This window comes from Zingiber officinale, chromosome 2B, assembly GCF_018446385.1.
Source record: "Zingiber officinale cultivar Zhangliang chromosome 2B, Zo_v1.1, whole genome shotgun sequence".
Lineage (NCBI taxonomy): Eukaryota > Viridiplantae > Streptophyta > Magnoliopsida > Zingiberales > Zingiberaceae > Zingiber > Zingiber officinale.
The window spans coordinates 51,158,497-51,230,585 of NC_055989.1; positions in this window are offsets into that span (position 1 = coordinate 51,158,497).

The following is a 72,089-nucleotide window of genomic DNA, read 5'->3' on the forward strand; positions in this document are numbered from 1 at the left end:
CAAGATGAATGAAGAAGAAATCTTGGAAGAAGTCAACCTAGTGAGCACCTCCACCGAAGCAAATTCAAAAGATCACATTGTGTGCTTCGGGTGTAATGAAAAGGGGCACTACAAGAGTAGATGTCCTTTGGGTAAGAAAGAGGTATATCCTAAACTCAATTCAATTCATTTTGAATCTAATTTGAGTTGTAGGAAGAAGAAAGAGAAGAAGCACATTAGATGCTTCACATGTGGAGAAATGGGTCACTACCACACCAAATGCCCAAGGAAGGGAGAGCTCAAGAAATTGGCGCATTTGAAGATGTGGGAAAAGAAAGAGAAGAAAAAGAAGAAGAGCTCAAGTCAAGGGGGAGCTTCAAGGGTAAGAGAGGTATACCTTAATTTGAAATACAATTCAAATTTTCATTTCTCCATGCATGCTAGGAAAAATAATGATTATCATTATATGCCCATGCAAAATTTTAGTTTCAAATGTCATGATAGGAGTAGGGTAATTGTAGATTAAAACTCTAGGAGATCCATTCATGATAACTCTAGAAATGGTAGACCTAAGGAGACCCAAGACATTAATCCTAAGAAGGGGAGACATATGCCTAGAAAAATGGGTAGGTCTAGGAATGTCCATAGTGGACATGTTGACTCTAGGTTTAGGAACCTAGAAAGGGAAAATCAAGCTTTAAAGGAAAAGCTTGATCAATTGGAGAAATTCCTTAAGAGATTTACTATTGGATCTAAAGGATTAAGTATGGTGTTGGGTAGCCAAAAATCCAACAATGATAGATCGGGTTTGGAATACCGATCTAGTCCCTCCAAGGCCAAAAGGAGACCATGTGCTAGGGTGGCACATGATAAGGGCAAGGGAGAGTCATCTAAAGCTAATGAGAAGAAATATGCTAGGGTTGCATATGATTATGACAAGGATGATGTGTCCAAGGTGCACCATTGTGGTTTAGCCATAACGGAGAAAGCACCTAGGCTAAGGCTAAGGGCTCTAGGGGAAGCTCTAAGAGTCAAATTGGGACCCATGGAAAATGGATCTCAAGTGGGTTTTACTTGGGAGTCTAAACGAGCCATGGAGTGTGCCAAGTGGTTTAGAGACGGACTTGAGTCTCAAACCTAGGGAATTGTCACACATGGATTGTGTTTCATGCAAGAAAATATTACATTGGGGTCATATTACATGATAATTGGTTTTGGATGTATAGATACCATACAAACCAATGCTAGGGATGCATTGTGGGTTGGTATGAGCAAATACATCAAGAGGAAGCCAAGACTAGGACTTTAGGTCAAGGTTCAATTGAACCATTTAGCTAGTTTTGGATTTTGTTTTAATCATGGGATTGGTGATAGATACATTTTGTAATGTATTTTTCCCAAGTAAACAAGGGTACAATAGACCTCTCCACAAAATTTGGGGATATTTGGAGGTCTAGGGAATTTTTGGTGCATTTCTGAAGTTGATTTGAAAAGGTTGATTTTTTCAAAAATAGGGTACCAGTCGACTGGTACAAATACCAGTCGACTGGTAACAGTGTTTTCGAGCACAGAATGTCTCTATAAGTTCATTTTGTCGATACCAATCGACTATTAATAGTAAATTTTGACCACAGAATGCTTCTGTAAGTTTCTGTCGAAGGGGGCAGTCGACTGGCACTCAGGGGCAGTCGATTGATACCAGCCTGATATTTTTTTTCAGTACTGTTCATGACCGTGTCAACTCGTTTAGATGTATGGGATCCATGGAGGATAAATACATGAGTTTAGGGTCAGTTTGGATGATAATTTTTCAACAATTGGGATATTGTTGGAGAGCTTTTTGGATGTTAGGCAAAGGGGGAGAAGTAAGGTTTAGTTAGGAAGGTTTAGTTGGGAAAACCTTTAGTGCCTTTGCGTAGGGGGAGCCTTGTGATAGGTTCTTAAAAATCTCTGTGGGAAAATCCTAGCTCATTGGGGAGCTTAGGTGTAGGGGGAGCCTTGGATATGTTCCAATGCATGTTACATTTTGTTTTGGCGGTGTAAGCCCAAGTGTGTAGCCTTGGCAACGTAAGTCCATTCGGCGGAGTAAGTCCAAGTGTGTAGCCTTGGCATCGTAAGTCCAGTGCATTAGCATGTTTATTTGCTATTTGTTTTCCCTAACTTAAACGTATTGCCAAACACCAAAAAGGGGGAGATTGTTGGAGCAATCCCAATGGTCCGTGGGACCATGTGTTTTGCTGTTTGGGCAAAGGGTTTAAGTTAGGATTGCCCTCGTTATTTGATATGTGTACTTGAGTTGTGCAGGACTGTAGGATACACATGTGACTCAGGTTGACGGCTTCGGGTCCGATGAAGGATGGAGCATCCGAGGGACCGTGGACAAGGCAGCAAGGACAAGGGCCGAGGGAAGCAATTTCGAGGCATACGCGAAGGATGACAGTGGGGATGAGCCGCTGGCTTGAATGCATCCGAGGGACGAGAGCCAAAGGAAGTAAGCTTGAAGGCAAGGGGACAAGGTTGTAAAGAAGAGTCAAGTGAGTCGTGAGGGTACGAGTGCATGAGAGATTGTACTCGGGGAAAAATCCCATGGGGGGGGGGCACTGTAGCAGTCAACGGGTGCTGCAGCAGATGATGACACTGTAGCAGTTACTGTAGCAGTCGACAGATGCACTGTAGCAGTCGACTGGTGCACTGTAGCTCGACTGGTAGAGAGCCGTTGAGAGAGTCGTTGGGCTGGCACCAGTCGACTGGTGCAAGGACCAGTCGACTGGTAACAGGCAAATCAGCTTTTTGATTTCTTCCAAGCTCTATAAGAATGAGTTTGGGATGGCCGGCCAAGGTGACGAAATTAGACTTGGTTAAAGTCAAATTAGTAGTCACCAAAGTGCTCAAGGTCTCTTGTGTCCAAGTGTTCTTGGTTTGTGTTGTGGTGATGTTTCTCCACCCACAAGGAGTTGCTTGAGTAGCCGGAGTTTGCCGGGGGCTAATCCACCGAAGGATCGGGATCGTCCACCTTACAGACAACCGTGGAGTAGGTGCATCATCTTCGAACCACGTTACATCGAGCGTGTTAGCATTTGTATTCTTGTTTGTTTTTCATTGCTTTAGCTTTAGCATATTCCACTGTGCACTAACCCTCTTGTAGAGAAGAAATCGATTTGGGGGTGACCTAGCTATCCAACCCCCCTTCAAGCCGGTCGCAAGATCCTCCAACAAATCTATCTATTTCTGCATCGTGGGTATTGGATACCGGATGTGCTTCTCACATTTGTACTAATGTGCAGGCGCTGAGAAATAGCAGGGCATTGACGAAGGACGAGGTGGACCTACGAGTAGACAATGGAGCACGGGTTACTGCTGTTGCTGTAGGAACTTACTATCTATCTCTACCCTCTGAGCTTGTAGCAGAATTAGATGAATGTTGTTATGTGTCTACTTTCACAAAGAACATCATTTCAGTATTTTGTTTAGACAAGAAAGGCTTTTCGTTTATAATAAAGAACAAATATTGTTCTGTTTATTTAAACTATATGTGTCAGGATGTATACTAAAAGTCTAGCTTTTGGTATAAACATTTATCTAGAAATAAGAATCACATTGGTCAAATGTCTACATTTACGATAAATGTAGTTGTTCAATTAATTTATATTGTAGATAACATGGTGTGTGGTGTCACACACAAAGGATCATGTTATCAGCACCTTATAAATTATAAACAGTAGCTCACGACCAAGATGGAAAGGAACAAACCATTGGAAGGTCATAGTGTAATTAGGTATTAGTTTATCTTAACTCTATAATTACACTAGTACACTTAGAGTGTATTGAGTAGGACCATTAGAGGTCGTTTCTTTTATACTGACTTTATAAAGGAACAAAGACCTCAGTTATTATAGAAGTGTGTGCTCTTAATCCTAATATAATAACAAACACATATATTTGATATATATTTCTTTAATTTATCAATGGGTGAGATTTAGTTCGATAAATCAATAAGCCCGATAAGTTGGGAAATAATATCACTTATAGTGTGTGTTGTTGATTATAGAAGAAAACTGTGTCCTAGAAATCTAGGTTGAGAATGTCCCCAAGAGGAGCTCATAAGGATTGTCATGTTAAACCCTGCAGGTGTACTTAGTCCTACATGATGATAAGGTTGAGTGGTACTACTCTTGGACTAAGATATTAATTAAGTGAGTTGTCAGTAATTCATTTAATTAGTGGACATTCATTATCTTAAACACAGGGAGACTAACACACTCATAATAAGAAGGAGCCCAAAAATATAATTTGGGATTGGTGCGGTAGTTCAATAATAGTTCTCTAGTGGAATGAATTATTATTGATAAAATTAAGTTGTGTGTTCGGGGCGAACACGGGATGATTAATTTTATCGGGAGACCAAAACCAATTCCTCCTCTCGGTCCCTATCGTAGCCTCTTAATTATAGAGTACTATACCCACCTATACCCACTTTCTTACCCATCCTATAGGGGCCGGCCAAGCTAGCTTGGAGACCAAGCTAGGGCCGACCATGGCTTGTTTCATTGGTGAATTCATGTGGCCGACCCTAGCTTGAACTCAAGCTTAGGTGGCCGGCCCTATTAAATTAAAAGGAATTTTAATTTAAAAAAATTTTCTTATGTGGATAACATGATTTAAAAGAGAGTTTAAAAATTTAAATCTTTCCTTTTATAAGATTCTACAAAAGATTAAGAGAAGAGCTAAATCTCTTTCCTTATTTGTAGATTAAAAGGTTGATTTTAATTTTGATAAAAACTTTCCTTTTAATCATGTTCATGATTTAAAAGAAAGTTTAAAAATTAAAAATTCTCTTTTATTAGTTTCTACAAAAGATTAAGAAAAGATTTAATATCTTTCCTTATTTGTAGATTGAAAGGAGATTTTAATTTTTAGAGATAACTTTCCTTTTGGAAATTATCCACGTGTTTAAAAGAAAGATTTTAATTTATAAAATTTCCTTTTTATTAACCAATCATGAAGGGATAAAAATTATTGGAGAAATTTTTATAAATTTCCGGAAACAAATTAGGAAGTTTTAATTCTTGTTTTAATTAAAACTTTCCTTTCTTTGGGGAGAAAGTGGCAGGCCAAGAAAATTGGAAAAAGAAAATTGATTTTTAATTAATTAATTTTTTTTTCATGGAAAAGGAATTAAGGAAGTTTTTATTAAAATTTCCTTATTTGCCAAGACCAAGGATTATAAAATAGGGGGTAGAGGTGCCTTAATGGCTAACGACTCTATCCTTTTTCTTCCTCTCTTTTCTTCCTAGGTGTGGCCGGCCCCTAGAGGTTCCCCTTCCCCTTCTCTGTTCTCCTTCTTGTGGCCAAGATTTCATCACCTCTTGGAGACATAGAAGTGGCCGGATCTAGCTTGGAGAAAAGGAGAGAAAGGAGGCTTGTTTCTTGCATCCCTTGGAGCTTGGTTGGTGGAAAAAGTTCTTCATCCTTTAGAAGTTTTTGCTTGGCTGAAACTTGAAGGAAGGAAGAAGAAGGTGCCTTGGTGGTTCTCATCTCAGAAGATCATTGCCCACACAATGTCCGAGGTTAGAAGAGGAATACGGTAGAAGATCAAGAGGTCATTGAAAGTTCACAAAGAAAGGTATAACTAGTAATTATTTTCCGCATCATACTAGTTTTATTTCTTTGTAAAAATACCAAATACAAGAGGCATGTGATTCTAGGTTTCAAATTAGTTTTTGATGTGGTGTTCTTTTGTTTTCTTTTCGAACTTGTGCTTCGATTATTCTTTTTGGTTAACCTAGAGTTATTTAAGGAAATTAAATACTAACTTTCCTTAAAAGACTTTGTCTAGGCGGTGGTGGTTGCTCCCATATCCAAGAAGGTCATGTGCCTCGCCATGCAGTCCTGGAAGCCAAATTTGGAAATTAATATTTAATCAACTTTGTGACCTAGGTGATTTGGATCGAACGTGTTAAATTCTGCAGGAGATCCAAATCTAAACCTAAAAGAACATATAAGTTAAACTTGGGATCAAACGTGTTAAGTTCCACAGGCGATCCAAGTTTAATTTAAAAGAACACATGGTAGCTAGGAAAGGTTCAGATCTTGTACAAAATTTTTGTACAGAGGAACCATTAGGTTTTCCGAGTAGCAACCAACAATATGTTCTATTGTAGTGCACCTCTGATAAACGGACTCTATATTCTAGACTTAGAGAGCCTCATTTATAACACAAGTACCAAAAGGATCAAATCAAATGAGATGAACCAAACCTATCTCTGGCATTGTCGCTTAGGTCATATAAATGAGAATCGCTTATCCCAGCTCCATAAAGATGGTTTGCTGGACTCATTTGATTTCAAATCATATGAGACATGTGAGTCATGCCTACTGGGCAAGATGACCAAGACTCCCTTTAGTGGATAAAGCGAAAGAGCGACTGACATGTTAGGACTTATACATAGTGATGTATGTGGCCCTTTCAAAGTCACTGCCGGAGGTGGTTATAGGTACTTCATTACATTTATTGATGATTTAAGTAAATATGGTTATGTGTATCTAATTACACAAAAGTCACAATCCATTGAAAAGTTTAAAAAATTCAAGAATGAAGTACAAAACCAGCTAGGCATGAGTATTAAGATACTTCGATCAAATCAAGTTGGAGAATACCTTTGCCATGAGTTTTGTGACTATCTAGCTGAGTGTGAGATTCTATCCCAACTCACTCCTCCTGGAACACCACAGTAGAATGGTGTATTCGAAAGAAGGAATCATACCCTATTAGATATGATACGATCTGTAACGCCCGCCCCTCCTGCTAGTAGGGCGGGGTTACTTTACTTATATATTACTATTTGTGGAAACATATATGCATATTAAAATTTCTTTCGAAAATAAAACACTAAAAAAATATCCTGAAGTCATACGGACAATAACATAACACACTTAGTCCATTTCATCATAACGAAATAACATAAGCAGGTCTTCCATTTCTTTTAGCCGAACCACCACCACACACATCTCCTTGCCTCTCCTGCAGCTCCCCTAGGTCATCCATTCTTTGCCTTTATCTGTGGTACAAGGAAAGTAAGCTGTAAGCACACGGGCTTAGTAAGATCCTTTCCTACTCACAAAATCCATAGTTCAAGCATAAACACATAGCATATAATCATGGAAATATAATCATCTAAAAATCACATGGTGAATGCATAGCATCATAACATATTATCTCATAAAGAACATCATGCTATATCACATCATAAATCATCATGTCATGTAAATCATAAGAGTATAGCATGTCATATCATAAATCATAAAGTACATCATGCTATGTCATATCATAATCATCATGTCATATAAATCATAAGAGCATAGCATGTCCTATCATAAATCATAAAGAACATCATGCTATATCATATCATAAATCATCATGTCATGTAAATCATAAGAGTATAGCATGTCATATCATAAATCATAAAGAACATCATGCTATCTCATATCATAAATCATCATGTTTCATAATGCAAGATGTCTTTTAAAACATATCATATAGTACTTGAACATAATATCATCATGAGGGCCCGGCTTGTACCACGTACATACATAAATGCGCGCAATCCCTAGAACAGGGTAGCTAGCCCCGAACCTACTAGGGATCTAGGTCCATTCATAGTCCGTCGACCTAGGGGCGTACTAAGGAGCCCATCCCTTTACTAGACCCGTTCATAGTCCGTCGGCCTAGGGGCGTTTATGGAGCCCACCCTTGGTACAAGCCATACAAAGTAAAATATCATATCATGAGGAGTAAAGCATGTATTTTTTTGGGCACACAGCACATGCATGGATCATAAGCATACATAATGAACATGTCATTTGTCATATCATAAAGCATGCATATTTGGGCACACAACACATGCATGGATCATAAGCGTACATAATAAGCATGTCATTTACCATATCATAAAGCATGCATATTTGGGCACACAGCACATGCATGGATCATAAGCATACATAATGAGCATGTTATTTGTCATATCATAAAGCATGCATCTTAGGGCACATAGCACATCATAAAAGACACAATCATGCATGACATCATTAAATAACATCTCCTAATTCATAACATGTCATGTGAGGCATATCTAGGCTTCTAACTCATAATGGCTGAACCACTCATAAGGAGGGAACCAAGCTATAGTCAACATGCAAGCATAAACACCTAGCTAAATCCATATCATATCATCAAGAGGTACATGAGCATGCTAGGTTAACTTTTTAGCTTCTCTAAACCCTAATTTGGGTTCTTGGCCGAAACATACATGAAGGGAAGTTAAGCTTTAAACAACATGTAAACATAAACACCTAGCTTAAATTCATATCATATTATCAAGAGGTACATGAGCATGCTAGGTTAACCTTTTAGCTTCTTTAAATCCTAATTTGGCTCTTGGCCGAAACATACATGAAGGGAAACTAAACTTTAAACCACATGTAAACATAAACACCTAGCTAAATTCATATCATATCATCAAGAGGTGCATGAGTATGCTAGCTAGGTTATCTTTTTAGCTTCTTTAAACCCTAATTTTGGCCCTTGGCCGAAACATGCATGAAGGAAAACTAAGCTTTAAACAACATGTAAGCATAAACACCTATCTAAATTCATATCCTATCATCAAGAGGTGTATGAGCATGCTAAGTTAACTTTTAGCTTCTTTAAACCCTAACCTTGTTCTTGGCCGAAGCATACATGGAGGAAAACTAAGCTTTAAACAACATGTGAGCATAAACATCTATCCAAATTCATATCATATCATCAAGAAGTGCATGAGTATGCTAAGTTAACTTTTTAGCTTCTTTAAACCCTAACCTTGCTCTTGGCCGAAACATACATGGAGGTAAACTAAGCTTTACGCAACATTCAAGCATAATAAAAACCAACGCAATCCTTTAACATAGCATACATATCATAAGGATGTAGTGAACATGGTTAGTTTAGGTCTTTAGTTTTCCTAGGTCCTTCATCTATACTTGGCCGAAAGTTTATGTTTATAGATCTAGGTTTTAAGTCAACATACAACATGAGAACATTAACTAGCTTCTTATACTAGGGTACTTATCATAAGAACCTAATGAACACGCTTTATTTAGATCTTGATCTACCCAAATCTTTCTTTTTCTATACTTGGCCGAAAGTTTCAACTTGTGACCCTAGGTTTTAAGCATTCTATTCTTATGTGAAACAAAAGCAACTTGTACCACAGGTGAGGGGATACTTACTTCCTTTCGCTTGTGGCTTTTCTTATGGAAAGATACCCTATGTGAAGAGGAAGAAGAGAGCTTCTTCTTCTAGCACTCCCTTTGATTTCTCTTGCTTGGAAAGGGTAGATCTTGAAAGCTCCTTCTTGTAAATTAGTTTTCTTGGAGAGGGATCTTAGCTTAGCTTTCGGAAATGAGGAGAGGGAGTGCTTTTGGTTTCGGTGGGGAATGAAGAAGGAGAAGGAAGGAGGAAGAAGAAGAAGGAAGGATTAATCTCTTGCTTTTCTTCTCTCAATCCTATTTATTTCCATGTAAATGAAGCATGTCTACTTTCATTCCCTTAACCCCTCTATTTCCTCATTCCTTTAATCTCACGAAAATAGAGAGGGAGGGAAGCAAGCAATTTGTCTTTTGCTTGCTTCTTCTCTTAACCATGAGGAAAAGAAAGTAAGCTACTTGGTTTTCTCTTGTTCCTATACTTAATCATCTTCTCACCTTTAACTACCATTTCCATTCTTTTATATTCACATATCATTCATTACTCTAGTGGTTCTATGCACCAATTTAACTCTATCATTTGTGGGAGGTTCAAGGTTCAATCCTTGACCTCACCTCTTTTTATTTTGGTTTCTGTTTTTCCATTTTTTCTCTTTCTTTGTTTTATTCTTCTATTTTAAAGAAAAATACTCCTAGGTATAACTTAGCATTTCGTGGGTGTTACAGTACCCCATAGCTCATAGAAAGTTCATCCTCGAACTTAAAATAGCTCCGGATACTTCAGTTTCATATCATCTTCTCGTTCCCAAGTGGCTTCTTCGAACCGTTGATTTTGCCACAAGACCTTTACTAAGGGTACTTCTTTGTTCCTCAGTCTTTTGACATCTTGATCTAATATCTGAACCGGTCGGCTCTCATAGGTTAGATCCTCCTGCACTTGTACTGTCCGTGGTTCGATTACTTGGTCCGTGCTCGGAATACATTTCTTTAGCATTAAAACTTAGAACACGTTGTGGATGGCTGATATCTCCGGAGGTAACTCTATTTCATAAGCGACCTTGCCAATTCTTTTCAGAACTTGATATGGTCCCACATAGCACGGGCTTAACTTTTCCTTTTTACCAAACCTCATTACTCCTTTCATAGGCGCTACTTTGAGGAATACTGAGTCTCCGATACTGAATTCCAATGGTCTTCATCGCTTATCCATGTAATTCTTCTGCCGGCTCTGCGTAGTTTCTATTCTTTGGCGGATGTTCTGTATAGCACGGGTGGTGTTATCGATGAATTCTGTTTGGAATCCTATCTCTTTCTTTTCACCACCTTCGTACCAACATATAGGAGATCTACATTTTCTCCCATACAGAGCCTCGTAGGGCGCCATTCCAATAGTAGCTTGGTGACTATTATTTTAGGCGAATTATGCTAAGCATAAATATCGACACCAACTACCTTTGAAGTCTAAGGCGCAAGCCCGTAACATGTCTTCTAGTACTTGGTTCACCCTTTCTGTTTGTCCGTCGGTCTGAGGGTGGAAGGCAGTACTGAACAATAACTTTGTACCAAGAGCCTTCTGAACACATTCTAAAAAATGTGAAATAAAGCGACCATCTCTGTCAGAAATGATGGTCTTAGGAATCCCATGTAATCTAACAATTTCCTTGACGTATAACTGAGCCAGTTGCTCAATTGAATAAGTCATCTTGATTGCTAGAAAGTGGGCGGATTTGGTTAATCTATCCACGATTACCCATATAGCATCATAGCTGTTCGTTGTCTTAGGTAGTCCTGAAATAAAGTCCATCGAGATATCTTCCCATTTCCATTCTGGAATTTGGACAGGCTGCAGTAATCCTCCAGGCCTCTGGTGTTCTGCTTTAACCCTCTGACAGGTCAGGCAGGTACTAACGTACTGAGCCACATCTCTTTTCATACCGGACCACCAGAATTTCTTTCTCAAATCTTGGTACATTTTGGTAGATCCCGGATGCATTGTATAGGGTGTTGCGTGGGCTTCTTCTAGTATCTTCTTCCGCAACTCTGGGTCATCGGGAACACATAAGCTATCCTTGAGGTATAATATCTCACTGTCAGCGATACGGAATTCGTCATTCTTTCCCTCTAACACTTCTTGCTTTATCCGCTGGATACTCAAGTCACGAGTCTACTTTTCATCATCGAACAACGTTGGTGCTATAGTCAGGGTAGAGAGCTGTTCGGTCACATCTTCAGTCCCATAGCACTGATTTTCCTCGGGTTCACCTATGAACTTGAATATCGGTTCAGCTTCAGGTCGGAAAACCACTTTTCTTTGACGACACTCGATGGAAGCGCCGTACTTGCTCAGAAAATCCATGCCCAATATACTATCATAATCTTGCATGTCAAGCACTATCAGATCACAGTAGAGTTCTCTTTCTGCGATTCTGATGGGTGCGGCTCGCAGCATATGAGTAGATGGCATTACTTCTCTTGATGGTAAGGTTGTTAAGAATTTTCCATTTAAAGCTTGTGGTGGTATCTCTAACTTCTCCGTGAAAGGTGTAGAGACAAACGAATGTGTTGCCCCAGTATCAAATAACACATTAGCATATTAACTGAAAATAGGTAGCTGACCTGTAACCACGATAGAGGCACTCGCTACATCATCCTTGGTAAGCGAGAAAACCCTGGCATTCATCGTAGTTGGCGGGGCTTCCAATCTCCCTTGGCTAATCGAAGTCCCTTCAATGGCAGCCTGCATCAGGTGTAGCTATGAGGGGGTACTCCTGTTCTGGTTATTCTACTGAGATGGTGTCTGGGACTGGGTAGGGCAGTCTCTGGCCAGGTGTCCTTCCCGTCTGCAACTGTAACATTTTCTCGTACCCTTGCGACATACTTCGGAATGCTGCTTTCCACAAATGGTACACTTAGGGTACTTAGGTTGCTTATTTGCTGGTCCTCCTTTGGTGTTGTTCCATTGTTTCCTTTTTCCATTTAAGTTTCCTTTCCAGCTGGGTTTGGTACTCTGAGATTTCTGCCCTTGCGTCTGTGCCTGATTCTTATTCTCGTTCATCGCCTTCGGATAATGCTGGGTGATCAGGGCACTGCTGACCAGTTCTTCTATAGTCTACGGTCTATTAATTCCGTCGGCCACATTCAGTGTTATCTCTGGTCGTTGCATCTTCGGCATCAGTCTAACCCTTTCTCTTTTCGTGCTGACTAACTCTGGACAGAGGCGTGCAAGATGATTGAAGCACTTTACTGCTTCATTTACTGATAAGTCACCTTGCCGGAACTCGATGAACTCGTCGTAATGCCGGTTTGTCACTTGCATATGGAAGAATTATTTGAAGAATTCTATCTCGAAGTCCATCCAATTCATCAGATTACTTTGTCTCTTAGCCTTAACTCTTTCCCACCACATTCTTGTGTCTCCGGAAAAATAGAATGGCACACATTTGATCTTTTCCGATACAGGCCAGTCCAGCAATTCCATGATACTTTCCACTGTCTTGAACCAGGCTTGAGCGTCCCATGGCTCACAAGTACCTGAGAAGTTCTCCGGCTTCAGCCTTAGCCATTGTATCAAATAAGTCTCTTGTCGGACCACTGGGGCAGGGGCTACCGGCGGTACTGGTGCAGCTAGTGGTATGACGGGCACTGCATTCTGATTTGCTGGTGGGGTGACAGGGTTTCCTTACTGATTCATCAGAGCAGTGATTACTTGTTGTTGTTCCATGATCTGACACTGGAGATCGGTGACTACCTGAGTCAGATTTGGTGGGCTCACTGTCTCATCAGCCCGGTTACCGCGTCTTCTAGCCATGTCTATTTTCATAAATAACAATGAGGCTAGCATAAGTCTAGAGTCATCCCTACTTATATTCGTACACATTAAATATTGCTTATCATACATGAAGAAAATCCATATCAGTCATACCTAGGTTCATGGATACTAAAACATTTCCTATCATACATAGAGTAAGTACAGAAAGTCTTACTTGGAGCAGCAGGATGGATTCTTGATGTGTGTGTAGCGGAATGGATAACTTGGCTCTGATACCAACCTGTAACGCCCGCCCCACCTACTAGTAGGGCGGGGTTACTTTACTTATCTATTACTAATTGCGGAAATATATATGCATATTAAAAATTCTTTCGAAAATAAAACACTAAAAAAATATCCTGAAGTCATACATAACACACTTAGTCCATTTCATCATAACGAAATAACATAAGCAGGTCTTCCATTTCTTTTAGCCGAACCACCACCACACACATCTCCTTGCCTCTCCTGCAGCTCCCCTAGGTCATCCATTCTTTGCCTTTATCTGTGGTACAAGGAAAGTAAGCTGTAAGCACACGGGCTTAGTAAGATCCTTTCCTACTCCAAAATCCATAGTTCAAGCATAAACACATATCCTATAATCATGGAAATATAATCATCTAAAAATCACATGGTGAATGCATAGCAACATAACATATTATCTCATAAAGAACATCATGCTATATCACATCATAAATCATCATGTTATGTAAATCATAAGAGTATAGCATGTCATATTATAAATCATAAAGAACATCATGCTATGTCATATCATAATCATCATGTCATATAAATCATAAGAGCATAGCATGTCCTATCATAAATCATAAAGAACATCATGCTATATCATATCATAAATCATCATGTCATGTAAATCATAAGAGTATAGCATGTCATATCATAAATCATAAAGAACATCATGCTATGTCATATCATAAATCATTATGTTTCATAATGCAAGATGTCTTTTAAAACATATCATATAGTACTTGAACATAATATCATCATGAGGGCCCGGCTTGTACCACATATATACATAAATGCGCGCAATTCCTAGGACAGGGTAGCTAGCCCCGAACCTACTAGGGATCTAGGTCCGTTCATAGTCCGTCGACCTAGGGGCGTACTAAGGAGCCCATCCCTTTACTAGACCCGTTCATAGTCCGTCAGCCTAGGGGCGCTTATGGAGCCCACCCTTGGTACAAGCCATACAAAGTAAAATATCATATCATGAGGAGTAAAGCATGCATTTTTTTGGGCACACAGCACATGCATGGATCATAAGCATACATAATGAACATTTCATTTGCCATATCATAAAGCATGCATATTTGGGCACACAGCACATGCATGGATCATAAGCATACATAATGAGCATGTCATTTACCATATCATAAAGCATGCATATTTGGGCACACAGCACATGCATGGATCATAAGCATACATAATGAGCATGTTATTTGTCATATCATAAAGCATGCATCTTAGGGCACATAGCACATCATAAAAGACACAATCATGCATGACATCATTAAATAACATCTCCTAATTCATAACATGTCATGTGAGGCATATCTAGGCTTCTAACTCATAATGGCCGAACCACTCATAAGGAGGGAACCAAGCTATAGTCAACATGCAAGCATAGACACCTAGATAAATCCATATCATATCATCAAGAGGTAGGTACATGAGCATGCTAGGTTAACTTTTTAGCTTCTCTAAACCCTAATTTGGGTTCTTGGCCGAAACATACATGAAGGGAAGTTAAGCTTTAAACAACATGTAAACATAAACACCTAGCTTAAATTCATATCATATTATCAAGAGGTACATGAGCATGCTAGGTTAACCTTTTAGCTTCTTTAAATCCTAATTTGGCTCTTGGCCGAAACATACATGAAGGGAAACTAAACTTTAAACCACATGTAAATATAAACACCTAGCTAAATTCATATCATATCATCAAGAGGTGCATGAGTATGCTTGGTTATCTTTTTAGCTTCTTTAAACCCTAATTTTGGCTCTTGGCCGAAACATGCAAGAAGGAAAACTAAGCTTTAAACAACATGTAAGCATAAACACCTATCTAAATTCATATCCTATCATCAAAGGGTGTATGAGCATGCTTCTTTAAACCCTAACCTTGTTCTTGGCCGAAGCATACATGGAGGAAAACTAAGCTTTAAACAACATGTGAGCATAAACATCTATCCAAATTCATATCATATCATCAAGAAGTGCATGAGTATGCTAAGTTAACTTTTTAGCTTCTTTAAACCCTAACCTTGTTCTTGGCCGAAACATACATGGAGGTAAACTAAGCTTTAGGCTGTTAGATTGTATACTTTAAGCCTGGCTTTTGTAAACATTTATTTGTTGTAATAAAAGAATCACATTGGTCAATATTTGCATTTATTTGTTAAATGTAATTGTTCAATTAATTTATATAGTAGATAACATGAATTGTGGCGTCACACTCAGAAGATCATGTTGTCGGTTCTCTATAAATTATAAACAGTTGCTCGCGACTAAGATGGAAAGGAACAAACCATCAGAATAGTCCTAGTGTAATTTAGTATTAGTTTATCTTGACTAATAAATTACACTGATACACTTTAAGTGTATTAAGTAGGATCATTTAGGTATGTTCTTTTTGTACTGACTTAGTACAAGAACTAGACCTTAGTTATTATGGAAGTGTGTGCTCTTAATCCTAATATAATAACAAGCACATATATTTAATATTTATTTCTTTGACTTATCAAAGGGTGAGCTTTAGCTCGATAAATCATTATGCCCGATAAGTTGGGAAATGATATTACTTATAGTGTGTGTTGTTGATTACAGATACCAAGCAAGGGGCTGGCCAATCCCAATCCTAAACCAAATAGGATTGATCACAACCATTGATTGGTGATTGATTCAATCAAGAGGAAAGAAAAGGAAAAATAAAAAGGGGAAATGAAAAACTCTTGGATGATTTTATTTTTTATAAAAGGTTTTTCCTTATTTGCCTTGGGCAAGTAATATAAAAGAAGGGATGAGGGGGCTTCATGAGACACAACTCTTATTCTTTTGCTTGGGTGATCTCTTGGTGTGGCCGACCCTCTCCCTTCTTCCTTTCCCTTTGGTCTCTTCTCCTTGGTGGTGGTAGTGGCCGGATTTTAGAAGAAGAAGGAGGAAGCTTTTGGGTGGTGTTCATCTTGGAGGATCGTCGCCCACACAATGTCCAAGGCGAGGCAAGGAATACGGCAGAAGATCTCGAGGTCATTAGCATACAAAGAGAAGGTATAATTAGTAATTGTTTTCCGCATCATGCTAGTTTTTCTCTTTGTAAGAATTCTAAATACAAGAGGCAATTAGATCTAGTTTTTTGAAATAGTTTTTCGAGTTTGTGTTTTCTTCTTTTTCGAATTTGTGATTCGATTGTTCTTTTCGGTTAACCTAAAGTTATTTAAGGAAATAAATATTAGCTTTCCTTAAAAGGCTTTGCCTAGGCGGTGGTGGTTGCTCCCATATCCAAGAAGGCCAATTGCCTTGCCATGCAGTCCTGGAAGCCAATTTTGGAAATTAATATTTATGGAATTAATAATCTAGGTAGATTTGAATCAATAGTGTTAAGTTCCGCTTGCGATTCAAATCTAAACCATTAAGAACAGATAAGTTAAATTTGGAATCAATGATGTTAAGTTCCGTCTGCGATTCCTAATTTAACTTCTAAAGAACACAATAGGTTATTTAAGGAAAGGTTCAACACTTGTAAAAAAATTTTGTATAGTGGAACCGGTACGTTTTCCTAGGATTAACCAACAATTGGTATCAGAGCTAGGGTTTGCCTCTGTGTATTTTTAGAATTCAAATAGGTTATGCACATGTCATACATAATTTAGGCAGGAAAATAGTAGGATGTGCTAACTCTTTGGTTGAAGGCTCCAACTATTATGACTTATTGATATTGTGTGTGATTGGACCCTTGGACATGTCAAGGGCATTATTTGTGTGCATGATTGTATGTATAAAATACAACAGGAGTTGTATTATTTTTAGAATTTTATTTTGTTCGATCTAGAATACATACATGTATATTCCATCATGGAATATATGATCGATATATGTAAAATTCTGTTTTTGTCACGGATCGGATTCTTGCGAAGCGAGGTACTTTTGGAGCACCAGAGGCGCAGCGGAATAAGAAGCAAGAAGGATGCGACAACTCGACCCGATGGCGGTGGCTAAAGATGGCAGTAGCTAGGGTTGGAGCATACTGAAGATAGTGATGGAAAAGGCCATAATAGTAGAAAAATTAATTTCCAAATTTATTGCTTTTATTTACTGTGATGTTTATATGCATGTGATAATGCTAGCATAGGTTAAAATCCTCATTTTTAAATAACTAAGTGGGAGAGGGATTTTAATAAATCCCATGGTCTCCATTACTGGTTTGTAAGTGATGCAACAAGCTTGCGTGTTGGCTCTGAGTGCCTCCCTCCACAACGGATGGGTTTGTTGCGGATCACTAGATAAAACTTCCTTTTATGGATGGTTAAAGGAAATTATTTAGGAGCGTGTGATCTTCTCCAACTGAAGGGGTAAAATCCTATTTAATGGACTTAGTATCAAGTAATGGTATACACTTAGACGCATTCAATAGTATCTCCCCAATAGAGTCACTGCTATTGTATTGTGTGACCAAAGTGAAACCAACTATTAATTTTATTTGTCATGAAGTTATGATGACAAGATAATAAAATTAATGGGTCACACCCTCCTCTTACAAATGTTGAACTTGTATACATCCACACTAACGTGGCTTGCAATATTCACGGTGATTTGAGGTGTTGGTTAATTTATAATAGTATTGTTTGAGGAATCAATATTATTCTAAATTTAGAGTCTTGACCAAAGTTTATTTTTGTGATTCTTAGGATGACTTTCAACCCACTAGCCATTATACTGAAAGAGAACAAACTTACTAGTCCCAACTATATTGATTGGAAAAGAAACCTGGACATTGTTCTTACTGCTGAAAGCTATAAGTTTGTACTGACTGAGGCTTGCCCTGATGCACCTGACGGTGACTCTACCCTAGAGGAGATTGAGTATCATAAGAAATGGGTAAAAGCTGATGAGATGGCGCGGTGTTACATTTTGGCATCTATGTCAAATGTATTGCAACATCAGCATCAAGATTTACCAACAGCTTATGATATTATAAACAATCTCAAAGAACTCTTTGGGCACCAGAGTCGGACTGCTAGGCAAGAGGCAATGAGGAAGCTAATGACAGCCACCATGTCTGAGGGGACACCCGAAAGGGATCATATCCTCAAAATGATGGCTTATCTGAATGAAATGCAAGTCCTTGAAGGAGAAATCGATGGGGAAACTTAGGTCGTTATAATTCTCCAAACGCTACCCAGGAGTTTTGAGCAGTTCCGCCTGAACTATAACATGAACAAAAGAGAGTATACGTTGGCGAAACTTCTGACAGAACTACAAGCAGCAGAAGGAATATTTCATCACAATTCTCAGATTCACTATGCTGAAAATGGTTCTACTTCTAAGTCGAAAGGCAAGAAGAAGAAGAAACAGGTCTTTTCAGCAAAGAAGGTGAATAAACCTCAGGGTACAGGACAAAAAGCTGGAATGAAGAAGCTGAAGGGCAAGTGCTTCATCTGCAAGCAGTCTGGACATTGGAAAGCGGACTGTCCTCGTAGGAAGCAGAACAATAAAGGTATATCTCATACTCTAGTAGTTGAAACATGTTTAGTGGTGTTATCTACCAGCACCTGGTGTGTAGATACAGGAGCCACTGATCATGTCTGCAATTCTTTATAGGGGTACCAGGAAACCCGGCGACTATTTGATGGAGAGATAACTGTCTACATGGACAATGCTACTAAGGTGGCTGCTGTTGCAGTGGGAGACGTCTACTTATCTTTTGATAGGAATAGAAATTTGATTTTAAGAAATTGTCTTTATGTACCCAGTTTTAGAAAGAATTTAATTTCAGTTTCTAAACTGTATTTGAATGGATATTCAGTCTCTTTTAGTTACAATGTCGTTATAAAGAGAAATAAGGTGATTATCTGTTCTAGTACATTGGTTGGTAATTTATACACTTTAAATTCAATTGCTCCCACAAAGCAAAATATGGAAATTAATAACACATCTTCTAACTCTAATAAGAGAAAAGAACCTTCGGAAATGAACCAAACATATCTTTGGCATCTAAGGCTTGGACATATTAACTTAAGTAGGATTCAAAGGCTTATAGCCGATGGACTCTTAGGTTCATTAGAGTTGGAAAACTTTCCAACATGCGAATCCTGCTTGGAAGGTAAAATGACCAAGAGACCTTTTAAGGCCAAGGGGTATAGAGCCAAAGATGCGTTAGAACTGGTTCATTCTGATTTGTGTGGTCCTATGTCTATCCAGGCAAAAGGTGGTTATGAATACTTCGTCTCTTTTATAGACGATTATTCAAGATACGGATGCATTTACTTGATGCGCCGCAAGTTTGAATGCTTTGACAAGTTCAAAGAATATAGGGCTGATGTGGAAAAACGTCTTGGTAAAAGTATCAAGAGACTACAGTCTGATCGTGGTGGCGAATACCTCTTTGGAGAGTTTAGGAATTACTTATCAGAAGTCGGGATTCAATCCCAGTTGACTGCACCTGGTACACCCCAGCAGAATGGTGTGGTAGAACGAAGGAATAGGACTCTTATGGAAATGGTTAGATCGATGATGAGTTATTCAGAATTACCAAATTCGATTTAGGGATATGTTTTAGAAACAGCGGTGTACATTCTGAATATGGTACCTTCTAAAACAGTTCCTTCTTCTCCCATGGAATTATGGAATGGGCGTAAGCCTAGCCTGAATCATATCCGAATATAGGGTAGTCCAGCACATGCGCTGAAGGGAGATACTGACAAGTTGGAATCACGTACAGAAGTTTGTCTATTTGTGGGATATCCAAAAAGAACGAAAGGTGGTTTTTTTTATAATCCTAAAAATCAGAAGATCATTGTTAGTACCAATGCTTGATTTTTAGAAGAAGATTATGTAATGAACCATAAGCCCATGAGTGAAATAGTTCTAGAAGAAATTAGAGAGGACACGTCTACTTTAGTACCAACAGTACAAGATGAAGTACCACAAGAAATTGCAATACGTGTCACACATGATACACAGCAAGAGACAGTGCCTCATCGTAGTGGGAGGGTTGTAAAGCAACCTGAGAGATTCATGTTTTTGGGTGAGTCTTTGGACTTGATCCCAGGTAAACATGAACCAGATCCCCGAACATATGATGAAGCACTCCAAGATTTAGATGCAGTATCTTGGCAAAAGGCAATGAATTCCAAAATAGAATCTATGTATTCTAATAAGGTCTGGGAGCTTGTAGAACCACCTAATGATGTAAAAGCCATTGGATGCAAGTGGATCTACAAAAGGAAAAGAGAGATAGATGGGAAGGTAGAAACCTTCAAAGCAAGGCTTGTTGCGAAAGGGTATACTCAGAAAGAGGGAATCGATTATGAGGAGACTTTTTCACCGATAACCATACTTAAGTCTATCCGGATACTCTTATCCATTGCCGCTCATATGGACTATGAGATTTGACAAATGGATGTCAAGACAACTTTCCTTAATGGAAGTATTGAAGAAAACATCCATATGAAGCAATTAGAAGGATTCATTGAAAAGGGCAAAGAGCATCTAGTGTGTAAGCTCAATCGGTCCATTTATGGACTAAAACAAGCTTCAAGATCTTGGAACATCCAGTTTAACGAAGTAATCTAGTCATATGAATTTATTCAGTGTCCGGATGAGTCTTGTGTATACAAGAATGTAACGGAAACGTGGTGGTATTTCTAGTACTATACGTATATGATATTTTGTTAATTGGCAACAATGTCAAGGTATTATCAGACGTAAGGGTATAGTTGTCCAAACAATTTGATATGAAAGACTTAGGAGAATGTGCACACATTCTTGGGATCAAACTTATAAGGGATCGCAAGAAAAGAATGTTGTGTCTATCCCAAGCTTTATATATAGATACGATCCTTGCTCGTTTTTGCATGCAAAACTCCAAGAAAGGTTTCTTACCTTTTAGACATGGAGTAGCCTTATCTAAAGAGATGTCCCCGAAGACATCAAAAGAGATTGAGGACATGAAGGCAGTTCCTTATGCTTCGGCTGTAGGAAGCCTTATGTATGCAATACTGTGTACGAGACCTGATATCTATTTTACCGTGGGCATGGTTAGCAGATATCAGAGTAACCTGGGACAAGAACATTAGACTACAGTAAAGCATATATTAAAGTACCTGAGAAGGACTAGAGATTATATGCTAGTTTACCAAGTAGACGATTTGCTCCCTGTGGGTTACACGGATTCAAATTTTCAATCAGATAGGGACAATAGTAAGTCTACGTCAGGCTATGTGTTTACTCTAGGAGGTGGAGCCATTGCATGGAGGAGTGTTAAGCATAAATGCGTCTCAAACTCAATCATGGAAGCTGAATATGTTGCAGCTGCTGAGGCAGCAAAAGAAGCCGTATGGCTCAGGAACTTTCTAATGGACTTAGATGTGATTCCTGGTTTGCCCAAGATAATCACAATTTATTGTGATAATAGCGGTGAAGTTGCAAACTCAAAGGAACCACGAGCTCATAAGGCAAGTAAACATATAAAGCGCAAGTACCACCTGATACGAGACATCGTCAAGCGAGAAGAAGTTGTCCTCGCCAAGATTGCATCAGAAGATAACCTAGCAGATCCTTTCACAAAGGCCCTTCTGGCGAAAGCTTTTGATCGGCATGTGGAGGGGATGGGAATCAGATGTAAGGCAACAAATATGGCAGCTTAGTCTTTTAGTATAAGTGGAAGATTTTAGAGTGTATACAATAAGCCTAGATTTTGTAAACATTTATTTGTTGAAATAAAAGAATCACATTGGTCAATATTTGCATTTATTTGTTAAATGTAATTGTTCAATTAATTTATATAGTAGATAACATGGATTGTGGTGTCACACTCAAAAGATCATGTTGTCAGTTCTCTATAAATTATAAATAGTTGCTCGCGACTAAGATGGAAAGGAACAAACCATCAGAATAGTCGTAGTGTAATTAAGTATTAGTTTATCTTGACTAATAAATTACACTGATACACTTTAAGTGTATTGAGTAGGATCATTTAGATATGTTCTTTTTGTACTGACTTAGTAAAAGAACTAGACCTTAGTTATTATGGAAGTGTGTGCTCTTAATCCTAATATAATAACAAGCACATATATTTAATATTTATTTCTTTGACTTATCAAAGGGTGAGGTTTAGCTCGATAAATCAATATGCCCAATAAGTTGTGAAAAGATATTACTTATAGTGTGTGTTGTTGATTATAGAAGGAATCTGTGTCCTAGTTATGTAGGTTGAGAATGTCCCCAAGAGGAGCTCATAAGGATTGCCATGTTAAACCCTGCAGGTGGACCTAGTCTGACATGACAATAAAGTTGAGTGGTACCACTCTTGGAGCTAGATATTAATTAAGTGAGTTGTCAGTAACTTACTTAATTAGTGGACATTCATAATCTTAAACATAGGGAGACTAACACACTCATGATAAGAAGGAGCCCATAATGTAATTTGGGATTGGTGCGGTAGTGCGGTAATAACTCTCTAATGGAATGAGTTATTATCGATGAACTTGAGTTGTGTGTTCGGGGCGAGCACGGGATACTCAAGCTCATCGGAAGGCCAAAACCAATTTTTTCTCTAGGTCCCTGACGTAGCCTCATTATAGCCTCAAGTCCATCCAAATGTAAGGCTCTTCTTGGTGTCCAAGAAGGGGGCCGGACCATTGCTTGGTGACCAAGCAATGGCCGGCCACATCCTCTTATAGGGGCCGGCCCTATAGCTTGGTTACTAAGCTTATAGAGGCCGGCCAAGATTAATTCAAATAGGACGGGTGTTTTGAATTTTTAAAATCTTCTCTTTGAAGAAAACTATAAGTTTTAAAAGAGAGATTTTATTTTTTAAAACTTTCCTTATTTGAATTAGGCCACATGTTTTAATAGAGAGTTTTAAAAGTTTTAAAACTTTCCTTTTATAACCATCCTCATGGTTTAGAAAAAAAAGGGAGATAAGTTTTAAAATTAAAATTTTCTATCATCATGTTAAAAAAGGAAATTTTATAAGAGAGTTTTTAAATTTTAAAACATGGTTTTAATTTTTAGAAACTTTCCTTTTTTAACTCTAGGAAAGAGAGCTTGTAAAATTTTGTAAGAGTTTTTTCTCTTGTAAAATTTTATAAAAAAATTATTATTATTCTTTCCTAAATATGGTGGTCGGCCACCTTGCTTGGTGTCCAAGCAAGGGGCCGGCCAATCCCAATCCTAAACCAAATAGGATTGATCACAACCATTGATTGGTGATTGATTCAATCAAGAGGAAAGAAAAGGAAAAATAAAATGGGAAAAGGAAAAACTCTAGGATGATTTTATTTTTTGTAAAAGGTTTTTCCTTATTTGCTTTGGGCATGTAATATAAAAGAAGGGGTGAGGGGGCTTCATGAGACACAACTCTTATTCTTTTGCTTGGGTGATCTCTTGGTGTGGCCGGCCCTCTCCCTTCTTCCTTTCCCTTTGGTCTCTTCTCCTTGGTGGTGGTGGTGGTCGGATTTTAGAAGAAGAAGGAGGAAGCTTTTGGGTGGTGTTCATCTTAGAGGATCGTCGCCCACACGACGTCTAAGGTGAGGCGAGGAATACGGCAGAAGATCTCGAGGTCATTAGCATACAAAGAGAAGGTATAATTAGCAATTATTTTCTGCATCATGCTAGTTTTTCTCTTTGTAAGAATTCTAAATACAAGATGCAATTAGATCTAGTTTTTCGAAATAGTTTTTCGAGTTTGTATTTTCTTCTTTTTCGAATTTGTGATTTGATTGTTTTTTTCGGTTAACCTAGAGTTATTTAAGGAAATAAATATTAGCTTTCCTTAAAAGTCTTTGCCTAGGCGGTGGTGGTTGCTCCCATATCCAAGAAGGCCATGTGCCTCGCCATGCAGTCCTGGAAGCCAATTTTAGAAATTAATATTTATAAAATTAATAATCTAGGTAGATTTGAATCAATAGTGTTAAGTTCTGCTTGCGATTCAAATCTAAACCATTAAGAACAGATAAGTTAAATTTGGAATCAATGTTGTTTAGTTCCGTTTGCGATTCCTAATTTAACTTCTAAAGAACACAATAAGTTATTTAAGAAAAGGTTTGACACTTGTACAAAAATTTTGTATAGTAGAACCGGTATGTTTTCCTTGGATTAACCAACATACGCAACATTCAAGCATAATAAAAACCAACCCAATCCTTTAACATAGCATACATATCATAAGGATGTAGTGAACATGGTTAGTTTAGGTCTTAGTTTTCCTAGGTCCTTCATCTATACTTGGCCGAAAGTTCATGTTTATAGATCTAGGTTTTAAGTCAACATTCAACATGAGAACATTAACTAGCTTCTTATACTAGAGTACTTATCATAAGAACCTAATGAACACGCTTTATTTAGATCTTGATCTACCCAAATCTTTCTTTTTCTATACTTGGCCGAAAGTTCCAACTTGTGACCCTAGGTTTTAAGCATTCTATTCTTATGTGAAACAAAAGCAACTTGTACCACAGGTGAGGGGATACTTACTTCCTTTCGCTTGTGGCTTTTCTTAAGGAAAGATACCCTATGTGAAGAGGAAGAAGAGAGCTTCTTCTTCTAGCACTCCCTTTGATTTCTCTTGCTTGGAAAGGGTAGATCTTGAAAGCTCCTTCTTGTAAATTAGTTTTCTTGGAGAGGGACCTTAGCTTAGCTTTCGGAAATGAGGAGAGGGAGAGCTTTTGGTTTCGGTGGGGAATGAAGAAGGAGAAGGAAGGAGGAAGAAGAAGAAGGAAGGATTAATCTCTTGCTTTTCTTCTCTCAATCCTATTTATTTCCATGTAAATGAAGCATGTCTACATTCATTCCCTTAACCCCTCTATTTCCTCATTCCTTTAATCTCACGAAAATAGAGAGAGGGAGGGAAGCAAGCAACTTGTCTTTTGCTTGCTTCTTCTCTTAACCAAGAGGAAAAGAAAGTAAGCTACTTGGTTTTCTCTTGTTCCTTTACTTAACCGTCTTCTCACCTTTAACTACCATTTCCATTCTTTTCTATTCACATATCATTCATTACTCTAGTGGTTCTATGCACCAATTTAACTCTATCATTTGTGGGAGGTTCAAGGTTCAATCCTTGACTTCACCTCTTTTTATTTTGGTTTCTGTTTTTCCATTTTTTCTCTTTCTTTATTTTATTCTTCTATTTTAAAGAAAAATACTCCTAGGTATAACTTAGCATTTCGTGGGTGTTACACGATCTATGATGAGTCACACAGATCTTCCTATATCTTTTTGGGGATATGCTCTAGACACAGCAGCCTTCACACTTAACCGTGTTCCATCCAAAGCTGTGATAAAGACACCATATAAGATATAGATTGGGAAAGATGTCTAGATGTCTTTTATGAGGATTTGTGGTTGTGAGATTTACGTTCGATGTCAAGTCTCGGAAAAACTGGGACCCAAATCCGATAAGTGTTATTTTATAGGATATCCCAAGGAAACGAAGGGATATTACTTCTACATTCCCAGTTAACACAAAGTGTTTGTGGCTAAGATTGGGGTATTTCTAGAAAAAGACTTTGTTTCTAGAAAAACTAGTGGGAGTACGTTCGATTTTGAAGAAGTTCAAGATATGGACTATAGCACTGAAGCCTTGATAGAAGTTGAACTGGAACCACAAAGTGTTGTGGATGATGAGATTGTTTCACAAGGAGTTAAGGAACAACAACCAGTTCAAGTAGACCTACCTCTTCGCAGGTCTGATAGGGTACGTCGTCAGCCTGAGAGATACTCATTTCTCTTGTTTGACCATGATGATGTTATGCTCGTTGAGAATGACCCTACCTCCTATTACGAAGCTATGATGAGTCCAAATTCTGAGAAATGGCTAGAGGTCATGAGATCCGAGATGGAATCCATGTACACCAACCAAGTATGGACTTTGGTTGATCCACCTGAAGGCATCAAACCCATTGGGCGTAAGTGGGTCTTTAAGAGAAAGACTGACATAGATGGACATTTGCATACCTATAAGGGTCGTTTGGTAGCTAAAGGTTTCAAGCAGATTCATGGTATTGACTATGATGAAATCTTTTCTCCAGTAGCAGTGTTTAAGTACATTCAGATCATGCTTGCTATTGCAGCATACCACGATTATGAGATCTGGCAGATGGATGTCAAAACCACGTTTCTGAATGGAAACTTGCTCAAGGATGTGTACATGACACAACCTGAGGGTTTTGTAGATCCATTGCATACTAGCAAAGTATGCAAGCTGCAAAAGGTCATTTATGGACTGAAGCAAGCTTCTCGGAGCTGGAATCTTCAATTCGATGATGTGATCAAATAGTTTGGTTTCATCAAGAATGAAGATGAACCTTGTGTCTACAAGAAGGTTGTTGGAAACACAGTTGTTTTCCATGTATTGTATGTGGATGACATACTACTCATTGGAAATCACATCCCTTTGCTGCAGTCTGTAAAGACTTGGCTAGGGAATTGTTTCTCAAAGAAGGACTTAGGTGAAGCAGCCTGTATTCTAGGCATAAAGATCTATAGAGATAGATCTAAGAGATTGCTTGGCCTAAGTCATTGTACATATATTGACACGGTATTACTACGGTTTGCCATGCAGAATTCCAAGAAAGGATTTCTGCCGATGTCACATGGTATGAATCTTTCGAAGACTCAATGTCCCTCTTCTAGAGAGGAGAGAGACCACATGGATAAGATCCCTTATGCTTCAGCCATAGGATCTATCATGTACGCCATGATATGTACTCGTCCAGATGTTTCATATGCTTTGAGCATGACGAGCAGATACCAGTCAGAGTCAGGTGAGCGTCACTGGATAGCGGTCAAGAATATTCTTAAGTACTTGAGAAGGACTAAAGAATATTTCTTGATATTTGGAGGCGATGGCGAGCTAGTTGTAAAGTGTTACAGTGGTGCCAGTTTCCAAACTGACTAGGATGATTATAGATCACAATCTGGGTTCGTGTTTTGCTTGAATGGTGGTGCTGTGAGCTGGAAGAGTTCGAAGCAGGACACAGTTGCTAATTCTACAACAGAGGCCGAGTATATTGTTGCATCAAAAGCAGCAAAGGAGGCAGTTTGGATCCGTAAGTTCATTACTGAGCTTGGGGTGGTTCCTAGCATAGCAGATCCTATAGAGCTCTATTGTGACAACTGTTGGGATTTTCAAGACGCAAAAACTGCTTTTACGTTGCGGAAAACCTGAAATCCCATGCCACCGGATCCGTGCGAAGATAAAAATTTTCATAATTTCGTGTACAAGTGTCTCTAATCCTAGATCTACCTTAGATCTACATGGAAGAAAGATATAACTTTGTAGCGAAGCCCTTCGCTTATCCCGCTCGTCCAAGAAGATGCCGGATCTCAAGGGTATCAAGTGAACACCCCTCTATGTGTATCCACACAAATGATTTTGGTATTTCCAGGATGTTTGAATCAGTTTCCATTGTCTTTGTTGACGATGTTGTGATCTATTTCGGATTCACGGTGAGTCACGCACATCAGCTTTGCATAGTTCCAGAGATGTTTCGGTGGAAACGTCTAGATGTGAAGATCAGTAGTGCGTATTTTGGTTGTCTTCTGTGAGATGTTTGAGACACACGGTCACTAGTAGGAGTATACCGTGGTTCCACAGGAGAACGAGGTTGTTACCGTTGGGAGTAGACGGAGTCTATAGAAGAGGCTCGCAACTTCCTATGTTTGGCTCGATATTTTCGGAGATACGTTGAGGGTTCTCTCGGATAGCTATGTCACTGACATGCTTGACTTGGAAAGGTCGTGAAGTTCACTTGGACTGAGGATGATAAGACCAGTTTCTAGGAGCTGAAGCGGAGACTAGTGTCGGCTCTGATTTTTGGTTTTTACCTTCTAAAGAGGACAGATTCGAGCTCTATACTAACGCATCTCTACAAGGTTTGTGCGCTGTTTTGATGCAGCACGGCAGGGTAGTCTCCTACTTCTCGGCAGTTGAAGGAGCATGAGGAGAACTAACCAGTACATGACTTGTGGCTGGCTGTCATTATTTTGCCTTGAAGATTTGGCAGCAGCATCTGTTCGGTATTAATTTGAGATTCTCACTGATCATAAGAGTCTCAAATATATATTTTTACCCAGAAGGAATTTAATCTCCGACAGAGGAGATGGATGGAGTTCCTGAAGGATTGTGACTGTACGATTGACTATCACCGGGGAAAACTAATATGTTGTCGATACGCTTAGCAGGAAGTCTGGAGGGACTTTAGCTTGCCACCGAGTTGTGGTCACAGACTTGATTTAAGGTTTCTCCGATTTGGGCCTTGAGGGGTAAGGACAGACAGAACAGGGTACTCTGGTTACCATGGTTGCTCAGTCGTTGATCAGGACAAGGACACGAGAGCCATAGGCTGCTGATCAGTATTTACAATTTATTTACAGCTAGATAGTTTCCGGGCAGTAGACCGAGTTCACACGAGACGAGGAGGGTGTTATACACTACCGAGGTAGATTTTACGTGCTTCAGTCTCATCCGGTCTTATAGGAGTTACTTCCGGAGGCTTATCGCTTATGATTTGCTGTCCACCCAGGCGGTACCCGTATGTACCAAGATTTGAGATGTTTCTATTGGTGGAACGACATGAAGGACGACATGAAAGAAGACATCGTGAATTTTATAGCTAGATGTCTTGTCTGTCAGCAAATGAAGGCCGAGCACCAGAGACCTGCCGGCTTACTTCAGCAGATTCCTAATCCTGAGTGGAAATGAGAACACATTACTATGGACTTTGTGGTAGGTTTGCCGAGGACACGACGAGACCATGACGCGATTTGGGTAATCGTTGATCGATTAACCATATCCGCGTACTCGTTAGCGATCCGGAAGACTGATTTCCTGGATCGATTGGTAGATCTGTTTTGCCGGGAGATTATCAGATCACGTGGTATTCAGTTGACTAATATTTCGGATAGAGACCCCCGGTTCACGTCTCGTTTTTGACAGAGACCGCAGCAGACCTTTGGCACGCAACTCTGTTTCAGTACAATTTTCCATCCGCAGACAGATGGACCGTTAGAGCGGACCTTTCAGACTTTAGAGGACTTGTTGAGGTCTTGTGTATTGGTTTTCGGAGGCAGTTGGGAGGACCATTTGCCATTGGTAGAGTTCGCCTACAACAACGGTTTGCATTCGACTATCCAAATGCCACCGTTGAAGCGTTGTGTGGTAGGCTTTTCGGACACCCACCCTCTGGAAGAGATTGGGGAGGCCCAGTTGTTGGGACCTCATAGAGCTCAGTATGAGGCAGAGTTATTCCGTACAATCAGACTAAGGATGTCAAAGGCATAAGACTGCCAGAAGAGTTATGCTGACACGAGTCGGAGACTCTTAGAGTTCTCCATTTGCGACCATGTATCTCTGCGAGTTTCACCCACGAAAGGGGTGAAGAGATTTGACCTCAAAGGTAAGCCAGCTCCATGATACATTGGACCTTTCCAGATCTCGAAAAGGATTGGAGCAGTAGTTTACTGGTTGGCACTATCGCCGTCCTTGGCAGGCGTACACGCCGTATTCCACGTATCTATGCTGAGAGGATACGTACTCAAACTGACACATGTGCTGACAGATATCTCAGTTCGTGTTCAACCTGACATCACTTATAAGGAGATTCCGGTACGGATTTTGGACCGGAAAGAGCGTCAGTTGCGGAACAAGACTATCCGGCTGGTTAAAGTCGGATAGCAGCATCATTCGGACGAGGAGGCTACGTGGGAGCTCGAGGATACTATCCGAGCTCGATATCCTCATCTTTTCACTTGAGGTATGTGATTCAGCTTACCGTTCAGCATTTATACTTTCTGTCTATTGTTAGTACTTGCTGATGGTAGATAACGAAATTTGGGGACCAAATTTTTATTAGTGGGGGAGAATGTAAAATACCGAAAATAGGCGAATATTAATAAGGGAATTTTCCAAAATTTTTGAAAAATTTTTGGGAATTTTTCGGAGCTCGTATGGACGAGTTAACGGGGATAAAAACGAGGCCCGGGAAAGCCTGTTTAGGCTACCCTGTTTTAAATGAGGAAAAGTTGCATTTTCCTTTTCCTTTTCTTTTTATATTTCATTTCTTATTTTTCTTCTTTTCTCGCCGAATTCCCTCTCATCCTCGCCGAGACCCCCCGCGCGCCCCTCTTCTCCCTAACGCCGCCGAATCTCCTGTGCCCTAACCGCCGAGGTGGTTCCCTCTCCTATCTCTTCTTCTCCTCTGCCGACGCCGAACCAGATTCTCTTCTGTGCTCAGCCGAGACACCCATCTCCTGGCACAACCTAGCATCTCCCTTACGGTGTGTTGCTGTCGCGCCGCCGCCGGCCGAGCTCTTCTCCTCAGTCCTAGTTCTCCGGCCGACTTCTCCTCTCGGGCTTGCGACCCCCTCATTTCTCTCCTCACCGGTGCACAACTTCGACTAGGGGCAGAGCCGAGCCCTAGTTTCCCGATCGCCGGCACTCGAGTACCACTGTTTGGGTTCTTCCGTGCCCTAGCACTAAAGTCGACCACCACTGTGTGCCGACGCCGTCTGTGTGCCTAAACCCCCTCTGCCCTAGTTTCTTTTTACTGAGCCAACAAGGTGAGTGGGTTGTAACACTTGGTTGCACTCTGGATTTCCCCTTCTTACCTAATCTGCAAGTGTAGGGTTTAGCGGATCGCTGATTACGAGGGTAATCTTGTGCTGTGGATTGTTCTTGGGTCCGGCAGCCACTTTCCAGCAGCTATTTCTTTTGGGAAGCTTTTGGTAGCAACATCTCCGGCAGTGAGTTATTGGCTGAGGCATTCAACTCAGGTGAGTTTTGATTGAGTTTTTCTCATCGATTTAAATCCAGATATAGATGGATTAAGGTTGAGATTCCTTAACCTAAATGAATTAAATGATTGGTAAGCCAGATCTGGATTAGAACCTGTGATTTAATAGGCATATAATAAATCCTAATTAGAAGGTGTAGTTAGGGTTAATGAAACTAACCCTAGTTGGTCGATGGATTAAAATTTAGTTTGGCTAATAGTTGTATGATAAATTAGCTAAACTAGACATTATGTTTGATGCCACAGGACTTTGACGCGAGACGAGTATCTCGGAGTCAGATTGGACCTTTCTATTTTCGGAGGCGGGTACTTTTGACTTATTGTCTTTGATATACTTAGTAATGATATTAACAATTTGCATTAATTGTGTTTTCTTATTTGTTTCGGTTAATCACTACCCGATACATGTTACCTGCTTGATTGATTGTTTATTTGCATCTCGTATTGATACCTATCTGATTTCACATGCTCATGGGTAGTGATATAACCATGTTTTACCATGTCAGGACCTAGGTTTGATACCTTATTTGATCAGTATACCTTGATATGATTTATTTACTTTGGTGCACATTATTATATGTCCAGAGATTGATTTAGCATATTACCATGCTTAGTGACATGCACCATTTGCATGATCGCATGCTGTGCGATAGATTGCTCCATTATTGTTGAGCACATTGCCAGTTTCATCACTGTTCGGTGCTCCGTTGTGATGCTTCAGGCAGGGTGGTAGCAGCAGGTTGCTCTTCGGTGCTCCGCTGGTCCGCTCATGGGTAGTGTGACGCGTGTAGCACGTTAGAGATCCCTCCGTACCGGGAGATGAGAGCATTGCGCTCCCCCATTTATGATTTGGAGTAGGAGTACGTGTGTACTCCGACAGCATCCCGTCCTCTCGGTCACTCATCAGGAGTAGTGATGCAGAGTGCACGGTTGTCACAGCTCTACCCACTCGGTCCCACTTTTGTTATGAGTTGGCTGACTGGCGTCAGGGGTGACCATGACATTGACATCACATGCATGATGCATTTATTGTTTGTGATTGTGTTTGCTGCATTTATATGCTACATATTGTTTGGATACCTATGTTTGACATGCATACAGGTCTTCTATACCTTTCGGACTGTTTGTCCTTATTCCGGGTCCTGGTTAGTACAGATTCTCTCCTATCTACTTCGGTTTGCATTTATCCTTATTTTTTATCAGGAGACTATACGCATGATTAGTGCTAGGTGTTATTTCTGTACATTGCATATCAATTGTACCTGCTGAGTGTTGGTCTCACCCCGCCTCCATTGTTGTTATATTTCAGGTTGATGCTGTCAGGAGAGAGAGTTCCAGTTGCTAGTCCCCTGCAGACCACCAGCTATAGTTATCTTTGGTTTTGTTTATGCTTCTCATTTGACTATGTTTTAGACTTGGTTGATTTGATACTTGGATATTTTATTTTAGCTTTTCTCTATAAGACTTTGTTTTAGTCTTGTTTTGGATTTTACCTATGGATATTGTATGGAATCCTTCCCTTTGATGGACTTTTGGTATAATTTGGATTTTATTCTACTACATGCATGCCTGGATGGAAGAAGAGGTGAGTTCGTCGGATTTGAGCTTCACGAGTGTAGTTGAGTAGGGTGGATTTCGAATCAGAGTACTATTGTTTGTGATTACTATTATTAACTGCGTGGTTGTGACAGCCAGAGGCTGAATATCTATATAAACTGCGTGGTGATTGTTTTTATTTATTGTTATTATTCCAGCCGCCTGTGGCTGAGGTATATGTGTTATGTAGAAGTTTCAGATTGTCCGCCGTACAGGGGAGATGCTGCCGAAATTTTTTCGGACAGGGACTCCTCTGGGGCGTGACAATTTAGTGGTATCAGAGCATAGGTATTCGATCTTTTGTTTTCGTATTTTTGATGTTTGGGATAACCTGATACCAATTTATTTACTTGGAATCAGAGCACCAAGTTTGGCGATACTTGTTGGATTTTTGTATTTTGGATTTTCGAGATTTATCTGATACCAATTTATTGGTATTAGAGCAGGTTATGGATACCTGCTTTTGGTGTTCTGGATTTTTGGATGTTTATTTCGGTTTGTACGGATTTCCGTTATGGTTATGTTTCGGACTTCCGTTTCGGATTTATATGGATTTCCGACGATTTTTTCTCGTTCGGAATGTTGAGGTCAGAAGTTGGGGACTAGACAGCGATGGAACATCTCCAGACGGTAAATAGGTATGATATTTATTTTATGATAGTTAGGACATCTATTAGCACTTTATCTTTATTACCTGTCTGGTTGTTGTAGCCATATTACATGTGGTGGTTTAGCCACTGATCTTGGTCGACCGTAATAGAGATCAAGGATTATAGTCTCTGGTGATTTTTCATATCATACCATCAGTAGTTTTAGCTTCTGTTACTACTATTAGGAGATGGAGGCACATATCAGCCTCTGCTATTGTTAGCTGGGTAATGGATGATACCTATATATTCCTGTGGACTTAGCTAGTAGAGTTTTTAAACTCGTATCTTTTGGATATTAGGGTATCCGATACGATGAAAATTGGTCATTGGAGAGTTAACATGTTTGATCATTGTTGAGAATGATTTGAGGTTGAGGGATATTGGGAGATCAGATATTGTGATGTGTTGATTTCTAATGATTTATGAGAGTAAATGTTATGTGGTTGTTTGATGATCTATTAGTGGATAACTATTTTGATGATCTATTATTTGGGTTGTTGTTGATGGTGACATAGTGAGTGTCATGTATGATATTCACAGGTTTGATGTTTATTGTTGGTGATCAGATTATAAATCAGGTGCTAGAGAGTTTATGGTTTAGAGTGCCTATGAGATTTTAATAAATCTGGTTAGTTGTGGTTAGTTAACAGGATGATAAAATTGATGTTTACTTCCTCTGATATTGGACTATGTTGATAAATAATGATTTGATGTTTTGAATGTTAACTTGCTCTCATGGGGAGTAGAGACTTATTCATCTGATATTATGTGGGCTGATATTTTTGAGGATAAAAAATGAGAGTGTCTTGATGTTCTTGAATTTTGACTTTATCTTTTGGGTCGTATACCTTTATACATATGATTATTATGGGTTTCTAGTAGATTATACCCGAGTGGTTAGACATACATGTCTGATTATTTATTGGAGGTATTTGTCAATTAAAAATTATGTTGTGGAATGTGCACATATGTTTGAGTGTTTTATTGGATGTATCTTATCGATCTAATATGAGTTGTGATATGTGTAGATGTGTTGGGTGTAATATTTGAGGTATCTTGTTTATTATATGATTGTTTTGAGAGTATACTCGTGTTGATTATGATTTGTTGGAAGTATTACGTTGATTATACTCTTGGCATAGGTGTACATATGCCATGTGAGTGTTGTTGAGGTGTATTGTTGATTATACCTATGTTGATATATGCACACGGGTTTGATAGGTATTGTTGGAGGTATCACACTGATTTATACCTGTGCTATGAGTGTGTTTAGTGTGTATAAATTGGAGGATTATATCGATTATACATATGTTGTGTGTGCATGTGTACCAGGTGTATGGTGGGTAGCATCATGATGATTCTACCTATGTTGAATGTAGAATGCTGAGTGTCTACATTATGTTATTGGTTGTATAACCCTATCAACTGATTCTCCTATTAGTGGGTGACCAACCCACTAGGATGATGATAGAGTTGACTATGGATTTGATTTGTTTACTAGGTTGTTTATACCTTTGGCTACCTACAGTGATATGTGGTTGAGTGATCTCGTGCAGCCTCTAGTTGGATAGTTAGGTGCCTTGGACACTTATGGATCATTTGTGGTAGAGCGGAGTTCCCACATATACATATTTCGGATTGCTTGTAGCGGAACATTGCTCCCATATCTATTGCAGATACATGTTATAGATTATTTGTAGTGGAGTGTTACTCCTACATATTGAGGATTTCTTGTGGTAGAGCGTTGCTCCCACATATGTGGTATTTTCTGTGATGGAGCGTTGCTCTCACACTGGAGGATCTATGCTTAGATGATTTATATCGTTGGTGATCATATTTCAAACTTATTGTCAGGGATCTTATGGTTAGAAATGTCTGTGATATGGACATTATGGGTCATGATTTTACCATTAGGGTTTGGGAAGCGTTAGATGTTTTCAGAGACTTGATGATTTTGGTATCTCCAGGATGTTTGGATCGGTTTCCATTGTTTTTGTTGACGATGTTGTGATCTATTTCGGATTCATGGTGAATCACGCACATCAGCTTTGCATAGTTCCAGAGATGTTTCGGTGGAAACGTCTAGATGTGAAGATCAGTAGTACGTATTTTGGTTGTCTTCTGTGAGATGTTTGAGACACACGGTCACTAGTAGGAGTATACCATGGTTCCACAGGAGAACGAGGTTGTTACCGTTGGGAGTAGACGGAGTCTATAGAAGAGGCTCGCAACTTCCATTGTTTAGCTCGATATTTTCGGAGATACGTTGAGAGTTTCTCTCGGATAGCTATGTCACTGACACGCATGACCTGGAAAGGGCGTGAAGTTCACTTGGACTGAGGATGACAAGACCAGTTTCTAGGAGCTGAAGCGGAGACTAGTGTCGGATCTGATTTTTGGTTTTTACCTTCTGAAGAGGACGGATTCGAGCTCAATACTGACGCATCTCTACAGGGTTTGTGCGCTGTTTTGATGCAGCACGGCAGGGTAGTCTCCTACTTCTCGGCAGTTGAAGGAGCATGAGGAGAACTAACCAGTACATGACTTGTGGCTGGCTGTCATTATTTTTCCTTGAAGATTTGGCAGCAGCATCTGTTCGGTATTACATTTGAGATTCTCACTGATCATAAGAGTCTCAAATATATATTTTTACCCAGAAGGAATTTAATCTCCGACAGAGGAGATGGATGGAGTTCCTGAAGGATTGTGACTGTACGATTGACTATCACCGGGGAAAACTAATATGTTGTCGATACGCTTAGCAGGAAGTCTGGAGGGACTTTAGCTTGCCACCGAGTTGTGGTCACAGACTTGATTTAAGGTTTCTCCGATTTGGGCCTTGAGGGGTAAGGACAGACAGAACAGGGTACTCTGGTTACCATGGTTGCTCAGTCGTTGATCAGGACAAGGATACGAGAGCCATAGGCTGCTGATCAGTATTTACAATTTATTTACAGCTATATAGTTTCCGGGCAGCAGACCGAGTTCACACGAGACGAGGAGGGTGTTATACACTACCGAGGTAGATTTTGCGTGCTTCAGTCTCATCCGGTCTTATAGGAGTTACTTCCAGGGCTCATCGCTCATGATTTGCTGTCCACCCAGGCAGTACCCGTATGTACCAAGATTTGAGATGTTTCTATTGGTGGAATGACATGAAGGACAACATGAAAGAAGACATCGCGGATTTTGTAGCTAGATGTCTTTTCTGTCAGCAAATGAAGGCCGAGCACCAGAGACCTGCCGGCTTACTTCAGCAGATTCCTAATCCTGAGTGGAAATGAGAACACATTACTATGGACTTTGTGGTAGGTTTGCCGAGGACTCGATGAGACCATGATGCAATTTGGGTAATCGTTGATCGATTAACCAAATCCGCGTACTCATTAGCGATCCGGAAGACTGATTTCCTGGATCGATTGTTAGATCTATTTTGCGGGGAGATTATCAGATCACGTGGTATTCCGTTGACTATTATTTCGGATAGAGACCCCCGGTTCACGTCTCGTTTTTGACAGAGACTGCAGCAGACCTTGGGCACGCAACTCTGTTTCAGTACAATTTTCCATCCGCAGACAGATGGACCGTTAGAGCGGACCTTTCAGACTCTAGAGGACTTGTTGAGGTCTTGTGTATTGGTTTTCGGAGGCAGTTGGGAGGACCATTTGCCATTGGTAGAGTTCACCTACAACAACGGTTTGCATTCGACTATCCAAATGCCACCGTTGAAGCGTTGTGTGGTAGGCTTTGTCGGACACCCACCCTCTGGATGAGATTGGGGAGGCCCAGTTGTTGGGAACTCATAGAGCTCAGTATGAGGCAGAGTTGGTCCGTACAATCAGACGGAGGATGTCAAAGGCATAAGACTGCCAGAAGAGTTATGCTGACACGAGTCGGAGACTCTTAGAGTTCTCCATTTGCGACCATGTATCTCTGCGAGTTTCACCCACGAAAGGGGTGAAGAGATTTGACCTCAGAGGTAAGCCAGCTCCGTGATACATTGGACCTTTCCAGATCTCGAAAAGGATTGGAGCAGTAGTTTAATGGTTGGCACTATCGCCGTCCTTGGCAGGCGTACATGCCGTATTCCACGTATCTATGCTGAGAGGATACGTACTCGAACCGACACATGTGCTGACAGATATCTCAGTTCGTGTTCAACCTGACATCACTTATGAGGAGATTCCGGTACGGATTTTGGACCGGAAAGAGCGTCAGTTGCGGAACAAGACTATCCGGGTGGTTAAAGTCGGATAGCAGCATCATTCGGACGAGGAGGCTACGTGGGAGCTCGAGGATACTATCCGAGCTCGATATCCCCATCTTTTTACTTGAGGTATGTGATTCAGCTTACCGTTCAGCATTTATACTTTCTGTCTATTGTTAGTACTTGCTGATGGTAGATAACGAAATTTGGGGACCAAATTTTTATTAGTGGGGGAGAATGTAAAATACCGAAAATAGGCGAATATTAATAAGGGAAATTTCCAAAATTTTTGAAAAATTTTCGGGAATTTTTCGGAGCTCGTATGGACGAGTTAACGGGGATAAAAACGGGGCCCAGGAAAGCCTGTTTAGGCTACCCTGTTTTAAATGAGGAAAAGTTGCATTTTCCTTTTCCTTTTCTTTTTATATTTCATTTCTTATTTTTCTTCTTTTCTCGCCGAATTCCCTCTCATCCTCGCCGAGACCCCCTGTGCGCCCCTCGTCTCCCTGACGCCGCCGAATCTCCTGTGCCCTAACCGCCGAGGTGGTTCCCTCTCCTATCTCTTCTTCTCCTCTGCCGATGCCGAACCAGATTCTCTTCTGTGCTCAGCCGCGACACCCATCTCCTGGCACAACCTAGCATCTCCCTCACGGTGTGTTGCTGTCGCGCCGCCGCTGGCCGAGCTGTTCTCCTCAGTCCTAGTTCTCCGGCCGACTTCTCCTCTCGGGCTTGCGACCCCCTCATTTCTCTCCTCACCGGTGCACAACTTCGACAAGGGGCAGAGCCGAGCCCTAGTTTCCCGATCGCCGGCACTCGAGTACCACTGTTTGGGTTCTTCCGTGCCCTAGCACTAAAGTCGACCACCACTGTGTGCCGACGCCGTCTGTGTGCCTAAACCCCCTCTGCCCTAGTTCCTTTCTACTGAGCCAACAAGGTGAGTGGGTTGTAACACTTGGTTGCACTCTGAATTTCCCCTTCTGACCTAATCTGCAAGTGTAGGGTTTAGTGGATCACTGATTACGAGGGTAATCTTGTGCTGTGGATTGTTCTTGGGTCCGGCAGCCACTTTCCAGCAGCTATTTCTTTTGGGAAGCTTTTGGTAGCAACATCTCCGGCAGTGAGTTATTGGCTGAGGCATTCAACTCAGGTGAGTTTTGATTGAGTTTTTCTCATCGATTTAAATCCAGATATAGATGGATTAAGGTTGAGATTCCTTAACCTAAATGAATTAAATGATTGGTAAGCCAGATCTGGATTAGAACCTGTGATTTAATAGGCATATAATAAATCCTAATTAGAAGGTGTAGTTAGGGTTAATGAAACTAACCCTAGTTGGTCGATGGATTAAAATTTAGTTTGGCTAAAAGTTGTAGGATAAATTAGCTAAACTAGACATTATGTTTGATGCCACAGGACTTTGACGCGAGACGAGTATCTCGGAGTCAGATTGGACCTTTCTATTTTCGGAGGCGGGTACTTTTGACTTATTGTCTTTGATATACTTAGTAATGATATTAACAATTTGCATTAATTGTGTTTTCTTATTTGTTTCGGTTAATCACTACCCAATACATGTTTCCTGCTTGATTGATTGTTTATTTGCATCTCGTATTGATACCTATCTGATTTCACATGCTCATGGGTAGTGATATAACCATGTTTTACCATGTCAGGACCTAGGTTTGATACCTTATTTGATCAGTATACCTTGATATGATTTATTTACTTTGGTGCACATTATTATATGTCCAAAGATTGATTTAGCATATTACCATGCTTAGTGACATGCACCATTTGCATGATCGCATGCTGTGCGATAGATTGCTCCATTATTGTTGAGCACATTGCCAGTTTCATCACTGTTCGGTGCTCCGTTGTGACGATCAGGGGTATCTTAACACAGCGTGGTAGCACGTCAGTTTGGCTCTTCCGGTGCTCCGTTGGTCCGCTCATGGGTAGTGTGACGCAGCGTGTAGCACGTTAGAGATCCCTCCCCGTCATAGCGTACCGAGAGATGAGAGCATTGCGCTCCCCCATTTATGATTTGGAGTAGGAGTACGTGTGTACTCCGACAGCATCCCGTCCTCTCGGTCACTCATCAGGAGTAGTGATGCAGAGTGCACGGTTGTCACAGCTCTACCCACTCGGTCCCACTTTTGTTATGAGTTGGCTGACTGGCGTCAGGGGTGACCATGACATTGACATCACATGCATGATGCATTTATTGTTTGTGATTGTGTTTGCTGCATTTATATGCTACATATTGTTTGGATACCTATGTTTGACATGCATACAGGTCTTCTATACCTTTCGGACTGTTTGTCCTTATACCGGGTCCTGGTTAGTACTGATTCTCTCCTATCTACTTCGGTTTGCATTTATCTTTATTTTTTATCAGGAGACTATACGCATGATTAGTGCTAGGTGTTATTTCTGTACATTGCATATCAATTGTACCTGCTGAGTGTTGTACTCACCCCGCCTCCATTGTTGTTATATTTCAGGTTGATGCTGTCAGGAGAGAGAGTTCCAGTTGCTAGTCCCCTACAGACCACCAGCTATAGTTATCTTTGGTTTTGTTTATGCTTCTCATTTGACTATGTTTTAGACTTGGTTGATTTGATACTTGGATATTTTATTTTAGCTTTTCTCTATCAGACTTTGTTTTAGTCTTGTTTTGGATTTTACCTATGGATATTGTATGGAATCCTTCAGTTTGATGGACTTTTGGTATAATTTGGATTTTATTCTACTACATGCCTACCTGGACGGTAGAAGAGGTGAGTTCGTCGAATTTGAGCTTTACGGGTGTAGTTGAGTAGGGTGGATTTTGAATCAGAGTACTATTGTTTGTGATTACTATTATTACCTGCGTGGTTGTGACAGCCAGAGGCTGAATATCTATATAAACTGCGTGGTGATTGTTTTTATTTATTGTTATTATTCCAGCCGCCTGTGGCTGAGGTATATGTGTTATGTAGAAGTTTCAGATTGTCCGCCGTACATGGGAGATGCTGCCGAAATTTCTTCGGACAGGGACTCCTCTGGGGCGTGACATGGAGTTACAAAACAAAATGAAACTCTCACAATGAGTTAAGTGGCCGGCCACTTCAAGGAGAGGTTTTAAACCTCCATGGGATATCAAGAGTAACAACTCTTGATCTCCATCATGATGTAGCACACACATAAGTCAACCTTGATGATGTGGAACATCATCATTAGCCCACTTAATGCCAACTCACAAATGAGGTGGCAATGGTCAAGTCAAACTTGACCTTTCATCTTCCCTCTCAAGTCAAGTCAAACTTGACCACTTCTCTCCCATGGTTGATCAAATCTAACCATTTGATTCAAATCAATTTAATATAATGAATCTCTATTCATTGATTAAATTATTCAATGAAACATAATCTGTAACACCCATAGAGTACTTAGCAAGATTTTAGATATTTTTTTTATCATAAATAAAAATAGGCCTTAACAAAAATAGAACCAAAAAGAGATGACCAAGGTTTGAACTTTGGATCTCTTACTAGATACATGTATATGTTAACCAATAGACCAAGAGAAGTTATTGTTAGAGAGAGAAGTGACAATATAGTTAAGAGTAAGGAAAGAGCTTCTTTCATTTAGAAGGAGAAGTTAGAGTAGCCTTCTTCCTCTCAAAAGAAAAGAGGATTCTTGCTTCCTCTTTTCATTAAGGAGGAGTAAAAGAAAGGAGAAGGAAAAGTGCATTTTCCCTTTCTCCTCTCATGATGAATAAAAGGGGAAATTAAAGAAAAAAATTCATTTTCTTCCCTTCCTCCTCCCTCCTCCTCCTCACCGTGACCAAGACCCTCTCCCCACCTCCATTGCCGAAACCCAAAAACAAAGAGGACTCCTCCTTAGGAAGGCTCCACAATCAAGATTACTACCCAAGGAAATCAAACACAAGGATTGTAAGTATCCCCTCACCTGTGGTACAAGTCGCTTACGATATTTTCGAAAGGTTAGAATACTTAAAAATAAAAATAAAAAGAGAAGAACCCATGCTCATGGATCTCAACATGTTATGATATGAACTTAGTTAAAAATTTATGTTGATATGTTACTTGGAATTTAATTTCTTCTCCTTGTTATGTTTCGGCCATGATGGATTCTAGGGCTTCAAGAAACTTAGAACCCAATCTAACATGTTATAGGCTCTCTTATGATATGATAGGAACTTGACTAAGTATTCATGTTGATATGTTACTTGGAATTTATTTTCTTCTCCTTGTTATGTTTTGGCCATGATATATTCTAGGGCTTCAAGAAGCTTAGAACCTAATCCAACATGTTTATAGACTCCCTTATGATATGATAAGAACTTTACTAAGTATTCATGTTGATATGTTGCTTGGAAATTATTTTTCCTCTCCTTGAAGTTTCGGCCATGATGAGTTTAGGGTTTCAAGAAGCTCAAAACCTAATTTAACTTGCTTATAGATTTCTTTATGCTATGATATGAACTTGACTAAGTATTCATGTTGATATGTTGCTTAGAAATTATTTTTCCTCTCCTTGAAGTTTCGACCATGATGAGTTTAGGGTTTCAAGAAGCTCAAAACCTAATTTAACTTGCTTATAGATTTCTTTATGCTATGATATGAACTTGACTAAGTATTCATGTTGATATGTTGCTTAGAAATTATTTTTCCTCTCCTTGAAGTTTCGGCCATGATGAGTTTAGGGTTTCAAGAAGCTCAAAATCTAATTTAACTTGCTTATAGATTCCTTATGATATGATATGAACTTAACTAAGTATTCATGTTGGTATGTTGCTTGGAATTTAGTTTTCCCTTTCCTTGAAGTTTCGGCCATGATGAATTTAGGGTTTCAAGGAGCTCAAAACCTAATCTAACATGCTTATAGACTCCCTTATGACATGATAAAAACTTGGCTAGGTATTCATGTTTATATATGTTGCTTGGAAATTTATTCCTTTCCTTGAAGTTTTGGCCATGATAAGGTATAGGGTTTCAAGAAGCTTAAAACCCAATCTAACATGCTTATAGACTCCCTTATGATATGATATGAACTTGGCTAGATGTTATGTTGTATGTTGTTGAAAAAGAATTTATTTCCTTCATGGTAAGGGTTCGGCTATGATTATATTCTAGGGTTCAAGGAATTTTAAGGGTAAAGCCTAGCATGCACATGAATCTTCTCATGATATGATATGAATGTAACTCAATATTTATGCTTGTATGTTGTTAGAGCTTACTTTTCCTTTTATGAACTTTCGGCCATGACTACATTCTAGGGTCCAAGGAAGTTTAAATTTTAACTTAGCAAGCTCATGGATTCCCTATAACATGATATGAAGTTAGCTTGGTATTCTTATGCTTGTATAGAACTTAGTTTCATGTTTTTAAAGGTTTGGCCACAACCAAGTTAAAAGGCCTAGGAAGCTTAGAACCTAAACTACCTATGCTCATGATATTCTTTATAGTTTATGATATGAAATTGATTTAAGGTTCACAAGCTTATATGTTGTTGTAACCTAGAACCAAGCATGGTAACTTTCGGCCACCATATGAAATTAGGGTTAGAGACCCAATTATGATTTTTACTAGGTATCTCCCATACTAGATATGAATTAGGAGATGCTAGGAAATGTGTTCCATGTATGATTATGTTTTCCTATGATGTATGATATGCTCATTTAAGTATGCTTATGACCTATGCATGATGATGACTTTTATGAGGTATTTATGCTTAAAGTATGCATGTTTTATGATAAGACAAGTAACATGCCTATTTATGTATGCTTACGAACCATGCATGAAATGATTCTTATGATGGCTATGCACTCAAGTATGTATGACTTCAAATATGTTGCATGTTCATTTATGTAAGCTTATGAACCAGGCATGAAAATGATTTTATGATGGCTATGTGCCCAAGTATGCAAGCCTTATGATATGTTAAGAAAATGGCTAAGAGTTGCTTCCCTTAAGTTGGGATTAAGAGCACTCTTCATGTTAAGACAAGAGCATGACATTGATGATGATATGATATGACAGTTATGATGATATGATATGCACGACATGTATTTTACTTTGTATGACTTGTACCAAGGGTGGGCTCCATAAGCGCCCCTAGGCCGACGGACTATGAACGGGTCTAGTAAAAAGGGATGAGCTCCTTAGTACGCCCCTAGGCCGACAGACTATGAAGGGGTCTAGATCCCTAGTAGGTTCGGGGCTAGTTACCCTGTCATAGAGATTGCACACATTTATGTATGTATGTGGTACAAGCCGGGCCCTCATGATGATGATATTATGTTTAAATATTAAAAGATATGTTTAAAGACATTTTGCACTTGACATGACATATGTTTTAAAAAGACATTTTGCATAATGCACCCATTCATAGTATGATATGTTTTTATGAATTATATGACATGATGTTATGCTATACTCTTATGACTTATAGGACATGATGTTATGAGATGTTTTGTTTATGATTCATATGACCTGATGATATGTTATGCTTCTATGATTCACATCACATGATTTCTTATTTATGACATGTTAGAGTATGATGTTTCTTAATAATATGATATGATAGGAGGCTATGTTCACATGATATAGTGTTAGATGATTATGTCTCCATTGATTATATGCTTGTATGACTATGATATGAGATACGGTTTTTGTGAGTAGGAAAAGGATCTTACTGAGCTTGTGTGCTCATAGCTTACTTTCCTTGTACCACAGATAAAGGCAAGGAATGGATGATTTAAGGGAGCTGCAGGAGAGGCAAGGAAGTGTGTGTGGCAGTGGCTCGACTAAAACAAATAAAGACCTGCTATGTTATTTTTTTTATGATTGACATGAAGCAAGTGTATTATGTTACATTCCAGTATAATTTCATGATATTTCCGCTGCTTTATGTTACTAGAAAGAAATTTTAAATATGCATGTGTATCCTGGAATAGTTAAGTAAGAAAGTAGCCCCCTCCCTTTAGTAGCAGGGAGGGTGGGCGTACATAATCTAAATTAGATCCATTGAACACTTAAATCAAATCGAGTCCAACTCAATTAGTTTAATTTGGATTACTCTTAATTCAATTTGGTTCATCACATGAACCTAATCCTCTTGGTTCATCAAATGAACCTAATCTCCATCTAATTACCCTTTGTGTGTGACCCTATAGGTTATTGTAACGTTGGCAATGCTACTAAACCCATTTAGAAGCATAAGTAATAAGCGGTATCTAGCAACACATCATTACTACCCAAGTTACAAGAATGTTGAGATCCAACATCACCTTGTGACTACTAATTGTGACTCTTCACAATATATGACAAGTGTCCTTCTATCCTTGACATCTAGGTTGATCAATTTGAGGCATAGACGGTGTCATCCTCTGATCAATCTAAATCTTGAACTCCAAGTAGACTCACTATAATCAAATGAGCTAAATATCTCATATTGACTAATCTGGGCATGGCCATGCACTTAGTGGTCTCACTCTATCAAGAATAACAATGTCACTCCCGTTATATAGAAGTGATAGATCTCATCTACATCACTCACATCCCTCCGCATAATTTGTTACATACCCAGTAATCGCCTTTATAGTCCACCCAGTTACGGATGACGTTTGACAAAGCCAAAGTATGCAACTCCTTATGTAGGGAACCATGGTGACTTCAGGTCCAAGGACTAATAGTCATACTAATAGCCACATGAGAAAGTATATGACACTCATATAACAATCCATGATACTTTCTTATGGCGGGTCATTCAGTATACATTCTCCAATGCATACTCATGTGTCAACTTGATATCTCTATATCCATGACTTGTGAGATTAAGTCATCGAGTTGACCTACATACTAGTCTCGTCGCATTAACATTGTCCCTGAATGTTAATACTTGACTAGGAATAATTAAGAGTAGTGTTCTCCATATCATCTCACTATCGATTCAACCAATCAATTGATATAGATAAAAACCTTCTACTCAAGGACATTATTATACTTAGTTATTTGGCACCAATACAAATAAGTATAATAACTAAAAGAAATGTCTTTATATACATAGGAATATGATACAACGAGTCCATACAACAATCATCATATGATTGACTCTAGGGCTCTAACTAACAATCTCCCACTAGCACTAGTGCCAATCAGTGTAGGCTCTAAGGCCCAATGACCTAGTGTGATCATCATGCTTTCTCTGTGCCAAAGCCTTGGTCAAGGGATCTGCGATGTTAGCCTCTGTGGATACGCTGCAAATCTTCACATCTCCTCTATCAATGATCTCTCGAATGAGATGGAACTGTCGTAGTATGTGTTTGGTCCGCTGGTGTGAGCGAGGTTCCTTAGCCTGCGCAATTGCTCCATTGTTGTCACAATAGAGCTCTATCAGATCAGCTATGCTAGGAACCACCCCAAGCTCAGTAATGAACTTACGGATCCAAACTACCTCCTTTGCTGCCTCTGATGCAGCAATATACTCGGCCTCTGTTGTAGAATCAGCAATTGTGTCCTGCTTCGAACTCTTCTAGCTCACGGCACCACCATTTATGCAAAACACGAACCCAGACTGCGATCGATAATCATCCTGGTCAGTTTGGAAGTTGGCATCACTGTAACCCTTTATTGCTAGCTCATCATCGCCTCCATATATCAAGAAATATTCTTTAGTCCTTCTCAAGTACTTAAGAATATTCTTGACCGCTATCTAGTGACTTTCACCTGAATCTGACTAGTATTTGTTCGTCATGCTCAAAGCATACGAAGCATCAGGATGAGTACATAGCATGGCGTATGATCCGGTGGTAAGGACGGGGGACCCTCATTGGCGGAAGGTCAACGACACGTGGAGGTCAAAGGTCAAGAGATTCAACCCTGAGACCCGACCGACCGGACTAAGAGGGCCGACTGGCCTCCCGACCGACCGCGATGAGAAGGCCGACCGGCCGGGAATCCCCCGAGCCGAATAAAAGACAACTCGACTAGGGGTCGAGTTTTCGATGCTCAAGGTAAAAAGGTTTCAGGGCCGAGCGGGATGTCCGTTCGGCCGGGGCACAAGGCAGCAAAGTCAGGCAGGAGCAATCTCATTCGAGCGTACGACCGAGGCAGAATTGATAAGCCCGTCGAGCGGCCGAACCGCTCGGCCCTGGAACAGACAGGAAGCGCAAGAGGACAAAGGAGACAGGGGATAACATCATCCCTGAGACGTCTACCGTCGATAGGCAACAAGGTTGGCGGCCGAGCGGTACACAGGATCATACGGTGGAAGCTTTCACCGTCACATCCGGGATATGCTCGGACGATTGTGGAATGGCGCCAGAGGTACTTTTCTGATAGGTGCTCATTAAGGTATGTTTAGGGAAGCGTGCATACATAGAGAAGTGTGCTCGTGCCTCCCCGGGGTCCTATATAAGGACCCCCAGATGTCGACGAAGGTATGCACGATCCCTTACTGTAGCCACAGTTACGCTGCCTCTCTCATTCCTCGTTGCCTGACTTGAGCGTCGGAGGGCCGTTGCCGGGAAACCCCTCTCGGCTCGGCTTCTTTGCAGGTTCGCCGGAGATCTACACCAACAGTCGGAGACAGCGGAGCGTGCCACGTCCCCAGCGTCCGTTGACTCAGCACTCGGACAGGATCAAATTGGCGTCGTCTGTGGGAACGCACCTGAATCCGAGCCTAGAAGATGGAAGAAGCTGGACGTCAACTTCTGGTAACGCTCTCTCCTGAAGAGCTCTAAGCACTCATCCAAGCGCGAGCAGCAAAAATAGTGGAGCAACAGCAGAAAGCTCAGGCCGAGCGGGCAGCGCAACAGACGACATCAGCATCGGGGGGCCGAGCGCCACCCGAAGAGCGACCAGAGCATCTCTCAATATGGGGGCAAAATAAGGGACCGACCGGCACCCAGATAGGGGCGTCGCCCGCCCCGATACCTTTTCATCGAGCTCTATTCCAAACACCCTCAGAGGTCGCGCAAGCTAATCAGGACAAAGGTTCTTCATTAGACAAAGCACCCGTCCGGGACGTCAGAAAAGGAAAAGCTGTTAGCTAGAGCCCTAGAGCCAATCATTTGATGATTATATTTTGAAATTATTGTATCATATTCTATATTAATAAAGGCATTTAGTTTTTGGTTATTATACTTACTTATATTGGTGCCAAATAAACTAAGTATAATAACGTCCTTGAGTAGAAGGTTCTTACCTATATCAATCGGTTAGCTGAACCGATAGTGAGATGATATAGGGAACACTACTCTTAATCATTCCTAGTCGAGTATTAACATTCAGGGACAATGTTAATACAATAAGACTAGCATGTAGGTCAACTCGATGACTTGATCTCACAAGTCATGGATATAGAGATATCAAGTTGACACATGGGTATACATTAGAGAATGTATACTGAATGACCGCCATGAGAAAGTATCATGGATCGTTATATGAGTGTCATATACTTTCTCATGTGACTATTAGTATGACTACTAGTCCTTAGACCTGAAGTCACCATGGTTCCCTACATAAGGAGTTATGTACTTTGGTTTCGTCAAACTGGGTGGACTATAAAGGCGACTACTGGGTATGTAACAAATTATGCGGAGGGATGTGAGTGATGTAGATGGGATCTATCCCTCCTATATGACGGGAGAGACATCGGTATTCCTGATAGAGTGAGACCACGAAGTGCATGGCCATGCCCAAATGAGTCAATATGAGATATTGAGCTCATTTGATTTAGTGAGTCTACTTGGAGTTCAAGATTTAGATTGATCAGAGGATGACACGGTCTATGCCTCATATTGATCAATCTAGATGTCTAGGATAGAAGGACACTTGTCATATATTGTGAGGAGTCACAATTAATAGTCACAAGGTGATGTTGGATCTCAACATTTCTTGTAACTTGGGTAGCAATGATGTATTGCTAGATGCCGCTCATTGCTTATGTTTTTAAAGGAGTTTAGAAACATTGCCAACGTTACAAGAACCTATTGGGTCACACACAAAGAACAAGTGGATGGAGATTAGGTTCATATGATGAACCAATTGGATTAGGTTCATATGATGAACCAATTGGATTCGGATTGATTTAAATTAGACTTATTGAGTTAGACTCAATTAGATTCAATTGTTGAATGAGTCTAATTTAAATTTGATTCATTAAGTCAATTTATATTAATGAATTGAGATTCATTAGATTGAAATTGGCTTGAATCAAAGAATGAATTCAACTCAACATGGAAGAGATTTGGTCAATTTTGACTTGACCAAAATGGGAAGTTGAAACATCAAGTTTGACTTGATGAATTGCCACTTCATGGAGGATGACTCATCCTACATGGCAGCCACATCATCTCCTAGTTGTCAAGGAGGTTACAATCCTCCATTTAATGTGGCCGGCCACATTAAATGAGGGGGTTACCCATGTGTGGTCGGCCACATAATGAAAGGAGGTTTCATTTTTTGTGGCAATTGATTAGGTGGTAATTATTCCATCTTATTCCAAGCTTCTTCCTCCTCCTTTGCTGTGGTTGCCGTGAGCTTTCATGGAGGGAGAAGGTGTATGAGTTGTGTTCCAAGAAAAGGGTGAAGTGAAGGTCACAAAGGAGTGTACCTAGAGGATTATGTGAGATCCCTTTTCTTTCTCTCCTTTCTCCCCTTTTTAAATCCTACCCGAGAGCACTAGAGAGTGCTAGCACACTTGGGTGCTCTCTTCTCCATCCTTGAGTGTCAGAGAACACCTCTTGTTCGTGTGGATATCACTAGAGAGTTGTCTACGTTGACAACTTTGAGAGCCGGCGTACCGTTGGATGAGCGGGATTTGCGAGGGCACACTTCGAAGGTAAAATGTTTTTCCTTTGTAGATCTACTGTAGATCGTAGTTTAAAACTCGTACTCATGTTTTCAGAAAGTTTTCTTCGCACGAGATCCAATGGCTAGGGTGATTCGGGGTTTCCGCGACGCGAAAATGCGGTTTTCGCGGCCTGAAAAATCCAACAAAAGCTCCCCGAACGGATGCGTCACCCGAGCTGATCAACCGGCAGTTCTCAGATGCCATCCTGCGGGATCCACTGTCGAAACATTATGCGCACCCTGCGATCGGGGAATACAACGGGACAACCGGCCCAGACGACCATCTGGGTAAGTTCGACGGCATTGCTACTCTACATCAATACACAGATGGTGTGAAGTGCCGAGTGTTCCTCACCACCCTCTTGGGATCGGCGTATCGGTGGTTCCGGAGGTTGCCGGATAAGTCTATCACGAGTTTCAAGGAATTTCGAACGACGTTCCTCCATCATTTTGCGAGCAGCAGGCGCCACCAAAAAACCAGCGTCAATCTGTTCTCCATCAAGCAAGGCACGAGGGAGTCGCTCCGAGCGTACATCCAGCGCTTCAACCAGGTAGCCATGGACATTCCGACGATCACCTCGGAAACAATGATAAACGCGTTCACGCAAGGGCTCGTGGACGGTGATTTCTTCCGCTCGATGATCCGAAAGCCGCCTCGGGATTATGACCACATGTTGCATAAGGCCAACGAGTACATCAATGTGGAAGAAGCCCAGGTGGCGAGAAGAAAGGAAGCCCTGAGTGACCAACCAGCTTCCGCCGAGCGGAAGCAGCCCGTCAGTCATCAGCCCCCTAGAGGACCGCAAGCCGAAGCTGCCCGGCCCAAGTCCAAGGGGAAGGTATGGACCCCAATGTTCTGTTCACTCCATCAGTCAGCTACTCACAACACCCGTGACTGTCGGAGCCTCCCCCCATCGCTTATCCTATGCCAAGGAGCGACCACCACCGATCACGTTCACCAGACCGGCGACATCGACAACGGAGCCCCGTTCAAAGGATAGAAAGGAGATCCACAAGCGACATCATCGTCAGCAGCCCGGGGCCCACCATCGGGCGTCACATGAACGACCTCGACCATCCGCTCGGGAGGAGGAGAACAGGGGCAACGCATCTCGAGGCGAGATCAAGATCATCGCCGGAGGCTTGACCGGAGGAGACTCCAATAGAGCCAGAAAGGCACACGCAAGGCAGCTGAGGATACATGCGGTCGGCTGCAGCCAGGAGAGGGCGAGCGGACCCAAGATCAGCTTCAGGCCTAGGGACCTCGAGAGAGTCGAAGTCCCTCACGATGACGCCCTGATCATTCGAGCGGTAATAACTAACTACACTATTCACCACATTTTCATTGACATAGGCAGCTCGGTCAACATAATTTTCAAGAAGGCCTTCGACCAACTGCAAATCGATCGAGCTGAACTACTGCCAATGACAACCCCCCTCTACGGGTTCACTGGGAACGAAGTCTTGCCGGTCGGCCAGGTTCGACTGGCTATCTCTTTGGGAGAAGAGCCGCTCAGAAGGACAAGGACCACCAGCTTCATCGTGGTTGATGCTCCTTCGGCGTACAACGTTATCTTGGGGCGACCGGCTCTCAACTAGTTCCGGGCGGTCATCTCTACCTTTTGCTAGAAGATCAAGTTCCCGGTTGAAGATCAAGTAGGGGAGGTACGAGGAGACCAGCTGGCAGCTCGAAGATGCTATGTGGAGATGGTCCGAGCCGAGGCTAAGTCCGCTCGGAAAGTGTCGCGAGTCGAGGTAAATGCTATAAACGAAAAACCACCTTCTTTGGTTTACGAAGAAAAGGAGGAGGTGCAGATTGACTCTTCCCGACCGGAGGCCACCACCTTCATAGCATCCGACCTAGAGGAGAAGCAGAAGGAAAAGCTGATCAAATGCCTCCAGCGAAACCGCGATGTCTTCGCTTGGTCGACCCATGAGCTGCCAGGGGTCTCGCCAAGTGTAGCGCAGCACGAGCTTCACGTCAAGCCAGACGCTCGGGCGGTGAAGCAAAGGAAGAGGGACTTTAGCGCGGAGCAGAATGTAATTATTCGGGCAGAGGTAGAGAAGATTCTGGAGGCCGACCACATAAGGGAAGTACAATTCCCGAGTTGGCTCGCGAATGTGGTACTGGTCTCCAAGCCGGGCAACAAGTGGAGAGTCTACATCAATTTCTGGGACCTAAACAAGGCATGCCCGAAGGACTTCTACCCCCTGCCCCGGATAGATCAACTGGTAGACTCCACGGCCGGGTGCGAGCTGATATGCATGATGGATGCATACCAAGGCTACCATCAAGTGCCGCTCGCCCGTGAAGACCAGGAGAAGGTCAGCTTCGTCATGGCGGACGGCACCTGCTACTACAATGTAATGTCGTTCGGGCTGAAGAATGCGGGAGCTACCTACCAGCGTCTGATGAACAAAGTATTCAGGGAGCAGATCGGACACAACTTGGAAGTGTTTGTGGAAGACATACTTATCAAGTCCTTTCGGGCGGTAGATCTCTACGCGGATATGGAAGAGACCTTCCAAACATTAAGAAGATACAGAGTCAAGCATAACCCTCAGAAGTGCCTGTTCGGAGCAAAAGGCGGGTGCTTCCTAGGTTACATCGTGACCGAGCGGGGCATAGGGGCGAACCCCAGCAAGATAAAGGCATTGCAAGACATGCCGCCTCCCAGAAATCTTCGAGAGGTACAGCGTCTCACCAGTTGGATAACGGTGCTGTCAAGATTTATCTCTAATACCGCCGACCGGAGCCTGCCGTTCTTCAAGATTCTGCGTAAAGCTACCAAGTTTCAATGGGACGAGGAGTGCGATCGGGCGTTCGAGGAACTGAAGAATTACCTGAATTCCTTACCTGTGTTGGCAAAACCGGTCGTAGGTGAGCCACTCCGCATTTATTTATCTTCTACTGAGCATGCTGTGGGTTCAACATTAGTAAGGTCGAACGGAGAAGAACAGCCTGTGTACTTTTTAAGCCATATCTTAAAGGATGCTGAGAATCGCTACACCGGTCTCGAGAAATTGGCGTTCGCCTTGGTCCTGGCTGCTCGGAGGTTGCGCCCTTACTTTTTGGCGCACACCATTATTGTGATGATGAACAGCCCGTTGGGAAGGGTATTGCTGAACCCTGAAGCATCCGGACGGCTCATCAAGTGGACGACGGAGTTAAGCGAATTCGACATCCAATACCAACCTCGCCCGATGATCAAGGCACAGTCCTTGGCAGATTTCGTGACGGAGGTACAAAAGCCTGAGCCCGAAGCAGCATGGAAAGTATATGTGGACGGATCATCCACTCGGCTCGGAAGCGGAATTGGGATCCTAATACTTTCTCCTCAGGGAGAGCGGATGCATTTGTCCGTCCGGCTGGACTATCGGGCAACAAATAATGAGGTAGAATACGAAGCCCTCATAGCTGGACTGCAGGCCGCACGACATGTTGGAGCCAGCCGAGTGGTGATTGTTGGGTTCTTCGGGCCGCGAAAACCGCTTTTTCGCGTCGCGGAAACCCCGATTCACCCAAAGCCGTAGATCCGTGCAAAGATTCGTAAACAAAATTCGAAAAACTATTTCTTGTACGAGTTCAAAAACCGATCTACTACTTAGATCTACGAGAAAAGTGTTTACCCTTGATGCGCGCCCTACGCGAATCCCGCTCTTCCAAGGTTTTGCCGGATCTCAAGACCGTCAAGCGCCGGTCCTCTAGAAGTATCCACACGGACAACTTAGATGGAGAAAACCTCACACAAAGGTGTGCTAGCACCTTGATAAGGTTCGGCCAAGTAAGGAGGAGAGGGAGAGGGAGAGCTAGAGAGGAAGGAGGAAGAAGATGCACCACTTGAATGAAAATCAAATTCACATTCACTCACAAAGTGGCCGGCCACTTTCTCCACAAGAGTAACTCCCCATTAAATGCAATTAATGTGGAGTTAATAAGAAAATGGCTTTGTAACTTTCATGAGGTGGCACACCATGATGATGTGGAACATCATCATTGGTCCACCTAATGCCAACTCACCAATGAGGTGACAAAAGGTCAAGTCAAAATTGACCTTTGGTCTTCCTTCTCTAGTCAAGTCCAACTTGACCCAATCTCTACCATGGTTGATCTAATCCAACCATTTGATTCGAGCCAACTTAATATAATGAATCTAATTCATTAAATTAAATTGATTTAATAAGTCATAATCTAAATTGACTCATTAAATACATGAATCAACTTGAGTCAAACTCAAGTTAGCCCAATTAGGATTACTCTTAATCCAATTTGATTCATCAAATGAATCTAATCCTCTTGGTTCATCATATGAACCTAATTTCCATCTAATTGTCCTAAGTGTGTGACCCAATAGGTTCTTGTAACGTTGGCAATGCCCTAAACCCATTTAGGAGCATAAGTAATGAGCGGTATCTAGCAACACATCATTACTACCCAAGTTACAAGAATGTCAAGATCCGACATTACCTTGTGACTACTAATTGTGACTCCTCACAATATGTGACATTGTCCTTCTATCCTAGACATCTAGATTGATCAATGTGAGGCATAGACCGTGTCATCCTCTAATCAATCTAAATCTTGAACTCCAAGTAGACTCACTTGATCAAATGAGCTCAACATCTAATGTTGACTCATTTGGGCATGGCCATGCACTTAGTGGTCTCACTCGATCAAGAATAGCGATGTCGCTCCCGTCATATGGGAGGGATAGATCCCATCTACATCACTCACATCCCTCTGCATAATTCGTTACATACCCAGTAATCGCCTTTATAGTCCACCTAGTTACGGGTGACGTTTGACAAAACCCTTATGTAGGGATCCATGGTGACTTCAGGTCTAAGAACTAATAGTCATACTAATAGCCACATGAGAAAGTATATGACACTCATATAACGATCCATGATACTTTCTCATGGCGGGTCATTCAGTATACATTCTCTAATGCATACCCATGTGTCAGCTTGATATCTCTATATCCATGACTTGTGAGAACAAGTCATCGAGCTGACCTACATGCTAGTCTTATTGTATTAACATTGTCCCTGAATGTTAATACTCGACTAGGAATGATTTAGAGTAGTGTTCCCTATATCATCTCACTATCGATTCAACTAATCGATTGATATAGGTATGAACATTCTACTCAAGGACGTTACTATACTTATTTTATCTGACACTAATACAAATAAGCATAATAACCAAAAACCAATACCTTTATTAAGAATATGATATACATGAGTCCATACAATCATCAAATGATTTGTTCTAGGGTTCTAACTAACAGTGATCCACTCGGATTCCCAACTAGCCGCTCAGCAACTCATGGGCGCCTTTGAGATAAACAATGCAAGACTCAGGTTGTACGCGGAGGCCTTTGAAAAACTCAAGACCAGCTTCATTGAGGTGGTGGTCTAGAAGATACCCCGAATGGAGAACCAGGCGACAGATGAATTAGCCAAGATCGCAAGCTCGATATCGTCGGTCGTCATCCAATAACCAATCGAGTAAGTATCCCTGGTGGCGCACGTGGATCGGATGGAGGGCCTCACATTCCCGAGCGATTGGAGAACAACCATCATGGAGTTTCTGCGCTCAGGGGCCACGCCGTCCGATCGGGATGAGGCCCAGCTACTAAGGAGGGGAGCCGGCCGGTTCACGCTCATCGGGGATCAGCTTTATAAAAAGGCGTTCTCCCGACCTCTACTGAAGTGTGTTAGTTCGGAAGACGCCGAGTACATTCTCCAGGAGGTACACCAAGGATTTTGTGGAGGTCATCCGGGCGGCCGGTCTTTGGCTAGGAAGATCTTGCTGGCTGGATACTTCTGGCCAACTCTACACGAGGATGCAGCTCGAACCGTCGCAACATGCCTTTCTTGTCAGAAGTACCACAGTTTCTATCATAAGCTGACGGAGGAAATGAAAGCGTCCACAATGTCCTGCCTGTTCGACCAGTGGGACATGGACATCGTGGGACCATTTCCTATGGCGACCGGACAACGGAGGCTCCTATTGGTGGCAGTCGACTACTTCTCCAAGTGGGTGGACGCTGAGCCATTAGCCAAGATAACCGAGCAGATGGTCAGGAAATTCATCTGGCAACACATCATCTATCAGTTCAGCATTCCGCGTCGGCTCGTGTCGGACAACGGGCGACAGTTCGTCGGAAAGCAGCTCGAGGAATGGTGCGAGGGATATGGCATTGAGCAGCACTTCACGTCTGTAGCGTATCTCCAAAGTAACGGTCAAGCCGAAGTAGCCAACCGGGAGATCCTCCGAATTCTTCAGGCTTGACTCGACCACATGGGAGGAAGCTAGGTGGACGAGCTGTCGGGAGTCCTATGGTCCATCCGCACGACCCCCAAGGAGGGAACGGGAGTAACACCGTTCCACCTGGTGTATGGAAGCGAGGCGGTCATCCTAGTCGAAGTCGGCGTATAGTCCGTCCGGATCCAGAACTACGATGAGGATAATTCCTAGCGGAGGCAGCTAGAATTGGACTTGATCGACGAGGAGCGAGCCAAAGCGTCCGTCCGGCTGATGGCCTACATGCAGAGAATGAAACAGAACTACAACCGTCGAGTGATTCCCCGAGCATTCCTGGTGGGTGACTTGGTCTGGAAGAAAGTGAAGCCGGTCGGGGACGTAGGCAAGTTGGAGGCTCCCTGGGCAGGACCCTTCAAAGTCATCGAGAAACTCCGATCGGGAGCCTACTACTTGGAGGATGAAGATGGATGGCGGCTGGATAGGCCATGGAGTGCAAACCACCTCTAGCCCTATCGGCCTGGATGAAAGGTGCGCCGATGTAATATATTTCATGAATATTCCGTTCAGCTGTATACTTTAGCTGCAGGAATGAAAATTATAAGAACAAAGCAAAGGCATGAGCATTGTACGCCAAGCGGGTAGCTGCATGAGCGCGAGGGAAGACCCCGGGCCGTTCGACCGGGCGTATATTATCCGAGCCACGGGCTTGATGTCGAAGACCCCGTGCCGTTCGGCCGGGCGTATATTATCCGAGCCACGGGCTAGATGTCGAAGACCCCATGCCGTTCAGCCAGGCGTATATTATCCGAGCCACGGGCTCGATGTTGAAGACCCCGTGCCGTTCGGCCGGGCGTATATTATCCGAGCCGCGGGCTTGATGTCGAAGGCCGTCGGGCAGCGACGGTAAATCTTAGAGTCGAACCGGCGACTATAAAGCCTCCAACCTGAAGACCGTCGAGCAGCGACGTTAAATCTTAGAGTCGAACCGGCGACTATAAACCCTCCGGCCTGTAGACCGTCGAGCAGCGACGTTAAATCTTAGAGTCGAACCGGCGACTATAAATCCTCCGGCCTGAAGACCGTCGAGCAGCGACGTTAAATCTTAGAGTCGAACCGGCGACTATAAACCCTCCGACCTGAAGACCATCGAGCAGCGACGTTAAATCTTAGAGTCAAACCGGCGGCTATAAACCCTCCGCCTTGAAGACTGTCGAGCAGCGACGTTAAATCTTAGAGTCGAACCAGCGACTATAAACCCTCCGGCCTGAAGACCGTCGACCAGCGACATTAAATCTTAGAGTCGAACCGGCGACTATAAACCCCCCAGCCTGAAAACCGTCGAGCAGCGACCTTAAATCTTAGAGTCGAACCGGCGACTATAAACCCTCCGGCCTAAAGATCGTCGAGCAGCGACGTTAAATCTTAGAGTCAAACCGGCGACTATAAACCGCCTGGCCTGAAGATCGTCGAGCAGCGACGTTAAATCTTAGAGTTGAACCGGCGACTATAAACCCTCCGGCCGAAAGACGTCTTGCTTGGATGAGACAAGTCATGCAGGCTTCGGCTCGGTGATAAACACCAGCAAGCGACAAGCCTTGTTCTTATGGGAAAGAAGAAAATAATAACGTACTTCCGTCCGGGTCGATCGGTAAGAAGATACTAAAAAGGCTGGCCTATGAGACTAACGGACGATTGGCCAAGTTACAAAAGGTCAAGTTACTAAAGGTACTTCGCGAAAATCTAACGGGAACTCCATTCAAAGAGGTGGGTGTGTTCAGATGAGCAGCCTAGTTATCGAAAATACTTCGTGAAAAATTCCTTTGGAGAGCTAGGAAAGTAGGACGAGAGACGATTAACGAGAAGGAAAGGTGAGGGACGCGAATGGCGGTAGTTCGCGCTCCGATCGAAAGACGCAGGTACTGGCGATTTAACGAAAAAGGAGTAAGCTAACAAAAGGACGGCATATCTTCATTAAAATTCAGGCCATTAGAGCCGGTCGGAAGGATTACAAAAAACACTATTCAAGGAAATCATAATCAGTCTTCGGGATGGAAGAAAGGAGCACCACGTAGTCTTCAGCCGGGATGGTTGTGGAGTCGGGAAGCTGACCCTTGGACTTCAGATAGTCGGTCGTTGCGGCAATGGCCAACTCAAAGGCAGTATACATCCGCTCGCAGACCTTCTCAGAAAATTCGTTCGAGCGGATGTGCTGCATCCTCAAGGCTGCGACCCGGCCTGGCTCGGCCTCTTGATACTCCTTGAAGGCAGCTTGGGAAGCTTCAAGAGCCTCCTGCACGGTCTTCAGTTCGTCCTTATGTTTGATCGCCTCCCCCGAGCGGCTCGCCTTCTCGCCGTCCAGCTGCTCCATCAACTCTTTAACTCGTTGCTCCAGGCCCCGCGCCTCGACGTTTTTCTTCTCCGGATCGGCGATGGCCGTCTTCTTCCGATCGGTGGCTAGGCTTATTTTCCGGTCAAGTGTCTTGACCTGTCTTCGAGTTTGGCCAGAGTATAGGCCTGGTCGGCCGTCTTCTTTTGCTCCGCCTCCAACAAATCTTTGGTCTTCTTGAGCTCTTTCTGCAACTCGGCATATGAGGGGCCCTGGGAGGACGGACCGCTTGAACTCTTCAGCCTCTTCAGCTCTTCGTCCACCATGCCCAGTCGATTGGCGGCAGCGATCTCCTCCACCCATCTCTGATATAAACAAGAGTATTAATAGCCGAACGGAAAGATGGCATAAAGGACTTCGGAAGAAAACACACTCACCCCAGTGGACTTCGCAACACGGGCCCGAGCATCGACCCACATCTCGGCGAGGGGCCCCTTCATGGTGATCATATGCTCGGGCACAGTCGGCCGATCAGACTCGGGCAAAAGCTCCTCTGTGGGAAGGTGCAGGGTGGCCCTGATGGTGCGGCTCCAGCCGGGAGTCGTGTGAGCAGATGCAGAGGGAGCAGAGGCCGGGGCAGAGAACTTGGACAAATTAGCCGAGCGCTGGACCCGGCGGGAGGCAGGTGGAAGAGTGCTGACCGGCACAACCCAATAGGGTTGGCAGGCGAGTTTAGTTGAGACGGAGTTCGATCGGAGGATAATGCCTCCACCATTGGAGTTTTCCCACGAGAATCGCATCCCGCCCGCTCGGATACACGAACAGCAGAAGTAGTCGAGCGTAACGGTGTCTCCGTCCGGCGCCTTTTTTGTTTGAGCGGGCGATCACCTTCCCGATCGAAGCCTTCCTCTTGGACGGCTGGTTCCCTGTTTGATGTAGCGCCTCCCGTCACCTCCACGGGGGAGGCCTGAGCGGCCGACTCCTCCGCGTTTGTCTCGCTCTCACCCTTGTGAGAGCCGACCGGAGTGATGCCTAGTTGCTCCATCTCCTTGGTGGCTGCCGCCTCAAGCGCCTCAGCTTTCCTCTTCAAGATCTCGAGCATCACGGACTCCATGACGATATTCGCTGCAAAGGAAAAAGAAGAAAATCAGTTAGCACTCAAAGTACATAAGCAAGTGAAATTCTTACCGAAGCTGCTCGGAAGAAGCACGCCTTCAGGCAGAAGCTTGTTGATATCGAGCTTCAGACCGGCAAGCATGTTCGCGGCCTGGAGATAGTCCGGTCGGGTCTTAAATCTTTTAAGCTCAGGAGAAGTAGGTGGTCCGACCTGCCTTTTGGTTTGGAAGGGAGCCCGCTCGGGGAGACGAAGATAAAAGTAGTACTCCTTCCAGTGTTTATTGGAGGAGGGAAGTTTATCAAAAAAGACTAGACCGGACCGACCCTGGAATAGATAGGTACCCAGCTCAGACTGCTTGGGATAATAAAAATAATAAAAAAATTTCGGGCGGAGAGGAATGCGGTGTATCTTGAACAATACCACCACTCCACACAAAAGGCAAAAAGTATTGGGAACTAATTGGGCGAGCGGAAGACTAAAGAAATTGCAAACGTCGACGAAGAAGGGGTGGAGAGGAAACCGTAGACCGGCTGTGAATTTGTCACGGAAAAAACAGATGGCTCCGCTCGGCGGTTTATGAGGCCGAGCGGATGGTGAGGGTAGAATGAGTTCAAAGTCAGACGAAATATCATAACCATCAAGCAAAGCCTCGGCGTCACGCCAATCGAAGTGGGACTCCATGGTAGTATACCAGGGACCTAAAGTGAGGTCTGCGGGTCGGAAGAACTGGCCATTGTCCGATCGGGCAAGAAAGCAAAAGGCAAGAAAATATAAGATGACACACGACAAGGAGATGATGAAAGGGACAGCGACCAGAAGACAAGAACTCGACAAAAAAGACGAGGAAAACAGAGAGAAAAGGCAGAGGAAGCTTACGAAGAAGCTGGGGATCGAAGGAAGGCGGCGGGAAATAGTCGGAAAACAGTGAACCGGAGTCGCCGGAACGCTGAAGCACCGAAGAAAGGCGGTGGGTCACGTGAAAGCAAAAGTGTGGTGGAGGAGGAAGGCGACGGCTTTAAAAGGTCGGGCCCGATCGGCCTCGACCGTCCGATGCAGGTCACAGGAACCGAGGCCCACATCGGGCCGTTCATTTCAAACCGTCGATGTCCCATCGGACACATCGCCGAGCCGTACGATGATGCCAGCAGAGGTGCCACGTTGCACCATGCCATAGGGGTGCATTTAATGAGCGCCATTACGGCACGCAGCGCGCGTGGTCGGCCTTAACGGAGAGGATTTGCACGAATCCCGAGGAGATCCGAAAGGAGTCAGCATTGACCATCGATGCGGTAACAAAGTCAACGGCAGTAAGAGGCCGAGCGGCCGTAAGGAGGAACATTCCATAAAGTGGCAGAGCGGTGTCATCCCGGCCGACCAACAGTCCAGTCAGTCGAACTTAGTGCCTCCTTCGACTAGACTTGAGGGGGAGGCATGTAATCCGGTGGTAAGGACGGGGGACCCTCGTTGACGAAAGGTCAACGACATGTGGAGGTCAAAGATCAAGAGATTCAACCCTGAGACCCGACCGACCGGACAGAGAGGGCCGACCGGCCTCCCGACCGACAACGATGAGATGGCCGACTGGCCAGGAATTCCCCGAGCCGAATAAAAGACAACCCGACTAGGGGTCGGGTTTCCGATGCTCAAGGTAAAAAGGTTTCAGGGTCGAGCGGGATGTCCGTTCGGCCGGGGCACAAGGTAGCAAAGTCAGGCAGGAGCAATCTCATCCGAGCGTACGACCGAGGCAGAAGTGATACGCCCGCCGAGCGGCCGAATCGCTCGGCCCTGGAACAGACAGGAAGCGTAAGAGGACAAAGGAGATAGGGGATAACATCATCCTCTAGACGTCTGCCGCCGACAAGCAGCAAGGTTGGCGGCCGAGCCGTACACAGGATCATATGGTGGAAGTTTCCACCGTCACATCCGGGATATGCTCGGACGATTGCGGAATGGCGCCAGAGGTACTTTTCTGACAGGGGCTCGTTAAGGTATGTTTGGGGAAGCGTGCACTCATAGAGAAGCATGCCCGTGCCTCCCCGGGGTCCAATATAAGGACCCCCAGACGTTGACGAAGGTATGCGCGATCCCTTACTGTAGCCATAGTTACGCTGCCTCTCTCATTCCTCGTTGCCTGACTTGAGCGTCGGAGGGCCATTGCCGGGAAACCCCTCTCGACTCCGCTTCTTTGAAGGTTCGCCGGAGATCTACACCAACAGTCGGAGACTGCGGAGCGTGCCACGTCCCCAGCGTCCGTCGACTCAGCACTCAGACAGGATCAGCGTACATGATAGATCCTATGGCTGAGGCATAAGGGATCGTATCCATGCGGTCTCTCTCCTCTCTAGAAGAGGGACTTTGAGTCTTTGAAAGACTCACACCATGTGACATCGGCAGAAATCCCTTCTTGGAGTTCTGCATGGCAAACCGTTGTAATACCTTGTCAATATATGTACTCTGACTTAGGCCAAGCAATCTCTTAGATCTATCTCTATAGATCTATATGCTTAGAATACGGGTTGCTTCACCTAAGTCCTTCATTGAGAAACAATTCCCTAGCCAAGTCTTTACAGACTGCAGCAAAGGGATGTCGTTCCCAATGAGTAGTATGTCATCCACATACAACACAAGAAAGACAACTATGTTCTCAACAATCTTCTTATAGACACAGGGTTCATCTTCATTATTGATGAAACCAAACTGTTTAATCGCATCATCGAATCGAAGATTCCAGCTCCGAGAAGCTTGCTTTAGTCCACAAATGGACTTATGCAACTTGCATACTCTGCCAGTATGCTGTAAATCTACAAAACCCTCAGGTTGTGTCATGTACACATGCTCGAGCAGGTTTCTATTTAGAAACGCGGTTTTGACATCCACCTGCCAGATCTCATAATCGTGGTATGCTGCAATAGCAAGCATGATCCGAATGGACTTAAACATCGCTACTGGAGAAAAGGTTTCATCATAGTCAATACCATAAATTTGTTTGAAACCTTTATCTACCAGATGACCCTTATATATGAGTCCATCCATGTCAGTCTTTCTCTTAAAGACCCACTTACACCCAATGGGTTTGATGCCTTCAGGTGGATCAACCAAAGTCCATACTTGGTTGGTATACATGGATTCCATTTCGGATCTCATGGCCTCTAGCCATTTCTTAGAATCAGGTCTCATCATAGCTTCCTGATAAGAGGTTGGCTCATTCTCAACGAGCATAGCGTCATCATGGTCAGACAAGAGAAATGAGTATCTCTCAGGCTGACGACGTATCCTATCAGACCTACGAAGAGATATGTCTACTTGAACTGGTTGTTGTTCCTCAACTCCTTGTGGAACAATCTTGTCATCCACAACACTTTGTGGTTCCAGTTCAACTTCCATCAAGGCTTTAGTGCTATGGTCCATATCCTGAACATCTTCAAGATTGAACGTACTCCCACTAGTTTTTCTAGAAACAAAGTCCCTTTCTAGAAAAACCCCAGTCTTAGCCACAACTATTTTGTGTTGACTAGGAATGTAGATGTAATATCCCTTCGTTTCCTTGGGATATCCAATAAAATAACACTTATCAGATTTGGGTCCCAGTTTGTCCGAGACTTGACGTCGAACGTAAGCCTCACAACCCCAAATCCTCATAAAAGACACCTGGACATCTCTCTCAGTACATATCCTATATGGTGTCTTTATCACAGCCTTGGATGGAACACGGTTGAGTATGAAGGCAGCTATGTCCAGAGCATAGCCCCAAAGAGATATAGGAAGATCTGTGTGACTCATCATAGACCGTACCATATCTAATAGGGTGTGATTCCTCCTTTCGGATACACCATTCCATTATGGTGTTTCAGGAGGAGTGAGCTGGGATAGAATCCCACACTCAGCTAGATAGTCACGAAACTCATGGCTAAGGTATTCTCCACCTCGATCTGATCAAAGTATCTTAATACTCTTGCCAAGCTGAGTTTGTACTTCATTCTTGAATGCTTTGAACTTTTCAAAGGATTCTGACTTATGTGTCATCAGATACACATAACCATATCTACTGAAGTCATCAGTAAATGTAATGAAGTACCTATAACCACCCCTGGCAGTGACATTGAAAGGGCCACACACATCACTATGTATAAGTCCTAACAAGTCAGTCACTCTCTCGCTGTGTCCACTAAAGGGAGTCTTGGTCATCTTGCCTAGTAGGCATGACTCGCATGTCTCATATGATTCAAAATCAAATGAGTCCAGCAAACCATCTTTATGGAACTGGGATAGGCGTTTGTCATTTATATTACCTAAGCGACAATGCCAAAGATAGGTTTGGTTCATGTCATTTGATTTGAATCTTTTGGTATTTATGTTATAGATGGGGTTCTCTAAGTCTAGAATATAGAGTCCATTAATCAGAGGTGCACTATAATAGAACATATCATTTAAATAAACTGAACAACATTTGTTCTTTATTATAAATAAAAACCTTTCTTGTCCAAACAAGAAACTTCAATTATGATCTTAGTAAGAACAGGCACATAACAACATTCATCTAGTTCTAGTACAAGCCCAGAGGGCAGAGATAGATAGTAAGTTCCTACAGCAGCAGTGGCAACCCGTGCTCCATTGCCTACTCATAGGTCCACCTCGCCCTTCGTCAATGCCCTGCTATTTCTCAACGCCTACACATTAGTACAAATGTGAGAAGCACATCCGGTATCTAATACCCATGATGAAGAAATAGAGAGATTAACTTCTATAACATATATACCTAATACCCATGATGAAGAAATAGAGAGATTAACTTCTATAACATATATACCTGAAGTAGAAGTCTCACTTCTCTTCTTCTTAAGATCTTCCAGGTAGACTTTGCAGTTCCTCTTCCAGTGCCCGGTCTGACCGCAGTGGAAGCAGGTAGCATCCTTGGTGACCCCTCCTTTAGGTTTCAGTGCCTTGCCTTTGCCCTTGGCTTGAGACTTTCCCTTACCTTTAGGCTTGCCCTTGCCTTTGCCCTTTTGCACCATCAAAATGGAGTTGGGCTTAACCTTCTTAAGGTTGATCTCAGCAATTCTCAACATACTCAGAAGCTCAGGCAGTGGCTTTTCAATTTCATTCATGTTGTAGTTCATGACGAATTGACTGTAGCTCTCTGGTAAGGATTGCAAGACCAAATCAGTGCCTAGCTCTTGGGCAAGGGGAAATCCCAACCTCTGTAGGTTTTCTATGTACCCAATCATCATGAGTACATATGGACCTACGGGAGTCCCGTCTTGCATCTTGCACTGAAACAGTGCCTTAGGGATCTCGAATCTCTCGTGCCTAGCTTGTCCTTAATATAGTTGACGAAGATGTTCAACCATATCATAAGCATCCATCAACTCATGTTGCTTCTGAAGCTCAGATTTCATGGTCGCGAGCATGAGACAGGACACATCTAATGCGTGATCTTGATGCTTCTTATAAGCATCACAGTCAGCTCGCGTGGTAGTGGCAGGAGGTGCCTCAGGAATGGGCTGCTCCAGGACGTACAATTTTCGTTTCTGTGTGAAAACAATTCTCTGTTGGGTCTTTCGGGCCGCGAAAACCACTTTTTCGCGTCGCGAAAACCCCGAAACCCCCGTCATCGGACCCGTGCGAAGTAAAATAAAAACAAAGTTTACGAGTACGAGTTTCTTAGACTTAGTTCTAAACTAGATTTACAAGGAGAAAAACCTTTTACCCTTGATGCATGCCCTTTACGAATCCCGCTCGTCCAAGGAAGTGTCGGATCTCGAGATCGTCAAGCGTACGATCCTCTAGAAGTATCCACATGAACAAATGGGTGGAGAAAAACTAAACAAAGGTGTGCTAGCACCCTTGATCAGTCACGGCAAGAGGAGGAGAGGGAGAGCAAGAAGAGAGAGCAATGAGCCTTGAATGAAAAATCAAATTTTCATTCACTACAAAAGTGGCCGGCCACATTATGGAGTGTAACTCCTTTTCATTAAATGTGGAGGCCATTAAAGAGAGGACTTGTAACCTCCATGAGGTGGCACACACATGTGCCAACTATGATGATGTGGCACATCATCATTAGTCCTCCTAATGCCAACTCACAAATGAGGTGGCAAATAGTCAAGTCGAACGTGACTCTTCCTCTTCCTCTCAAGTCAAGTCAAACTTGACTTAATCTCTCTCATGGTTGATCTAATCCAACCATTTAATTCAAGCCAATTTAATATAATGAATCTAATTCATTTAATTAAATTGATTCAATGAGTCATAATCTAAATTAGACTCATTGAACACATGAATCAACTTAAGTCCAACTCAATTAGCCCAAATAGGATTACTCTTAATCCAATTTGATTCATCACATGAATCTAATCCTCTTGGTTCATCATATGAACCTAATCTCCATCTAATTGTCCTTTGTGTGTGACCCTATAGGTTCTTGTAACGTTGGCAATACTCCTAAACCCATTTAGGAGCAAAAGTAATGAGCGATATCTAGCAACACATCATTACTACCCAAGTTACAAGAATGTTGAGATCCAACATCATCTTGTGACTACTAATTGTGACTTCTCACAATATATGTGTAACACCAATGAAATTATAAGATAAGTATATGGATAGTATTTTCTTTAGAGCATGAAAGTAAGAGGAATCAAAAAGAAATAATAGAAATAAAAAGAAGGAGAGGTTTAGGTTTGAACCTTGAACCTCCCACAAGTGATAGAGTTAAATTAGTGTGAAGTAACCACTAGAATAATGAATCATATTTGGATAGGAAGGAATGAAAAATTTAGTTAAAGGTGAGGAGAAAATAAAAGAAAACTAAGAAAAGAGTAAGAGAAAACCAAGTGGCTTACCTCCTCTTCCTCTTGGTTAAGAGAAGAAGCAAGCAAAAGGTGAATTGCCTTCCTCTCCTCTCTCCCTTCTCATTTTCATGGGAATTAAAGAGAAGTTAAAGGGGGAAGGAATGGGGACAAGAATCCTTCCCATGATGAATAAAAAAGATTAGAGGAGAAAAGAGAAAGGGAAATTCTAAATCTTCTTCTTCCTCATCCTCTTTCTCTTCTCCACCGAGAACTAGAGCTCTCCTCCCTCATCTCCAAAAGCCAAGTTTAGGTTTTTCTCTCTAAGGGAAAACAAATACTAGCAAGGAGTCTCAAGGTCTACCTCATACAAGAAGAAGAAAAACAAAAAGGGAAACTAGGAAGAGAAACTTCTCCTCCCTCCTCACAAGGGTACCACTTCCTTAAGGATCAACAAGCGAAAACTATGTAAGCTTCCCCTCACCTGTGGTACAATAGCTCATGTGGTTTTCATGAAGATAGATTTCTTAAAAACCTAGGGTTGCTTCATGGAAATTTCAGCCAAGACAAAAAGAAGGATCTAAGGAATTTTAAGACCTAACTAGATATGCTCATTATATTTCTTGTGACATGTATCTTATGGTAGGAGGTTAACCTAATGTTTCTATGCTAGAATGTTTAGTTAGAACTTAGATTCATGATCCTAGACTCTCGGCCAAGCATGAACAAAAGAACTAGGTAAGCTTAAGACTCAAACTAAACATGCTCCCTTGTTCTTATGATATGTGCTCTATGATAATGGTGTTGTTAACATTTTCTCCTACTTGTATGTTGATTGGAACTTCATCTTCTTGCTCATGAACATTTGGCCATGGTAGAACTAAGGGCCTAGGAGAGCTTTAAACCTAAAACTAAGCATGCCATGATTTCCCTAGGATAAGATATGAAGCTAATATGATATGCCCATGATTATATTTTGATTTGAACTCTATTTCATGCTTATGAAGATTCGGCCATGTTAAGATTTGAGGCCTAGGAAAGTTTAAACAAGTCTAAGATGATCATGACCTTCTTGATGAAATGATATGAAACTAACTTGATGTTCTTATGCTTGTTTGTTGCATAGAAATTTGGTTACATGCTCTATAACTTTCGGCCACACAAGGTTTTAAGACCTAGGATGCTTAGAACTTAAACTAAGTTTGCTCATGTTGTTCCTTGTAATAAATGCCATGAAATTTGTGTAGGGTTTCCATGCTTTTATGTCACATGAAAACTAGTCTATGTCTTACATGTTTCGGCCACCATTAGTTTAAGGGCCTAGGAAACTTAGAACCCAACTTAGATATGCTCATGATGTTTCTTGTAATAAATGCTATGAAATTTGTTTATGGTTTCCATGCTCTTATGCCACTAGAAACCTAGTTTCCATGCTTAACAAGTTTCGGCCACCTTAGATTAAAGGGCTTAGGAAGTTTGGAACTTAAACTAAATGTGCTTATGATGTTCCCCATGATATGTGTTATGATATTGGTTTAAGGTTCAACACTTTCATGCTACTTGTAACCTAGAATCATGCTTGCTAGGGTTCGGCCATGATAAGGTTAAAAGCTTAGAGAACTTAGAACCCAAACTAAACATGCTCAAGTTGTTCCTTATGATATATGATATGACATTAGTTTAGGGTTTACATGTTTGCATGTTGCTTATAACCTAATTTGAGGCTTAATGAGTTTCGGCCATGATATAAGTAAAGACCTAGGAAGCTTAGAACCCAAACTAAGCATGCTCAAGGTGTTCCTTATGATATAGGATATGATAATGGTTTAGGGTTCACATGCTTTTATGTTGCTTGCTAACCTAGGCTACAACTACATGTTTCGGCCACTACATGATATTAGGGTTAGAGACCTAATTATGATTTCCCATGTGCCTCTCATGCAATGCTTTATGATATGATAAGAATATGCCATGCTGTTATACTCATTTATGTATGCTTATGACCTATGCATAATGATGTGCTATGTGCCCAAATTTATGATATGCTATGTGCCCAAATTTATGATATGCTATGTGCCCAAGTTCATGATGTGCTGTGTGCCCAATTATGCATGTGATCATGATGTGTTGTGTGCCCAAATTCATGATGTGTTCTGTGCCCAATTATACATACTTTATGTTATGCCTAAGAGTTGCTTCCCTATCAGTTGGGACTAGGAGCACTCTTCATGATATGAATATGAAATGAATGATAGGTTAAGAATTATGATATGTATGACATGCTACTTTACTTTTAAGGCTTGTACCAAGGGTGGGCTCCATAAGCGCCCCGGGGTCGATGGACTAAGAAACGGGCCTCGTTAGGGATGAGCTCCTAAGTGCCCCTAGGTCGATGGACTAAGAAACGGGCCTCGTTAGGGATGAGCTCCTAAGTGCCCCTAGGTCGATGGACTAAGAAACGGGCCTAGTATGTATGCCTTGTAGGGTTCAAGACTTGCTACCTTAGACCCACATAGGACGCGCACATTTATGTATGTGGTACAAGCCGGGGCCCCCCTTATGTTGAGATTATGTTTAAGTATGTATATTATAAGTTTTCAAAAAACATGTTGCATATGTTTTCATGATACATGTTTAGAAATTCACCTTGCATATACCTTATGATTATGCCATGATATTTATGATGATGTTATGATATGTCAGGGTGCATTTGATGATCATGTTATGTTATGCCATGATACCTTACGATTATGTTACGATATGCCATGATATGCTGCATGATATGATGAATTTGTCTCCATGCGTTATGTCTTGTGATTTTGATATGATATACGGTTTTTGTGAGTAGGAAAGGAACTTACTGAGCCATGAGTGCTCACAGCTTACTTTCTTGTACCACAGATAAAGGCAAGGAATGGATGAACTAGGGGAGCAGTAGGAGGGGCTAGAAGGATGTGTGTGGTAGTGGCTTGGCTAAAGGAGAAAGACCTGCTTTTGTTTAATAAGAACTATGCCTAGTTTATGTTACTACTTTATGACTCCATGACATCTAATTATGTGTTTGGGTATTATGACTTAAAAATCATGTTAAGTATGCTACGTGGTTTTAGATGTCCAGGTGATTAGTCATGATGAATTTTAAAGAAAAGAAAAGTTTTTAATTCCTATAAATAAGACTTCCACTGTAGTAAGTAGGTATGTATGTGAAAGTAACCCCCGTCGCTTTAGCAGGAGGGGCGGGGCGTTACAAGGAAATTTGTCGTATTTTGTGAGGAGTCACAATTAGTAGTCACAAGGTGATGTTGGATCTCAACATTCTTGTAACTTGGGTAGTAATGATGTGTTGCTAGATACTGCTCATTACTTATGCTCCTAAATGGGTTTAGGGGCATTGCCAACGTTACAAGAACCTATAGGGTCACACACTAAGGACAATTAGATGGAGATTAGGTTCATATGATGAACCAATGGGATTAGATTCATTTGATGAATCAAATTGGATTAAGAGTAATCCTAATTGGGCTAATTGAGTTGGACTCAAGTTGATTCATGTGTTCAATGAGTCTAATTTAGATTATGACTCATTGAATCAATTTAATTAAATGAATTAGATTCATTATATTAAATTGGCTTGAATCAAATGGTTGGATTAGATCAACCATGGGAGAGATGTGGTCAAGTTTGACTTGACTTGAGAGGAAGATGGAGAGTCAAGTTTGACTTGACTATTTGCCACATCACAAGTGAGTTGGCAAAATGTGGACCAATGATGATGCTCCACATCATCATGGTTGCCACCTCATGGAAGTTACTAGTGAGTGCCACCTCATAGAGGTTACATTCCTCTCTTTAATGTGGTCGGCCACATTAAATGTGAGGAGTTACACAAAGTGGCCGGCCACACTAATGTGATGTAGGTTTTCATTTTGTGTTTTGACTCTCATTCACTTCATCTCCTTCCTCTAGCCATTTTTGCTCTCCCACTCCTTTCCTTGGCCGAATCCCATAAGGTGCTAGCACACCTTGTTTTGGTTATCTCCACCTAATGTGTTCGTGTGGATACGTATAGAGAAGTATCTATTTTGATACTTTCGAGATCCGGCGAATCTTGGACGAGCGGGATACGAAAAAGGGCACGCATCGAAGGTATAGATCTCTTCCATGTAGATCTAGGAGTAGATCTAAGTTTTAGTAAACTTGTACTCGTATTTAAATTTTTCTTCGCATGGATCCGTTGGCTAGGGAGTTTCGGGGTTTCCGCGACGCGAAAAGCGGTTTTCGCAGCCCGAAAAACCCAACAGTGGTATCAGAGCCACGTGCGAAGACGAATACGAGTTTATTTTGTGTTTTATGAAAACTTTTCAGTTCTGTAATATTCTGTAAATTTATAATTTTTATAGTTTTTAAGGATATTTTTCTCGTAGAAGCGAAGCACAAGTGTTTCGGCACTTGTAGGCTTCGACTACCGAGAAATTTTTTCCCAAAACGGCTAAGTTTCGCCCCAAAATTTTTTGGGACAGCGGGCTAAGGCGCTGTTAGATCGCAAAGGAACCCTCGCGATGGTTAGATCGTGTTAGCTAGAGCCCTAGAGCCAATCATTTGATGATTGTATTTTATACTTATTGTATCATATTCTATATAAATAAAGGCATTTGGATTTTGGTTATTATACTTACTTGTATTGGTGCCAAATAAACTAAGTATAATAATGTCCTTGAGTAGATGGTTCTCACCTATATCAATCGGTTAGTTGAACCGATAGTGAGATGATATAGGGAACACTACTCTAAATCATTCCTAGTCGAGTATTAATATTCAGGGACAATGTTAATGCAATAAGACTAGCATGTAGGTCAACTCGATGACTTGATCTCACAAGTCATGGATATGGAGATATCAAGTTGACACATGGGTATGCATTGGAGAATGTATACTGAATGACCCGCCATGAGAAAGTATCATGGATCGTTATATGAGTGTCATATACTTTCTCATGTGGCTATTAGTATGACTATTAGACCTGAAGTCACCATGGATCCCTACATAAGGAGTTATGTACTTTGGTTTCGTCAAACGTCACTCGTAACTGGGTGGACTATAAAGGCGATTACCGGGTATGTAACAAATTATGCAGAGGGATGTGAGTGATGTAGATGGGATCTATCCCTCCCATATGACGGGAGCGACATCAATATTCTTGATAGAGTGAGGCCACTAAGTGCATGGCCATGCCCAAATGAGTCATCATGAGATGTTGAGCTTATTTGATCGAGTGAGTCTACTTGGAGTTCAAGATTTAGATTGATTAGAGGATGACACGGTCTATGCCTCACATTGATAGATCTAGATGTCTGGGATAGAAGGACAATGTCACATATTGTGAAGAGTCACAATTAGTAGTCACAAGGTGATGTTTGATCTCAACATTCTTGTAACTTGGGTAGTAATGATGTGCTGCTAGATACCGCTCATTACTTATGCTTCTAAATGAGTTTAGGGGCATTGCCAACGTTACAAGAACCTATTGGGTCACACACAAAGAACATGTGGATGGAGATTAGGTTCATATGATGAACCAATTGGATTAGGTTCATATGATGCACCAAAGATTGGATTCAAATTGAATCTAATTGAGTCTTGACTTGAATTTGGATTTAACTCAACAAGGAAGACAATTGGTCAAGTTTGACTTGACCAAGTAGAAGTTGAAACATCAAGTTTGACTTGATGTATTGCCACATCATAAGGATGACTCATCCTTGCCACATCACCTCCACCTCATGAGACATGCCACCTCATGGGGGTTACACCCTCCCCTTGGCTTTAATGTGGCCGGCCACATTAATGGGGAGGTTACAAGATATGGCCGGCCACACATTAGTGGTGGAGGTTTGGGTTGTGTGGTATTATGGTGCATTCACTTCATTCTTCTTCTTCCTTGCTTCTTCCTCCTCTCCCTCTTGCTGTTGCCATGGGGTTTTGGAAGGTGAGAAGGTGTTGAGTTTCATCCAAGAAAAGATAAGAGAGTGTGAAGGACACAAGAAGAGGATACTACTAGTTGAGTATGTGAGAGTCTTCTTGTTTTTCTCTCTTATCTCCCTTTTTCAAATTCTATCCGAGAGCTCTAGAAAGTGCTAGCACACTTGGGGCTCTCTTCTCCATCCTTGAGTGCTAGAGAGCACTCCTTGTTCGTGTGGATATCACT